Source organism: Cyprinodon tularosa, unplaced genomic scaffold (genome assembly GCF_016077235.1).
Source record: "Cyprinodon tularosa strain WSP-4 unplaced genomic scaffold, ASM1607723v1 ctg384, whole genome shotgun sequence".
Lineage (NCBI taxonomy): Eukaryota > Metazoa > Chordata > Actinopteri > Cyprinodontiformes > Cyprinodontidae > Cyprinodon > Cyprinodon tularosa.
The window spans coordinates 591583-662801 of record NW_024039101.1 but is presented as its reverse complement, the minus strand read 5'-3'; the positions used below and the strand labels follow the sequence as shown (position 1 = coordinate 662801).

At 40.9% G+C, this 71219-nt stretch overlaps 3 protein-coding genes and 2 long non-coding RNA genes across 7 annotated transcripts in view; 4 read left to right on the top strand and 1 right to left on the bottom strand.

Annotated features, from left to right (window-relative positions):
• The window catches only part of LOC119791202, a 3948-nt gene extending 228 nt beyond the window's left edge, over nucleotides 1-3720 (top strand). The window contains exons 2-4 of the long non-coding RNA XR_005281818.1: nucleotides 3067-3263; nucleotides 3351-3481; nucleotides 3574-3720. This is a non-coding gene — a long non-coding RNA (uncharacterized LOC119791202). The remainder of the gene's footprint in view (nucleotides 1-3066; nucleotides 3264-3350; nucleotides 3482-3573) is intronic.
• A 1042-nt stretch (nucleotides 3721-4762) lies between these two features.
• On the top strand, nucleotides 4763-8471 carry LOC119791199. Its single transcript, XM_038297165.1, has 5 exons — nucleotides 4763-4811; nucleotides 5868-5979; nucleotides 6202-7007; nucleotides 7103-7845; nucleotides 8391-8471. The coding sequence occupies exons 1-3, from the start codon at nucleotides 4789-4791 to the stop codon at nucleotides 6832-6834; spliced, it is 768 nt and encodes a 255-aa protein (XP_038153093.1). The 5' UTR covers nucleotides 4763-4788; the 3' UTR covers nucleotides 6835-7007; nucleotides 7103-7845; nucleotides 8391-8471.
• Nucleotides 8472-14041: 5570 nt separating this feature from the next.
• Nucleotides 14042-40660, top strand: capns1a (calpain, small subunit 1 a). The gene is made up of 11 exons (XM_038297166.1): nucleotides 14042-14194; nucleotides 15095-15144; nucleotides 15235-15271; nucleotides 16833-16922; nucleotides 17021-17078; nucleotides 17972-18036; nucleotides 18692-18760; nucleotides 19047-19125; nucleotides 39212-39328; nucleotides 39410-39468; nucleotides 39549-40660. The coding sequence occupies exons 2-11, from the start codon at nucleotides 15098-15100 to the stop codon at nucleotides 39573-39575; spliced, it is 648 nt and encodes a 215-aa protein (XP_038153094.1). The 5' UTR covers nucleotides 14042-14194; nucleotides 15095-15097; the 3' UTR covers nucleotides 39576-40660.
• On the bottom strand, nucleotides 24848-27610 carry LOC119791201. 2 transcript variants are annotated; one of them, XR_005281816.1, is made up of 3 exons: nucleotides 27489-27610; nucleotides 26193-26294; nucleotides 24848-25579 (listed from the first exon to the last, which is right to left on the bottom strand). It is a non-coding gene; the product is annotated as an uncharacterized LOC119791201 (long non-coding RNA). The 2 variants fall into 2 exon arrangements; XR_005281817.1 differs by lacking the exon at nucleotides 27489-27610 and adding an exon at nucleotides 26715-26752.
• A 16544-nt stretch (nucleotides 40661-57204) lies between the features above and the next one.
• zgc:153990 (uncharacterized protein LOC768125 homolog) lies at nucleotides 57205-65877 on the top strand. Of its 2 annotated transcripts, none has more exons than XM_038297179.1 (5): nucleotides 57205-57339; nucleotides 60761-60973; nucleotides 61076-61486; nucleotides 64718-64771; nucleotides 64868-65877. In XM_038297179.1, the coding sequence occupies exons 2-5, from the start codon at nucleotides 60847-60849 to the stop codon at nucleotides 65308-65310; spliced, it is 1035 nt and encodes a 344-aa protein (XP_038153107.1). In that variant the 5' UTR covers nucleotides 57205-57339; nucleotides 60761-60846; the 3' UTR covers nucleotides 65311-65877. The 2 variants fall into 2 exon arrangements, with proteins under 2 accessions (XP_038153107.1, XP_038153108.1); XM_038297180.1 differs by having other exon boundaries at nucleotides 57215-57339; nucleotides 60764-60973.
• The last annotated feature ends 5342 nt before the right edge of the window (nucleotides 65878-71219 follow it).

Below are 71219 nucleotides of genomic sequence, written 5' to 3'. Positions count from 1 at the left end.
GAACAGCAGCTTCCCCATATTGAAAGCAGCAGCTATTTTGAGCCATGGGCCATGCTATGTCTCAAACAGGAGGGATGGTAACTTTAATATAGCAACATTTTAAAAAATATGGATTTAATTCTTATGCAGAAACGTTTTGGTAAAGCCTGTGCAGTTTGTGTTAGACATAATCCTCAAGGTAATATAAGACCAAAACAAGGACATTTTCTAGAACCAGAGGAAGTTTAAGTGATGCATATGGATTTTAATGAACTACCAAGTAGTGGCCCTTACAAATACTGTTTAGTAATGATTGGTGCATTTTCAAAATGGGTTGTGTTAAGGAAGAAAATATTCTAAAAATAGTTAACTTTGGAAAAAGGTTGGCTTCTCTCTTCCTTTCCCAGGTTCCTCTTGGCGAGCTGCGTGTGGCCACAAGGAAAACCAGCATTGCGTGTTGACGTCACAGAATTACAGAGTTTAATCCAATATAAGACAATGCATAAACTTAGAAATAAGACAATGCACAAACTTACACCAAAAACTGCAGAACAACGGAGACATACATTCATTTACCTGTCATAGATGGAGAGAAGGAAAGAAAGCAAAGACGTACAAAGACATCTTTGGAGAGTTGCAAGAGCAAATCTGATTTGTTACTTCTGTGTAGAAAGTTTTATCCTCTTGTATTTAATTTATTCAAAAAGGCTTGATTTTGCTCCTCCAACCAGGAGATATCTCTGACACTCAGAAAAACTTCCCCTAATTTACTGCCGGGCCTCCCAGAATTTTAAGGTCATCTGGCTAACATGAGATAAGGTTTCACAGATTCGGTGTGGAATGCGGGGGCCTACCATAAATTCTCAAGCCCAAACTTAAATTCAGTAATCTGGTTCAAGGAAAGGTTATCTTCACAAACTCAATTTTGCTCTTCTGCACCATTTCACCCCAAAAGATTGAATCCTGCCTTAAACAAAAAATAACACATAGAATCAACAGAACATGAGATACAATTCCTTTTTCTCAAATATGAAACATAATATTCAATCCTAAGTATACAAGCTAACATATTCCATTACCCCATTAAGCATAGATCCTGAGCAATTTTCTAATACTAAACAAAACATTTTCATTCAAACAATTTCTATTTGATTCTGATATTGTCACAGATAGTACAATTTCCATTTAAAAAACATGCTATTAGTACTTAGAAAAATGTCTTAAAAACTAAATGTTAGTGTTTTAACATTCTACATTGTATTCAGTTTCACACCATCCCAGATGTTTATTCTGGAAGACTTTTGACCTTCTGTAAACCAGGCAGACCTCTCTCCTCGAGGCTCAAATAATGTTTGCCCCCCAGGAGATACTCATTTTATGGCCTCCGGTGCTTTTGAATACTTACCCATCAATAGTTTAGTTTTAAATCGTTAACACAACCTTGTTCAAAATTAAGAAATATGTTCAAAATGAGAGTGTTCAACATACCTTTTACACATGCCATAAGATTAACTGTATTAAAGGCTAAAAATAATACTTTTTCTTCAACAGTTGAAATAGGCCCAGCAAAGCATGCAGATGTATTGACAGTAGCTAAAGCTATATGCAAAGTTGTTGTTCCAAACTTTGGACTCATACAGAAAATTTACAGTGACATTGGTCCGCATTTTGTGAATCAGGTGATTCAGCAAATGGCAAGCAGGTTACAAATAACCTTAAAGAATAACTGCGCTTATCTTCCACAAAGTGCAGAACTTGTGGAAATAACAAATGGGACAGTTTAATCCAGGCTTAAAAAGTGTATGAAAGAAACAAAAAGGACCATGACAGAATGCCAGGACCTAGTATCACTGTCCATGAGAATAACTCCGACCAGCAGTGTTTTGACTTTGTTTGAAATAATATATGGCAGACCATACAAATTACAACACAATTGGGTGGGTGAAGTTCACAATACAAATGCCACCTAAGGAAAAAAAAATACACCAGTAGATCACATCGTAGAGAAATGTTGCAGTCTAACCCCTTGTTCACACTGGCTCCGGTGCGGTTACCGAGCCGACGGAGACCGCAACTCCCGCACACCCCCTCTCACACCGCCCTTTTGACTACGGTGCGGTGCGGCTCTGCGGCTCCGGCAACAGGTCCGGAGATTTAACTCGCGACAGCAGAAGTTCACTTGAGTTCACGGAACTTCACGCGATAACACGGCCCAAATAAGGATATTTGCGAGAGCTTGTTGCGGAGGGCTCCGGCACGCCGCAAGGATAGCTTTCTTGCTGAATTTTCTGCAGCGCCAGAGTGTCTCAGTAACCGCAGCCGGACAGCTCAGCAGCCGGTGAGAGAGGTTTACGTCTTTTTAATGACTTGGAATCACTGCGGCGCCGCACCTACCGCACCGCAACGGTAAGACCGGAGTCCGTGTGAGCCGGGGGTAAAGAAGTGTCCAATGCAAATTCACTGCGGGAAAGATCTTTATCTTCACAGGATCCACAAGCAGTGAGACCAGGGACTGGACTGGGTGTTCATCAGTCATCAGAGGGAAAAACGGGACAAGTCCAAGGTGGAAATGACCATTCCAAGTGCTACTGACCAGGCCAACAGGTGTGAAGATTGCTGAAAGACCATCTTGGATTCACCTCAGCCACTGTAATTTACAGAGAGTGTCAAACACCTAAGGTTGGAACAGCGGGGAAGACCGACTACAAAGGGGTTTGGTTTTTTAGGGCCACTCGTCTCAACGTCGGTGAAGAAATCGACTGATCCCTGTTCTTTAGAAACCTGGGTAAAATTAACATCTCTGCTAACATAGCAAAATTGGGTTCTGTTAAAGAAAAATTATTATTTTTACTTTTTAATACAGTTAATCTTATGGCATGTGTAAAAGGTATGTTGAACACTCTCATTTTGAACATATTTCTTAAATTTTGTCTTTAAGACCCCCATTGGCCAGTTTGAGTATTTGGTCATGCCTTTTGGTCTTACAAACGCTCCTGCCTTTTTCCAAGCCCTAGTCAACGACGTCCTCAGTGATTTTCTAAATGTTTTTGTTTTCGTTTACATCGATGACATTCTGATCTATTCCAGGAACCTCTCAGATCACAAGAAACACGTCCGCCTGGTTCTTCAGAGGCTGCTCGAAAACAAGCTCTTCGTTAAGGCTGAGAAATGTGAATTTCACCAACCATCTGTTACATTTCTTGAGTTTGTGCTTGAAGGCGGGCAGGTGAAGCCATCTGAAGAAAAAATAAGAGCTGTTCTGGATTGGCCTACTTCAGAGAACCGTAAGCAACTTCAAAGGTTCCTGGGGTTTGCTAATTTCTATAGACGATTAATTTGAAATTATAGCCAAACTGCTCTACTTCTCACAGCCCTGACTTCGGTAAAGAAGACTTTCCAATGGACACCTGAGGCGGACGCAGCCTTTAAGAAACTTAAGACTCTTTTTTCCAGTGCACCCATCCTGGTCCAGCCTGATCCTTCTAAGCAGTTAATTCTAGAGGTGAATGCATCTGACTCTGGTGTTGGAGCAGTTCTTTCTCAACAATCTGATTCTGATCAAAAGACTCACCCATGTGCCTTTTTTTCACGTAGGCTCTCCCCGGCTGAGCAAAATTATGATGTCGGAGACAGAGAACTCCTGGCCATTAAACTCGCTTTGGAGGAATGGAGACACTGGCTCGAAGGTGCCGAGCATCCAGTATTAGTTTGGACTGATCACAAGAACCTGGCATATCTCCAATCAGCCACAAGATCCAATCCTCGTCACTCCAGATGGTCTTTGTTTTTCTCCCGTTTCAACCCAATTATCTCTTACAGACCCAGTTCCAAGAAGGTGAAACCTGATTCTCTCTCTCGTCTGTACTCCTCTGATCGACCTGAAACACCTGAGCCTGTTCTTCCCTCTTCGTGTACTGTTGGAGCCGTCTCCTGGGAAATCACCGATCTCATCAACTTAGCCCTGGCCTCTGAACCTGACCCAGGTAACGGTCCTCCAAATAAAACATATGTTCCTTCCTCAGTGAGATCCCGCCTCATCCAGTGGATGCACACATCCAAATTCTCAGCTCATCTTGGTGTAAGCAGAACTATTGCTCTGATCACACGTCGTTTTTGGTGGCCGTCCCTTCACAAGGACGTGAAGGAGTACGTACTGGCCTGTCCCATCTGCACCAGAATTAAACCCACCCATCAACCGCCCTCTGGATTGCTACGTCCTCTACCTGTTCCAACCCGCCCATGGTCCCACTGTTGTGCCATATGCCATGATCATACTTTTTGGACATTGGGAAGCAGTGTCCATATTTCATCCTGATAGGATGACCAGAGAAGAAAACGCAGCTTTCGTGAATAACAGCTGGGGGACTTCAGCAGCCCCCCTTTTTCAGCCAGCAAGTCACATGGAAGTCACAGAGGTGTGAAAACCTACCCCCCTCTGTGAGGGCAGAACAAAACCACAGAGCACACAGGATTCTTCCTCTTCTCCTCTTCACTTTTTCTCCCTCGTCTGATCCAGCCTGCTTCTGCTCCTGCGCTCAAAGCTGGGGCCCACTGTGGCCCACAGTGGAGATGCAGGCCCCAGGGAAACCAGATCCCCAGAACCATCAAGGATGAGTCAGAACTCTTCAGAACCTAACTGCTGCAAACAGAACTTTTGCAACACATTTCTCTTGAGTTTCAGAACTTACAGAGCCAAACTGGATGAAGACCATGCCCTGGTGTGAGACTGAGGGGACCCCTGCTGTGAGACTGAGACAAAGAATCCCTGACTGCAGAGCTGCAAAACTGGATGAAACTCAAGCTTTCCAAATGGACATGGAAAAGGTTTGCAGGTCTGGCATGATTAGGGACAGAACAAGCAATGTGTCTTTTGATGATGCTAATCATATCGTGTGTTTACTGCTGAGTAAAGACAACGCTAATTGATGCTAAAGAATGGACTGCATGCTACGCTATGCTACAGGAATATATGTTGAGCTGTTGCTAAAGCTTAGACAAGCTTTATTCACTAAGGATTTAAACACTGAAATAACATTAGTGTTTATGTGTTCCTCAAATGCTCATTACATTTCCATTACCAAGTCTGACCAAGAGTCATTTAGTGGAAGCCTGATGTCTATTCGCTGCTAGCTACTTTAAAGAGGGTAAAGAATCATTTAACTAAAGGTTTTTGGTTCTTGATTAAGCAAATCATTTAATAAAACATTATTTGGCCAAATAATGTTTTATTCACCTCATGGATTTGCATTGTCAATTGGTCTGAAAACATTCCAATTTCTTTAAAATGAGTGAAAAGCTAATTTGATCACATTCCAAATTATTCCAGATAAACATTGGTTTCAAACACAGAATCCATCTTAAACTGTAATATGTTTTTCAACCGTTTCCCCTTCCTCTTTGTACATAGTAGTTAGTTTAGTTTAGTTGAGTTTTACTAGTCTTAGTTGAGAGTGTTAAACTGAAATATGTTTGACTTGGAGCTGAATGATTTTTGTTAATAAAATCTTATATTTTGAACAGAAGTTGTGGTGAATTTATTCCATGTATGTGCAGAAATAACTGTTTGACCATGATTAGTGCTCGAATCACTCTTTCATTTATTGTTCTAACACACAGTTAGTAGGACTGTGTGTCATAAACAGTATATAACAGCTGAAATAATATCTGATTAAATAAGATATTTTACCACCCCTACAGGGGAGGGCAATAAACATCTTAAAGTATCAGAAACATAAATTCCCAGCGGGCTGGGAATAGAATTTAACTATAGAATCACAACACCACATAGCTGTGGATTTTGTTACCGGTCTTCCCATATCCCGAGGTATGTTCACTATTCTCACCATTGTTGACCGTTTTTCCAAAGCCTGCCATTTGATTTCCCTCAGGAAGCTACCTACAGCATTCCAGACCGCCCAGCTACTCATTAAACATGTCTTCCGGCTCCATGGCATACCCCAGGAAATTCTCTCTGATCGTGGTCCCCAGTTCATCTCTCAGGTCTGGAAATCTGTCTGTACAGCTCTCAATTGCAAGGTCTCCCTCACTTCAGGTTATCATCCTCAAACCAATGGGCAGACGGAGAGGATGAACCAACAACTCGAGTCCACTCTCCGCTGTTTAACCTCAAATAATCCTACTGACTGGAGTCAGTTTCTGACTTGGATCGAATATGCTCATAATACTCAAAAATCTCCTGCAACCGGTCTGTTCCCTTTCCAGGTGTCTCTGGGTTACCAACCCCCACTCTTTCCTGCAGACGAGAGGGAGATATCAGTCAGGTCCGTTCACCACCACATCCGCCGCTGTCACCGAACCTGGGACGAAACCATCTCCGCCCTCAACCGTTCTTCTGCCAATAACAAAAGGTTTGCTGACTCTAGGCGTCGCCCTGCTCCTAACTATACCCTTGGGCAAGAGGTATGGTTATCCACCAGAGATATTTCCCTAAAGTCTATGTCCAGAAAACTCTCTCCAAGGTTCATCGGCCCATTCAAGATTGCTCAAATAATCAATCCATCCGCTGTCCGCCTACACCTGCCATCATCCCTGCGTATCCACCTCACCTTCCACATCTCTCAGATTAAACCTGTCATCACCAGTCCACTTTGTCCGCCATCCGACTCCCCTCCACCCGTCCTGTACATTGACGGCCATCCGGCCTACACAGTCCGCCGGAGCGTGGACTCCCGTCGGCGAAGTCGCGGTTGGCAGTACCTCGTCAACTGGAAGGGCTACGGTCCGGAGGACCGCACCTGGGTTCCTGGTTCTTACATCCTCGATCCATCCCTCATCAAGGACTATGAGAGGTCCCTCCCATCCACGTCTTCTGGACCGCCAAGAGGCGGTCGTTGAGAGGGGGGTACTGTTGGGATCTGGAGATCTGCCACCTGTCTCCAGCAGAGAGTGCTGTGGGCTTCCTGAGCTGGAGTCCTCACCACACCTGAGGATCATCAGCTCATCAGAAGACCAACCTTCATAAACAGCAGTCAGACCTTCCTTCGACGCCGCAGTGTTGACCAAGTTTGGTTAGCGAACCTGAGCCTCTAAGAATTTAGGAAATCTTGTAGACTCTAGAGAGAAACAAGCTTTTCTAATCTGCCTCTGTCTTCTTTGATCACAGGAAATCCCACCAACGTCTGAAGCTCTGGGTGAGCTTAATCTGAGAACCTGCCTGCCTGCCAAAGTAAGCCAAACCTGAAGATCTCAATCTGGATTCCTTTATCAGCTCTCAGAGGAAGAGCTTGGAAACATACTCAAGTCTGAAAACTCTCCAGCTCGAAGCTAGACGCTGCTGCTGCTTAACTCTCTGCCTCTTCAACTGTCTCTGGACCCAACCGGTTCCCCCTCTCATAGGATCTGTCAGAACCTCTTCAGGTACATTAAAAGATTCAACTCTCTCATCATACAATCAAACTGCAAAGCTAATCAAACTCTCATCTCTCCAGAAAGGAGTTGAAACCAGTCCCGGACCAGCACCTGAACCAGTCATTATATTCTCTGTGTGTGTTTCTCAATAAATTTGTTCAAACTTTTACTCAGTCTCCAGTAGTGTTCTGCGTATGGGTCAAGTCCTTAGCCCATCATGACAGAACACTGCGGCCAAACACAAGACCCAGCAGAGCACCTCTGAAGGCGACTTGAGGAACAGGATGCCCAAATCCAAGGACAAGCTCAAACCCTTCGTGAGTTGAATGCTTTATGTTGACCATGAGAATCAGACTTTACAAAGATACGCTAGCTATGTGAGAACCGCTAACACCGCACCAGCAGTGCTTCCTGTTTCCGAACAACGTCCGTCTCAAGGGTCAGAGACGATGACGTCATTTCCTGAACTCCGTCCGAGTCTACCTGAAAGATTTTCAGGTATACAGTCTAAATGTAAGGGATTCTTGTTCCAGTGTTGTTTACTGTTTGAGAATTCACCTGCTAGTTTTCCTAATGACAAAAAGAAGATTTTTTTTTATTCTCTCTCAACTCTCTGGCCGAGCTCTTGGATGGGCGGAGGCCAGGTTATCATCTGAAAACAGTTTTTCATGCACCTTTTCTGAATTTTTGACTGAATTTTCTCAAGTTTTTAACCAGGATTTAGATCAAACCATTGATTCTCGAGCTTTGCTTAGTCTTAAGCAAGGTAATCTGACAGTGGCAGAGTTCTCCATCGACTTACGGGTTAAAGCCGCCGCTTCTGGTTGGAACGAATGCGCACTTAAAAGTGCTTTTTTCCAGGCTCTAAACGATAACATCAGGGATGAACTAGCCACAATTGATGAGCCAACTAGTTTGGAAGATCTTATTCGGTTAACCATAAGATTGGATAACAGACTCCGAATTCAAAACAATTCTAGGCTAAGGAACCTAGGAATGTCTGTTTCCGCTCCTACAACTAATCACACTCATGTTTCTGTTAGATCCCCAGAGTCCAGTTCCAGACCAAGGATTAAGAATCAGTCACCCCCAGCTTCTGCTCAGATCACTCAATTTTCCTCCTCAGCTGCAGAAGGAGCGGAGTTTGAACCCATGCAGATTGGGCATACAAGACTGTCACCTGAAGAGAGACAACGGAGATTCAAGGCGAATCTTTGTCTGTACTGTGGTGAGCCCGGACACTTAATTGCTTCCTGCCCGGCTAAATCAATAGCCAGGGTCCGTCAGAGGATGTGAGGAGTCTGACATCTTAAGACTGATAAATCTCCTCATTTACTGTTACCTGCAACCCTGTTTGTTTCCAACCATACTTTAACATTATCAGCCTTCATTGATTCTGGGTGCGAGAAGAACCTCATAGATTCGAATCTGGTCCAGAAACTGAGGATTGAAACTGTTCCTTTGGAAAAACCCTCAGAGTTGCTGCTATTGATGGAAAAAGATTACACCAAGTCACTCATCACACCCAGCCATTAGAACTTCTCATCTCTGGAAACCATCGTGAGACTAACTTTTTTTTGTTTTCCCCTCAGCGTGTTCCTCCCTGGTGCTCGGATTTGAGTGGTTGGAACGTCACAATCCCCACATCAACTGGGTTGAACGCCATATTGAGTCTTGGTCCACTTCCTGTCACAAGTCATGTCTTCGTTCTGCAGCTCCTGCTATTCAGTCCCCTAGAGGTAGGGGGGAGATGGACTCTCCTGACCTTTCTTCTGTTCCTTCCGAGTATCATGATCTGGCACCAGTCTTCAGTAAGGTCAGTGCGACGTGTCTTCCACCCCACAGACCATATGACTGTGCCATAGATTTATTACCAGGAGCTCCTCTTCCCAGCAGTAGATTATTTAACATCTGCAAGCCTGAACGTGAAACGATGGAGAAATACATAAATGAGTCTCTAGCTGCTGGTATTATAAGGCCATCTTCATCCCCTCTCGGTGCTGGTTTTTATTTTTTGTGGGAAAGAAAGACGGTTCCCTTCGACCCTGTATTGACTACAGGGGACTGAATCAGATAACCATCAAAAATAAATACCCACTTCCACTACTGGCATCAGCCTTAGAACCAGTTCAAGGAGCTACGGTCTTCACCAAGCTTGATTTAAGAAACGCCTATCATCTCCTTAGGATAAGAGAAGGAGATGAATGGAAGACAGTCTTTAAGACCCCCATTGGCCAGTTTGAGCATTTGGTCATGCCTTTTGGTCTTACAAACGCTCCTGCCTTTTTCCAAGCCCTAGTCAACGACGTCCTCAGAGATTTTCTAAATGTTTTTGTTTTCGTTTACATCGATGACATTCTGATCTATTCCAGGAACCTCTCAGATCACAAGAAACACGTCCGCCTGGTTCTTCAGAGGCTGCTCGAAAACAAGCTCTTCGTTAAGGCTGAGAAATGTGAATTTCACCAACCATCTGTTACATTTCTTGGGTTTGTGCTTGAAGGCGAGCAGGTGAAGCCATCTGAAGAAAAAATAAGGGCTTTTCTGGATTGGCCTACTCCAGAGAACCATAAGCAACTTCAAAGGTTCCTGGGGTTTGCTAATTTCTATAGACGATTAATTTGAAATTATAGCCAAACTGCTCTACTTCTCACAGCCCTGACTTTGGTAAAGAAGACTTTCCAATGGACACCTGAGGCGGACGCAGCCTTTAAGAAACTTAAGACTCTTTTTTCCAGTGCACCCATCCTGGTCCAGCCTGATCCTTCTAAGCAGTTAATTCTAGAGGTGGATGCACCTGACTCCGGTGTTGGAGCAGTTCTTTCTCAACAGTCTGATTCTGATCAAAAGACTCACCCATGTGCCTTTTTTTCACGTAGGCTCTCCCCGGCTGAGCAAAATTATGATGTCGGAGACAGAGAACTCCTGGCCATTAAACTCGCTTTGGAGGAATGGAGACACTGGCTCGAAGGTGCCGAGCATCCAGTATTAGTTTGGACTGATCACAAGAACCTGGCATATCTCCAATCAGCCAAAAGATCCAATCCTCGTCACTCCAGATGGTCTTTGTTTTTCTCCCGTTTCAACCTAATTATCTCTTACAGACCCAGTTCCAAGAAGGTGAAACCTGATTCTCTCACTCGTCTGTACTCCTCTGATCGACCTGAAACACCTGAGCCTGTTCTTCCCTCTTCGTGTACTGTTGGAGCCGTCTCCTGGGAAATCACCGATCTCATCAACTTAGCCCTGGCCTCTGAACCTGACCCAGGTAACGGTCCTCCAAATAAAACATATGTTCCTTCCTCAGTGAGATCCCGCCTCATCCAGTGGATGCACACATCCAAATTCTCAGCTCATCTTGGTGTAAGCAGAACTATTGCTCTGATCACACGTCGTTTTTGGTGGCCGTCCCTTCACAAGGACGTGAAGGAGTACGTACTGGCCTGTCCCATCTGCACCAGAATTAAACCCACCCATCAACCGCCCTCTGGATTGCTACGTCCTCTACCTGTTCCAACCCGCCCATGGTCCCACATAGCTGTGGATTTTGTTACCGGTCTTCCCATATCCTGAGGTATGTTCACTATTCTCACCATTGTTGACCGTTTTTCCAAAGCCTGCCATTTGATTTCCCCCAGGAAGCTACCTACAGCATTCCAGACCGCCCAGCTACTCATTAAACATGTCTTCCGGCTCCATGGCATACCCCAGGAAATTCTCTCTGATCGTGGTCCCCAGTTCATCTCTCAGGTCTGGAAATCTGTCTGTACAGCTCTCAATTGCAAGGTCTCCCTCACTTCAGGTTATCATCCTCAAACCAATGGGCAGACGGAGAGGATGAACCAGCAACTCGAGTCCACTCTCCACTGTTTAACCTCAAATAATCCTACTGACTGGAGTCAGTTTCTGACTTGGATCGAATATGCTCATAATACTCAAAACTCTGCTGCAACCGGTCTGTCCCCTTTCCAGGTGTCTCTGGGTTACCAACCCCCACTTTTTTCTGCAGACGAGAGGGAGATATCAGTCAGGTCCGTTCACCACCACATCCGCCGCTGTCACCGAACCTGGAACGAAACCATCTCCGCCCTCAACCGTTCTTCTGCCAATAACAAAAGGTTTGCTGACTCTAGGCGTCGCCCTGCTCCTAACTATACCCTTGGGCAAGAGGTATGGTTATCCACCAGAGATATTCCCCTAAAATCTATGTCCAGAAAACTCTCTCCAAGGTTCATCCGCCCATTCAAGATTGCTCAAATAATCAATCCATCCGCTGTCCGCCTACACCTGCGATCATCCCTGCGTATCCACCCCACCTTCCACGTCTCTCAGATTAAACCTGTCATCACCAGTCCACTTTGCCCGCCATCCGACTCCCCTCCACCCGTTCTGTACATTGACGGCCATCCGGCCTACACAGTCCGCCGGAGCGTGGACTCCCGTCGGCGAGGTCGCGGTTGGCAGTACCTCATCAACTGGAAGGGCTACGGTCCGGAGGACCGCACCTTGGTTCCTGGTTCTTACATCCTCGATCCATCCCTCATCGAGGACTATGAGAGGTCCCTCCCATCCACGTCTTCTGGACCGCCAAGAGGCGGTCGTTGAGAGGGGGGTACTGTTGGGATCTGGAGATCTGCCACCTGTCTCCAGCAGAGAGCGCTGTGGGCTTCCTGAGCTGGAGTCCTCACCACACCTGAGGATCATCAGCTCATCAGAAGACCACCCTTCATAAGCAGCAGTCAGACCTTCCTTCGACGCCGCAGTGTTGACCAAGTTTGGTTAGCGAACCTGAGCCTCTAAGTATTTAGGAAATCTTGTAGACTCTAGAGAGAAACAAGCTTTTCTAATCTGCCTCTGTCTTCTTTGACCACAGGAAATCCCACCGACGTCTGAAGCTCTGGGTGAGCTTAATCTGAGAACCTGCCTGCACGCCAAAGTAAGCCAAACCTGAAGATCTCAATCTGGATTCCTTCATCAGCTCTCAGACGAAGAGCTTGGAAACATACTCAAGTCTGAAAACTCTCCAGCTCGAAGCTAGACGCTGCTGCTGCTTAACTCTCTGCCTCTTCAACTGTCTCTGGACCCAACCGGTTCCCCCTCTCATAGGATCTGTCAGAACCTCTTCAGGTACATTAAAAGATTCAACTCTCTCATCATACAATCAAACTGCAAAGCTAATCAAACTCTCATCTCTCCAGAAAGGAGTTGAAACCAGTCCCGGACCAGCACCTGAACCAGTCATTATATTCTCTGTGTGTGTTTCTCAATAAACTTTGTTCAAAATTTTACTCAGTCTCCAGTAGTGTTCTGCGTATGGATCAAGTCCTTAGCCCATCATGACACTTACATACACAATGAATCTACTTAAATTCACAGGACCTTTTCTTATAATATTTGATAGTTTTCTTTTCTTTCTTATACAATATACATTTAAAATGAGTTCAATACAATTTGTTTTTGTTTTTTTCTATATAAATCAAACAATTTAGAAAAACAAATACAGACAGCAAGTAAAATCAGTTATTAAATAACTTAAAAGCAAAGCAAAATAAAGTAAACATCTTAAAAACAACTAACAAGTAATCTAAGAGACACTGTAAACATACTGGCAACTGACAAACATAACTGACAACCGTTTCTAACAAAGTGGTAAACATAACTGACAACTGACAACATAAATTACTAACATTTAATGTAATATAATTACCTGTAATGAATGGTAGAGAAAAACAAATACTCTGGTTAACCTCCCCTCTGGTTCACCAACAGTTGTAATGCAATAAAAAGTCCAGTAATCCCTCGTATACCCAACTCCAACACTACAAAGAAGATAGCCAGACCGGAGCATTCATTGGGGGCCGAACAGGTTCTGTAAAATTGTCAGCTGTTCCCCAGTATTTATAGGCCAACCAGTAGGGGGCGCCAAAAACCACTCATCACAAATATATTAGCCACATTTTTCAGTGCTTAGTCCTGGCTATTTCAAAGACATTCTGTAGCTTTGGACTCAGCTTGGAGTTAGGTTTAGGTCTGAGGTTAGATATATGTTGGTAATGGATGTGTTAAGTGGTTGGAACGTCACAATCCCCAACTGGGTTGAACGCCATATTGAGTCTTGGTCCACTTCCTGTCACAAGTCATGTCTTCGTTCTGCAGCTCCTGCTATTCATGGATGTGTTTGTGTGGTCTGGGTTAGACCACACAAATGAATGCATCATGAATACAAGCCATAGAAATGAATAACTTTAAAACGTGCTCTGAATTAATTAGTAGTTGCAAAGCTGCTCCTTAGTAGTTCAAAAAATAAAAAATAAAATAAATAAATAAATGGTTCAGCTCAGGGGCAGTCCTCGCCAATTTGCTCAGCTTTTACAAGTTTCTTGTGTGAGATTTTACAGACTCCATGGGCTTTTCATTATTGGTTCTATGAGTCAGTTTTCCTATAGCATGCACTTTATGAGGCTATTGGACAAAAACAACAGAGAACAACGTGGGACCTTTCCTGCTAAGAGCTTCTATGACAACTCATTACAAACAAACCTAACAAAACAATGTTACAACATTTAGCTATTCTTCTAGACATATGGATATTTTTACAAATTTATTAAGTCATCAAAATCATCCGAAATATATTTTTTCCGTGTCTACTTTATAGGCTTGCTGTTAAAGGGGGAATTCTTCATAGCCGTATTTTATTTTGACAGGATGAAAGCGGAAGTTGCTGTGAGGTTTCCGATTCCAACATTCTTCGCTCCTGCGTCAGTTGTTCTGATCCTGGTCCGTACTAATATTGTTCGGAGGTTAAGACAGACAGCCGCATTCCAGTTTAAAGGCCTCCAGCCACACGGTAACACAACGTAAACATATACTTGTAGATAGGACGTGCTTGTCTGTTTTTAGTTAATATGTTCATTTTTACCCCAACGTTAAGTTTTCTGAGGTAAACGATGTCTGCACAGCTAAACGCTAAGTATTCTAGCTACTTCGGGTCCGAACACTGCTCTAAACTCACGGTGTGTAATTAGTAAGTGCTATTGTACAACTCAGAACTTAAATCTCCCACGGGGTTGAAGTAGACCTATTCAAAACACAAACTAAGCTGGGCTACCTTTTTATAACCAACATCCACTGAAAGCATGTAACCCTCCAGATGTGATAGCTGTTTTAAGCACCGCCATGTCCCAGTTGTGAGATTTTCCTCCTCAGTAGTTTCCTCTTCCATAACAGGAAGTGTGTGGAGGAGCCGTGGGGCGCGTCCCTGTCTAATTGCTCTGAGTCTGAAGAAGGCAAAGTAAATCCTCGTTAACGACAACCGGCCCCACCCGTTGGACTAGTAGGCCTGGCATCCGGTGAAGCAAATGCTTCAAAATTAGATCGCTTTGTTCTGGGGTTTCGTTCAGTCCTCACATTTTATGTGTTATTTAAAGGAAAACTGGGGTTTCAAAGTCAAGTCTTGGAGATCTGATTACCATTTAGATATGTCACTGGACTATCAAACCTGATTCAAATGGCTAAATGACCTCCTCAATGTAAAGTCTGGTTATCTGAAGTCTTTCCCATGACCTGATTGTTTGATTCAAGTGTGCTGAAGCAATTGTGAGAACCATTTAAAAGGTAGAGGACAGTTGACTGTGAAAAGAGTCTGAAACCTGTGCCTCATAGGACCCGTTCTTTGAGTCATGCATTTGTTTTCACATTCATAGTCTTCCAGGCCTTAAGTTCACTTCCTGTTATCTGTTGTTTACAGAAGATGTTTCTACTTAAAAAAGTTGTAGGTGGCTTGGTTGACGTTGTCAGGTAAGAATTAATCCAGTTTGTCAACATGATGTCAATCTGAGCAGCGTTTGTGCCTCTGGCAGTCATTTCCATCTGATCCTCTCTTTGCAGCAACATCGATCCAAATCAGTTTGTGCCCTCAGATCCTGTAAGTGCTTGATTTGATCATCCATGTACATTGAAGATGCACACAGCAGTCCCATCCTGGGTGCTTCCCATTTGCTTCTTTTGCTAAGAATGTTTTGTTTTTTTTTGTTTTTTTTTTCAGAGGTTCAGTCCAGTTTATTTATATAGCACCGATTAACAACACATGTCATTTTAAGGCACTTTACAGATCATACAGTCAAATTAATTAAAAGTTTTCTCTCTATGGAAAACCAGTTGATTGCATCGACTCATTGACTTGAATGCAATCCCTCCCAATAAGCATGCTTGTAGCAACAGTGGAGAGGAAAAACTCAGTTTTAACAGGAAGCAACCTCCAGCAGAACCAGGCTCAGTGCGAGCGGCCATCTGCAGACTGGGACTCAAGGAGACAGAAGCAGACATAGAAATAGAAGCAGAGATACAAAAAGTCAACTCGCTCCGCAGGACCCATACAGGAAACACACAGCCAGGCAGAAGAGCTCTTATCCAGCTCCCATTTCAGAGGATGAAGAGAGCACATCCAGCCAGTCACAGTCAGAGAAACAGGACTACACTGAAAACCAGGCAGTTCTTGAACATCTAGAAACAAAGGTGCTGATGACAGCAGCAAAGCTGATATTTCTCTCCAGGATGGTGTCACGACCAAACGACCAAGGAGCAGACCAGATGAAGCTACTATGAGAAAAAAGCACAGAGAGCATAGTGTTAGAGAACAAATTCTGCACAGTGGGAGAATAGAGATAGAATGATGGAAAAAAGGTCCCTATGTCCTCCAGCAGTCTAAGCCTATAGCGGCATAACTATAGATAGCTTAGGAGAGCCTGAGCCTCTCTAACTGTAAGCTTTATCAAAAAGGAAAGGTTCAAGCCTAACCTCAGAAGTAGACGGGGTGTATTGAGCACTAGACAAGATTAAAGGAATTGATGTTTTTTTTTGGTCACCAAAACATGCATCAAAGATCTCAGTGTTGGCATGTTACCCGATGTGTTTTCCAGATTTTAAGTTTTGGTTGTGACGCATGTACTTAGGTCCAAGAAGGAATCAGATACTCCTGTAGTGGACCTCTTTTGTGGTTATCATCGGGGAATTAGGCTGACTACTGTAAAGTTTGTTAGAAATCGGAGACTGAGACACAGCACACTGCAAGGAACAGTTACAGTTACAGAATCTCTGTGAGCTCCTACTGGGGTGGCTCATTCCCCCTCTACATATAGATCACTTTCGCGCGTAAAAGGGGTTTTAAAACAATAAAAGAAACTCGCACAATACAATAGTTTCCACAGAACTGACCTCTTTAGGTGTTTCATAGTAGCTGTTTTACCATTAATTACTCTTGCTTGTTACTATTTAAACAACACCTATTTCATACTGACCGTTCCCAGCTTCTGCACAGATGTTTATCCTGTTAAAAAACTAAGTTTCTGCAAGGCCATCTTACACCCTTGTGACCTTCAACAAATATACTGCTTGCTTATAAAGAAAGATATAAGTTGAACTCACAATTTCAACTTCACACTACCTTCAGCCATGTTTCCATTTCTGTTGGTGTCTCTGTCCCGCAGCCTCCTCCACGCAGGCCTGTTTATGCAGAGCAGCATGAGAGTGATGAGGAGAAGCAGTTTCGCAGAGTGTTTAAGCAACTTGCAGGAGATGTGAGTCTCTCCTACTTCTTCTAGTGACCTCATGATTCAAGGTACCATCATGTTTTTCTTTTTTTTCTCATCTTGTCCTTTTTGTCTCCATCACCAAGGACATGGAGGTGAGCCCTAATGAGCTAATGAACATCCTGAACAAGATCATCACCAAGCGTAAGTCGTGTATATCCAGGACATGTTTAAGCTTATTTCCCTGTATCTCCTTAGTGTTCAGCCATTACCTAATGCTACGTTCAGACCGCAAGCAGCAGAAGCAGCTGGTTTACATACAAAGTCAATGGTTGATGCGCAGCAAAAGGTCCCGCAGCACGTTTTGAGCAGCATAAGCACTTCAGAAACAGCAGCTGCAGGAGTTGTGTTGCTTGACGTGTCATCAACCAATCAGAGAAGCTGATCTGGGAGATGGGAGGGGAGACAGACACAGGAGTGATGCAGATTGACATGACTCCCCCCCTGAAACAGTTTAATAACGCCTAAATTAACTTAAAATGTTAAAACCTGCCAGCTATATGTTAGATTTTATTAGTTTGGTCCCTGCAGTTTGGATTACGTATGTGAAAAAGGCCTTCCAGCTGCTGCAAACAGTAGCAGAAAACTGAGAAGAGGGGACCGGGACAGAGGCTGCCGTTCAATGGGATTCCCAGTGACAGCCCACTGCCGGTAAGTGGGGGTCTGTGCAGGTCCAATAGCGAAATAACATTTTAAGGCAGGATCATAATCTAGATGACCTGACTGCACAGATGAAGTTTTCAGGTGGACTTTCTCACTCAACATACTAAAACTACCTTTTACCCACTGGTCACAACAAATATAGCTGGCATTGTTACAGGCAAAGAAATGATAAGGTAACTCCACCCACCGCGCATCAGACACTTTTCCACTGTGCTGCCAGAGAAGCAAATACACTTAAGCTGGGCATCAGAACTAAATTTATACAAGCATAAAAAATTAAGCAGAATGTGCGTTTTTTGCTGCTTCTGCTGCATGCAACCTGAACCTTGTATCAGTCTTAGAATCATTTTCCTGTTTGTGTAACCAACTCTTAGATGGAGACCTGAAGACGGATGGTTTTTCCATAGAGTCCTGCAGAAGCATGGTGGCTGTCATGGATGTATCCTTTCTCTCTTCTCGTTGAAAGCAACTGAACTATGTACATTAGGGATGGAACGGTTTATGAAAACGAACCGTTCGGTTTGACCGTCTAGGTTCGGTTCGCATGTGTTGGGTTCGGTTCATGCGCTGTTCCTTTTTTATCATAGGCGAAGCGTTTACACTCCAGAGGTGGCGGAAGGAGGCAGAAGGTGGCGGTTCTGCGACCAAAGCCAACCACCAGTAGTAAACAAGAAGAAGAAGCGAAGCAGTGTAGCCGGGTGTAGCAGAAAAAAATCAGTTGTTGTAGAGAATTGTGTGGGTATGGCGAGCTGGAAGACGCGCCAGCAGCACTTTATAGGTCTGCTGTATGGGACCACTTTGCATTTAGAATGACCTACGATGACGGCGGAAAGAAAGTTGTGGATAAAAGTGCAACAGTGTGCAAGCATTGCTAACAGCAACACAACCAACATGTCAGCTTAGAGATTTTCCTAACAATCAACATATACCGAACCGAAAACAGTGACCACAAAACCGTGAACCGAACCGAATCGTGGATTTTGTGAACCGTTCCACCCCTAATGTACATAATGATTTTCATGGACCAATAAACTGTATTCAGGAAGGGTTGGGGTGATGGATGAGGTTGGAGCCATTCCTTAACACTCTTTTAGTCGGACAGCACTGGGAAACTAGGCTTCCATGAATTCAAACAGCTCTGGAACAACATAAAGAAGTGGCAGGTAGGTTCTGCTCGGCTTCATGTTAATCATACAGTGAATAAAAACAGAGTTGTCAGGAATATTGACGTTATTAGCTGATTTGACTAAACGCTGGGTTAAACTTTCTCTTGATTCATATCGACTGATCTTTGCATGCGCCACAACCCAAACAGGAAATGTCTGAGTGTATCTTAGGTTAAAGCAGTCACTTCTTTCTAGAACTGCTAGAAAGTTTTTGCTTGTTTGTTTCTCCTCTTTCTAGGTAGCGAACCAGGAAACTGACTCAACTGCTCTTTTTCCTGTTTAGGGTGTGTATAAGAGCTATGACACAGACGGGTCAGGTGTGATAGGTGCGGATGAGCTGCCCAACGCCTTCAGAGCTGCTGGTGAGGAACTGCTTTCTCATATAGACACAGTTCAAACATTTCCTGTTTGTGATTTGATTTGGTTGAGATACTTATACTGTTAGTTTGTTTATGTGTTGAAATATAATAGAAAAACAACATGAATAACTGTATTTTTCTTTAGATACAGAAAAATAGGAATTTATTTTAACCACCCTCTGCTTTTATTTGGGGTCCTGTCATAAACTTCTCTTTTATAAGGATTATATGAGATAACCTAGAAAAGCACTCCGACCCCAAAAATCCCACATCCTCCGTAACCGCTCTGTTAAAAACCGCCTGTGCAAAGCAAAGTCTACAGACTCTGCGGTTCCTCCCATCTTGCTCCACTCAGACTTCCATGGAGCTTGAGAGAAGCTGTTGTGACTGGATTTGATTAAACTTTTAAGCCTCTCATAATAAAATAAATATTTTGAACGAGATGAGAAATTTGTTTCCTGGTATATTGAAATACCAATAGTTTGTATCCAATTTAAGTAACAAGTGTTTTTTTTTTTTTTGGAATATATAAGAATTATGCTCTGATTTGTAGTTACAGATCTGTTGTAACCATATTTTAATATGGCACACCGGATCTTCTCAACGTACCTTTTCCTTTCTGGTACGATTGTAATTGCGGATCCTGACCTTGCTAGACCGGAACAGAGAAAGAAATAGCTTGACACTGTATTTTGACTGTGAAGGAGAGAGAATATGTACGTGGACGATGATGTGCGGAGCAGTAGTGGTGGATGTGGAAAAGTTCTCATTGGTTAACATGATGGCACAATGTACGTGAGTGGGACATAGCGGTAGCGGAGGATGTGGATTCTGGTGGTGAGTGCACAGACCTCTGCCAAACAGCACATTTTCCCCCATATTGTGACATAAAGCTATAGTTAAAACTCCCCATGATTTGGATCATTTTTACATTTTAATTGTTCTTTGATAAGAACAACTTTGTTCAAAGCTGTCCATAATCTTTAAAGTTATCTTATACACACAAGCTAAAAGATTACCTCCGCTAAGGAGGTTATAGAGTCATTCAGAATTGTAATAATTGAAACGCGGCACATCAACCCCACCTTAAAACATGGTGGTGGTAGCATGAAGCTGTGGGGTCAGGGTGTGGTATGGGTGTCAAACTGGTCCCTAGCAGCTGTTTGAAGATGAAGACTGTCTCAAATAAACCATGAAGGCAGGCAACTGATTTTTAACAGTAGAAACACTGAACTGTTTCCTTAGATGTTGCCCTTGAATGAAAAATCCCAGTAAGGCCCCGAGGTTTGATCAGCTTAATCGGAACAAAAGTGGGAACGTAAGAATTTGTTTGGTTTTCCTTTTAGAATGAATTTCTGGGCAGTATCAGAGTAGTGTCAGTGGACCCAGATGCAGGGGCAGATAGGCTGAGGTGATTTCTTTCAGTTTTATTGGTGAAACGGTAAACAAAGGCTGGTATCCAAAAAAAAATAATGAACCAGAACCATGGAGACATCAGGGGAAACCAAACACGAGGAGCCAGGGAGAGACGAGGTACGAAGGCAACAGCAATGAGAGACCAGCGATGACAAGACCAGCAACAACAAGGAACAAACAAGAAGTGACAGCAGAGGGAGAGTATATATAGCCGACTGAGACAAAGGCAGGGCTAAAAAGCTCAGTTAGCCGCCGACTGGAACAACCTCGGAGGGGGAAGGGAGCGCTGGCCAAGGGCTCTTGGAGATTAACTTTCCCCGAGCTTCAAATCTGAGACTATTTCATTTGCGTGCTCTGGACGTCACAGACCTCGCTCAGGGGTCTCTGGACGGCACAGAGCTCGCTAAGGGGTCTCTGGACGGCACAGAGCTCGCTAAGGGGTCTCTGGACGGCACAGAGCTCGCTAATGGGTCTCTGGACTTGGCCCTTTAAAGGGCTTGGGATCTGGCCCGCTAAAGGGCTCTGGCTCGGGAAGTGCTGGCTGGTGGGGAGCTGATGGAGGTGGTAGGAAGGGAAATAGATCTTCCCTTTGCCCATAAAAGAAGTCCCATAACTGAGACTCCTATATAGCGGGAGCTCTGACTGCATCAGGTGTCATCATGGGTACAGATCTAAAACCTCTAACTCGTGAACCTAGCTGCTGGTCATGGAGGTGACGACCTAAGCCATAGGGGAAACTGACCTGGTTAAGAGGGGAACTGAAACTGGCGTCAGGCTGACCCACCGGAGAGGAAGTGGAGGTGTCAGGCTGACCAACAGCTAGTGATGGTGGAGGAACCGGGTCGGAGGCGATTGACAACAGAGTGGGAAGGTGATGGAATGATGGTTCGGGTGGTGCAGGTCTGTTGAAGAGTTGGGCGCTGGCTGTTAAATGGTTCCACTCCAACTCTTCGAACAGTTCAGATAACACTGGGGGAGAAATGAATGTGGATTTAGAGAGGAGAATCTGCTCAATTTGGGCAGCCGCACTTAACCTCTCCCAAGGCGGGCTCAGATTGGCAATAGAGTCCAGAGTATTTAAAGCTACAGTGTGTAATAATTTCAGGGATATACAGTCAGAAATGTAATATATTATGCATAACTATGTTATTTATTATCATCTACGAGCTCAGCCTCTTAACCTTAATATTTGCGTTGCCTTAGAATTCATTATTTATAATTACGTAAGGGCGGGTCTCGCAGCCATGGAGGCAGACATCTTTGCGCTACGGCAGCACAGAGCCAACAAACTAGTGATTGCGAGATCGCCCATTACGCTCGAAAGTAACTACGGCAAGTTGAGAGAGATGAACTGAGACGGTACTGAAATCTATACCCTACACAGACTAATGAAATACTATCTGTAAAAATATCTATGTAAACAAACCTCATCACTTGAGAAGGTAGGTGATGCGGACGTCGTGGAAGACATTTTGTCCCGTAACGCTCGCCGTACTGTTGGGGGGGAGAAGCAGTGGGGGGAGATGTTCATGTTGCTGCGGTCTGCAGTCTGGACGTTAGATGTCGCTGAAAATTACACACTGTAGCTTTAATAGAGTAATAGAGTATTTCCCAGATTTATTGATGAAACCCCCCCGGAGGACCACACTGGGCTCTGCTGGGTCCATGTTGGTTGGTTCCTTCTGTCAGAGTAGTGTTGGAGGTTCTTGTGGACCCAGATGCAGAGGCAGAGAGGCTGAGGAGATTTCTTGCAGTTTTATTGATGAAACAGTAAACAAAGGCAGGTTATCAAAAATCTAACTGAAAAAGTTAAATGAACCAGAACCATGGAGACATCAGGGGAAACCAAACACGAGGAGCTAGGGAGAGACGAGGTATGAAGACAACAGCAATGAGAGACCAGCGACGACAAGACCTGCAACAACAAGGAACCAACAAGGATAGCAGAGGGAGAGAATATATATGGCTCTGTTCGAAAACCTAGGACGTGTCCTCCAAGGACGCGGTCTACCTAGACTGGATCCTTCGAAGTCCTTGAAAATAAGGAGACCGGAAGAGTTTAGGCTGTGAATTCAACCAGGTTTACCCTTCGGCGGGTTTTACCGCCGTATGCTCTGTTGCTTAGCAACCGTAAACGTTGACACACAAAGCAGGAAAAGAATGAATACAGAAGTTTTCAAAACTGTTTATTTATTTCTTTTTTTATTGTGAATTGAAGAAAGACTACACTCACAAGAATCCAGAATGGAATAAATGTTCCAACAGCCGGGAGCAGGAACAAATAAAATCAAATGTAATGATAGAAACCTTAGTCAGTTAAATAACATGCTGCTGTCATTCTGCACATCTCTGATGTTGCTGCTATTTTCGAATATCCATTACTGTAAAAATGTCCATAGCTGCATATTGGTTATTTATTCCCCAGTTTTATATTGTTAAAACACTTTACAGTATTGTATTGTTTATATTTTAACTAGTGCTGTCAATCGATCAAATTTTTTTAATCGCGATTAATCGCATCAATGCCTGTGTTAACTCGCGATTAATCGCATTTTAATCGCAAATTTTTTTTATGATTGAAAATCATTTAAATACTCTCGATGACATACAAAAAATACATACAGGCTAGGTTTGTGCCAATGTTCTTTTTTTAAAAATGAAAACAGGTCACAGACACTGATTTATGCCATAGAAACATATGGCATGAAGATGGGGAGGCATGTAGCAAAAAATAACAAATATGTAGCCAAAAAAAGGCCCCGAAAACAGGCTGATGTAAAAGACAGTCTTTACAGTTAATACAGTCTTTTGAACAAAGACAAGCATTTTACCCTACTGCTATAAAATGTAGTACAGTTAACATTAGATGTTAATTAACCAAGATAATAATGAACAATTTTCAATCAATACATCAAAATAAATAGACAGACATCACTAGATGGAGGTAGTCTATGCTCTAGAAAGTTACTTTTCAGCCTCTTAACAAAAATGAGAACACACACACACCCACCCATTCTGGTTTTTGCCCTTTGTGGGGTCCTCCAGTTTTTTGGTGCTTTATGGGATCCACCCTTTCCAGTGGTCCTACACTGCTGTAAAAACAAGGGATGGATTAAAAAAAAAATCCCAATCCTTAAAATCACTTCAGTTCAACAAATTTCTAAAGTTTTATCCAAAAAGGCATTTGGCGACTTGTGGGATCCCGTTCCTAGCATTGCCAACTTGTGGGGTCCACTCGCATACACACATACATATCAAGTTTTTATGTGTTTATGGGGCCCAAGGTCGCCATTAGCAGATGCTGAGACCAGCCTTGATTATTAATCCCAGTTTCCGCATTTTGGACTAAAATAGTTATTTTTGTAATGAGGAATGATGCACAGTTCTGCCATACAGTCTGACCATTTGAGGTAATCACTGCAATCGGGTGTTTTCTGTAATGGTCAATCAGATGACACCTGTTGACAGGTATGTTGGTCCACTGTTAATGAACAAGCTGCTTAAAGGTTGAATATGGAAGACGGGCAGAACAGCAAGATCACGTGTGTCTAAGTTGTAGTTGCAACGGCCGAAAAACAACTCCAGCTGCTGGGATCCCAGGCTCGCTGCTGATATGCAAGTGACCACCAGCCTGCAGCATGTCCTACAAGTAACACGGAGGAGTTTATAACTCACAGCTAACATTAGCCACGTTAGCAAACAAGCTAGCTTTCCGATCGAGGAGAAAAGTCACCATTTCCATGTTTTTGATGGCTTAGAAAACGTTTATATGGGTCGTCTTAACCTAAATCTGTCAGGTCACTCCTCTTCAGGAACACCTCCAGGACTCTGAAGCAGCTGCTTGACTCACAGTCTTCCCTGTTTCCCCCTGTGCTAGCTTGGCAACCGTGCCAAACATACTATTGCCACACAGAGATCATATTTGGCAACCAACAATGGCTTATAGATGTAAACATAATGCCATTGTCAAAGCCGTAAATATTTTTATAATTATTATCAAGCTAAAAATAATTTTTTAATGAAATGTTATACTTTCATTCTGCAACCCTCCAACCTTTAAATTTCTCTGGGACACTTTTTAAAAATTATTTTTCAAACAAAATTCAAAATCAATATTCAAATAAAATAAAATTATAATTTCATAATCTTTATTTTTTTTTTTACCATTTTCAGTTTCTACTTATTTGAATCACTATTGTGAATTTAACCTTTTCTTTAACGGGAGGGGATGTAAACTTTCAAGCACAACTGTTTATGTAAAACCTTCCATTTGCCTTGAGACATAAAAAGAAGCACGCTACACATAAAATTTTCTGACAAAAATGAAAAGACCACTTTTATTGTTGGCATTAACAGTTTATGCCACAGTTGTCAAACTGAGTCCCTTTCCAAACAGATTAATCCAAAAATATGCAGTAGGGTTTTCGGTGCCGCTATGCGGCAACAACAGCCTCAGCCTGAACTTATATCTAAACCAAACAGTTTTTGTTGTACAAACACTGAAATTACATGCTTTTTAGGACTGCATCCTTAGTGTCATGTTAAGTTTTTTTTTTTTTTTCCAGTGAAAACTCAAATTTAAAAGGCATCATACAGAGATATTTAAACAAATAAAAAATCCTTTGAAATAACATTTCCTGCGCCCGTAATAAAAATAAATTAAAAATAAGATAAAATAAGAATTGTGAAATGTGTATATTTGTAGGCCACGGGACAGTAACAAATCCTGAGCAAACCTCTACAACAGAACACATAAAGGATTAAACATTTTAAGATCCTACCTCAAATGCTTCGGTTTTACCTCAGTTCCATTAGGTGCTGTCACACTACACCTTTCTTCTCAGGGCTGTAATGTGATTTTTAATGTAGTATTTAACTGCTTTCCAGTCCCTGTTTCTGAGAGCTTGAGGTTCTGCATCAATACAGCGCTGACACTCTTCTTTACCAGGAACTTGACCTCTTCTGATAAATCTCTTCAAATGTGTGTTCACTGCAGCACACTCGTCTGGGGTCCAGCTTCTCCTCACAGCAGTTTGCTTTCCTATGTAGGCAAAAAACACAAAATATTGTAGGTTTTCTTTTGTGAAGAAAATTTTAGTCACTTAAAATAGCAATACTGTTTGATAGATAAAATATGTCATACCCGTAACAAGTTACAAGTAACACAAAAAAAAATTCTGTATTCACAGAGTTTTCCAGTATAATTTTCCACGCAACAATTAAGCAGTAACTGTTATGTTCTGTCATCTAAAAGCAATTTTTCTCTTTTTTGTAGGGTTGCAACGGTACACAAAAATCACGGTTTGGTGTGTACCTCAGTAGGGATGAGCAAGTTCACCACTATCTGTGTCTGTTCAACCATCTAAATTATCTGCATCTATACTCGAAGTGGGTGGGGTCTAAACGTGAAGTGGGCTTGGTTCAAGCAGAGCTGGATGGGGCTTAAATTGGTACATCGTTTTTATTTTATTTTTTTTTAATTTAGACTTTAGAAACTCAGAAGCTGATCAAATATCGGGTTAAATATCGGTGGGGTGGCCGATGTCCGATATTCAGTTTTAAGGCCGATACCGATAGGGGGCCGATTATATCGTGCATCCCTACACCATAGCATACAAGTCAGCATAGATGAATGTGTTTAAATGTACTTTTACCTGTGTGCAGGGCTCATCTGGGATTGGTCCATCATTTAACGTCATAGGAACAGGGCTGGTCTCATTCTCAACTGCTGCTGCAGGAGTCTGAAGGCCTTTCACCTGAAATATAGAAGGACAAGAATGGATTTAGAACTGAATGAAGAGACATTCACAGGCAAATAAGATCATCTAGTGGTCAAACATTTCTGAAACAGCACAGTGCTTCAACCAAGAGCACAGCATGGTCTTTAGGACTCATCAGCAGCTATTATGATCGGATCAATGCAAAGATTGTGTTTAAAGATGCTACAGCTCAGCGAGTGCACAATGATGAATGTTAAAATCACAGCTGAGGTCATGTCAGGTGTTGCCATGGTGCCTTAAAAACAGTTACAGTAAGAACTGGACGGGAGGGCCCCACATGGCTCACACTAGAGACAAGGGAGTGTGTAAAGGAGGGACTACAGAAAGAATGCATTTGGAAAATTGAAGGACCCCATAAGGACATGACTGGAAACATGACGGTGTGTGTGACATTACCTGGTCTTTACCACTCAATAGCTTCACCTGATAACTTTCAAGTCATGCAAGCATTGAGCCACTTTAATAATAGAACACCATAGCATACAAGTCAGCATAGATGAATGTGTTTAAATGTACTTTTACCTGTGTCCAGGGATCATCTGGGATTGGCCCATCATTTAACGTCATAGGAACAGGGCTGGTCTCATTCTCAACTGCTGCTGCAGGAGTCTGAAGGCCTTTCACCTGAAATATAGAAGGACAAGAATGGATTTAGAACTGAATGAAGAGACACTAACGGGCAAATAAGATCATCTAGTGGTCAAACATTTCTGAAACAGCACAGTGCTTCAACCAAGAGCACAGCATGGTCTTTAGGACTCATCAGCAGCTATTATGATCGGATCAATGCAAAGATTGTGTTTAAAGATGCAACAGCTCAGAGAGTGCACAATGATGAATGTTAAAATCACAGCTGAGGTCATGTCAGGTGTTACCATGGTGCCTTAAAAACAGTTACAGTAAGAACTGGACGGGAGGGCCCCACATGGCTCACACTAGAGACAAGGGAGTGTGTAAAGGAGGGACTACAGAAAGAATGCATTTGGAAAATTGAAGGACCCCATAAGGACATGACTGGAAACATGACGGTGTGTGTGACATTACCTGGTCTTTACCACTCAATAGCTTCACCTGATAACTTTCAAGTCATGCAAGCATTGAGCCACTTTAATAATAGAACACCATAGCATACAAGTCAGCATAGATGAATGTGTTTAAATGTACTTTTACCTGTGTGCAGGGCTCATCTGGGATTGGTCCATCATTTAACGTCATAGGAACAGGGCTGGTCTCATTCTCAACTGCTGCTGCAGGAGTCTGAAGGCCTTTCACCTGAAATATAGAAGGACAAGAATGGATTTAGAACTGAATGAAGAGACATTCACAGGCAAATAAGATCATCTAGCGGTCAAACATTTCTGAAACAGCACAGTGCTTCAACCAAGAGCACAGCATGGTCTTTAGGACTCATCAGCAGCTATTATGATCGGATCAATGCAAAGATTGTGTTTAAAGATGCTACAGCTCAGCGAGTGCACAATGATTTAATTTAAAATAAATCACAGTTTGAGGTCATGTCAGGTTTGCCATGGTGCCTTAAAAACAGTTACAGTAAGAATTTTGGACGGGGGGGCCCCAAAAATGGTTTCACACAAGAGAAAAGGGGGAAAGTTTTGTAAAGGGGGGGAACAACAGAAAAAATCTTTTGGGAAAAATTTTAAAAGGACCCCCATAAGGACATGACTGGAAACATGCCGGTGGGGTGGAAAAAATTACCTGGTCTTTCCCCACTCAATATTTTTTCCCTTCTGTTGCTTGCGGGGAGTTTGGGGTTTTTTTCACCTGGATCAAAAGAAAGAACTCATCTTAAATCACATCCCCCGATCAAAGCCCTAAACCCACTTTTACATTGTCATAGTCCCAGAGTAATTTTTAGAAACATGATAATTTTTCAGAAAAAATACAACTTTTGTTTTTTGTAAAAAAAAAAAAAAAAAAAAAACCCAAGAAATCTAAAACCAATCTAACCAACTCCCCTCCTAGGGCCAAAACCCCTTTTTTGTTTAACCTTAGTCATATTAAATTTTCAATCTCCTTTTTCCTATTTTCTTAAAAAAAAAAAGGCACAAAGTGGCTTTTTTCGCCATGATTTTTTTCTTTGGCCCCAATTTTGGATTTTTGTGGTTGTCATTGACTAGCCGTCTTTTCCCGAGAATCCCATCTTCATCAGATGAAACCAGGCTGAAAAGCTTAAGAAAAAATTGTTTTTTTTTTAAAAAATTTTTATTGAAAGATTGCATTTTCAAAAGAAATTCCTAAGAGGGGGGGAGGGCACGATTTTGGGGGGAATTTTTTTTTTTTTTTTTTTTAAGGGCCCGGGATATCCATTTTAAAAAAACTAGTGTTGCACCGGGAAAACCAGTACGGACGGGGCCCCGAATTCCCCTAAAATGGGGGTATCGGTAAGTCCCCAACAAATGGGGAAAACCGGGTTCCCAAATTTTTGAGAGCCATAAGTTTTTCAACTTTTGTCCCCCAAATTTCCGGGTAGGCCCAAATACAAATTTTCTTGGATAATTTCACTTTGTTTTAAAGTTTTTTTTTCCTGCTTCACAAAGGTAGGCAGCAGCTTTAAAAAAGGGCCAAAGATGGAATTATTTTAAATTTAAATTAAAATGGGTATCGGTTCGGCCAAATACCCCACAGCCAGGAAACGGTACCCGGAGGGGGCCAAAAATGGTTGGGCAACCTTTTTAAAAAACTCATGTACCAATAACCGATATCGATACCGAGTTTAAAGCTGGACAAAAATAAGAAGCCCTTGAAAATAGCATTTTGTTTACCCAAATTTCGACCCTTTGATTTTTAAAAACGCGGAAATCGATCTTTTTTACTTTCAAAATTTTGGTGAAATTTCATCGTTCTGTTAAAACTCACGTGATATTTTAAAAATTTTTGTGAGTTTTTGGGTAGTAAAATAGATCGATAACCCCCCTCAATATAAACAACATTTTAAAAAATTGGCAAATTTTGTGAAATTTTTGGGGGGTTTCGAGCATAAAAGAAGACATTTAGCAATATTTCATTAGTAAAAGAGATTGATTGGGGGTTTTTAAATGGCAAAATATCAACATATGGGGAATTGGGGTTTTTAAAAGTATCAAAAAATTTTTTCCCCCCTCTTTTTGAAGTTTTTAAATCTGTTAAAAAAAAAAAAGGTTTTTTAGGGAAAAGAAGTAGAATAATTTTTTTTAAATTTTTTTTTTGCTTTTGAAACTCAGAAGCTGATCAAAAAATCGGGGTTAAAAAAATCGGTTTGGGGTTTTGGGCAAAAAGTCCCATATTTATTTTAAAAGGCCCATACAGGCCGATACCGATAGGGGGCCGAAATTTTAAAACGTGTATCCCTACCAAGAGTATGTGTCCTTTTAAAAAAATTATTCCAAAAAAATTAAACCCATGTTTTTTGGGGGGCAAATCAGAAATTTTTCCTATCTAACAAAACAACCATCTATTTTATGCTTACCACAGGCGATTGTTCCGATACTCCCAAAAAAAAGAAAATTTTGCTTTCAAACTTTGGAATTGCTTGACCGGGGAAAACTTTCCCGTGTCAGGGGTTTTTCCCCCCAAAAACTCCAAAAAAACGAAGTCCCCTGGTTCAATTTTGGGGGGTTGGCAAAAACTCCTCATTCCTTTTAGTTAAAAAAAAATAAAATCACATTTTAATTTTTGGGAACCCCAAAAAGAAAAAGCAGCCCATCTTTAAAAAATGAGGTTGAGGGTTTTTTTCTCATTTTTATTACCTTTCAGACCCAAGCCAGGGACTCCCCCAAAATTGTGTTGCTCAGTGTACAGGGTAAACTGCTTTTTTGGGTCACCCCTTTTTGTGGCCATCTAAAAGTTTTTTATCTTAACCCCTTTTTTTTTAGAACAATTATCATTTAGGGCCCCGGGCTGCTCTATTCTGTTTTCCCCTTTTCCTGAGAGGCCCGGGGTACCCTTTAGGGGGAAAAAAGGGAACACCTAATGAAGCATACGGGCATCATACCAAATCAACCCTTTTTACAAAACCCGATGTACTGTAAATTTATCCCAAACTGGGAAATTACAGTTTAGCAAACAGCAAGGCAAGGAACCAAAAAACAATTTTAAAAATCACAGGGACTTTCCAAAACAATTAAATATAAAACCTTAAAAAGTTCTTGTATTTTTCAACTTTAAAAAGTGCAATTGGGCATAAACCAAACGCAACATAGGCAAAGGCCCGAGGGGGAATTCAGTGTTTTAACCCCTTTTCCCAAATTGCACGGGAAAAGGGGGAATATTGTTTGGGGTCCGTCCCTTTTTAAACCCCAAGGTCCTCTGTCCCGCTATTGTACAATTTAAGATAAAACAGCTTTATCAACAAATTTAAATAGGCTTTATTATTGACAGAACTGGGGCCCCTTTTGACACATAAAACCTGCCTTTTTTCCCGCATGATGCTGATTTTAGTTTTTTTAGGGTTAAAAAGAAACCTTTTTTAACTTTATTTTATGGGCCAAAAAACAAATTTTAACGAACCACAACAAAATGCAAAAACGGTGTTTATTAATATTCTTTAAGCACTGGGATTAGGCTGGGGGTTTTGTATTTATTTTCCTTTTTTTCTTGGATATGACCCTTTTTTCCACAAAACCAAATAAACAAACAAATTTTCCCTCAAATTTAAATTTGGGGAATTTTTTTTTGACCGAATAGTTTTCTGTGGCGAAAAAAAACAAAGCGGACAGACTGCATCTTCTCCCGATTGGGGCAAGTGGCCTCCTGCATTTTAACAGATTTCAAAAACAGCACAGTGGTTCCCGGTAGTATGCTACACAGGCTTGATGTAGAAAAAAAAATTTAAAAATTTTTTTAAAAACAAAAAAAAGAATTGAAGGGGGAAATCCCCGCTTTTTAAAAAAAATTCCCAAAATGAATTTGACATTTTTTTTTTAAAGGCCCCTATTAAACCCAAATTTCTTCTGAAATGGGACAAGTTTTGTCAAGGAATCTTCTTTCACTTAAACCCTTTACAAAATTTCAAAAATCTCGAAATAAACCCATCCTTTTAGTGCAAGACAGAAATTGTCTTTGCCCTTTATCTATGGGGGTTTTTTTCCCTTTTCCTCCTTTTGGGCATAATGCTCTGTGGGGAAAAAAAAATAATCATTTAGTCGAGGCCCAAACTTCCAAAACACCACAAAACCTCAGTTCCCGATGCCATTTTAAAAGTGTTATTTAATTAAGGGGTGCAACTAACGATTATTTAAAAAAAAAAATTTTTTTAACCTCTTTTTTTCCCAAAAAAAACATTTTTAAACAGAACTAACAAGCCCCACAAGTAAAGGTTGCTCATTAACTGAAAATGGTGCAATTTGAAAATAAATGTTTGTTAAAACTAAAAAAAACTTTTCATGAAAATGTTTGCCCCTTCATTTCCCAAAAATAATAGGGTACTTTGTTTTTTTATAAAGTTTCAAAAAAAAATACATTTTTGTTTTTAAAAGCCCCCAAGGGGTTCAAACAATAGGCCCCCCCCATTTCAACAAATTAGTTTTTTTAGACTAGAAGAGTTCTGCCTTTTAAGACAGGAAAGTATAGCAGTTAAAGTTGCTACTTGAGAAAATACTGAACCATAGAGATAAAAATAGCCCTGTGATTCAAATTATAAATTGTATTTGGAATAAAAATGAGAGAACTAGGGGGTGTTAAAAAACACATCCTCCAAAGACAGATATTTACATGGGAATGTGGCATATAATTAATTACTGATCCTGCATATACATATACTGATCCTGCTGGATTTTATTCTGCTTTACTTCCATAAATTGCAGGATCTTCTAAACTTTAAAAGCCTTGCCCTCATAATTTGCAAGTTAGTTTATTTATAAAGAAAATATAAATACTGCTTAACCTAATTCAAATGAAATTAAAAGTAAAATAAGTAGCCAACCTTATCACTGTCTGTAACCTTCTAACACGGTAAGGAAAGCATCAGATGAGCTACCTGAGAAACTAACGTTACGTTTCCCCCACTTTAAAACCAAACAAACATGGTCGCTCATCCTGCTGATCAGCTCTCTTCACGCCATCGAAGGCTCCAACGTGTTTTCTTTTCAGGTGCTGCATCATAACAGTGGTGCTTCCGTGCCATGTTCATTTGTTTTTACAAAAGTTGCATGTTACGACTTTTTTCACTTTACAAAGCGCAGGCTATTTTAATTATTGTGATCAATTTGCGCCTTCAATCCCGGCACATGCGCGCTTCATTTGCAGTCTGGACGCTGAGGGTAAACATCTCCTGCGGGAGAACGGGGTTAGGATGGGGGAGGCGCCCCACGGCAGAGTAGGAACGATGCATGCTTTCACGTAAGAGTCTCCAAAAGCCGCCAGTGACACCAAAAAAAGTCGCCAGATTGGTCGCTAGTCACTTTTTTGAAAAATAGTCGCTGGAGGGGTCTGAAAAGTCGCTGAGTTGGCAACACTGCACCTGCGGCGCAGGCTCGCTCCGCCGTATTTTTATTCCTTCCCCCGTTTCAGTCTAGTGGATGTGATGACGGCGGCGGCGGATGACGCATTAATCGCGCAACACAACTAATCGATGATTAAATTCGTTGCCAACGCTTTTAAAAGTCGATTTTTATCGATTCGTTGTTGCAGCCCTAATATATACACATATATACATATACACACACATTATTATTATTATAATAATATATATATATATATATATATATATATATATATATATATATATATAGCAGCAGTTCCGGTGACAGTTCCGATGGCTCGTCGAGGCTCGTTGCAGCAGTTCCAGTGGCTCGCTGGCAAATGGCACGCTGTATTACTGGCCGGAGCCACTGAATTATTTTGTCATGTAGTTTTTTGATTGCTGTTCTTTGGTATTTAATTATTTTTTGGGTATTTTTCTGGCCGTTTTTCGGCAAATGCCTTATTTATAGTACTTCTAACTAGATTGTTTTATATATATATATATATATATATATATAGATAGATAGTGATGTTATCGCTTAATAACCTGTATTAAAATGTACTCTTTATGTGTTTTTTTTTTTTTTATTGTGATGTTATTGCTTAATAAACTGCATTAAAACTTTTATACGATCACATTTACTTGATGGAACGGAGTAGTTTATCTGCCTATAAGTGGCCTCGGCCGGCAGCAGCCGCCATCAGCCTCTCCGATGTCAGGCTGTGCCGGCAGCAGCCACCATCAGCCTCTCCGATGTCAGGCTGTGCCGGCAGCAGCCAGCATCAGCCTCTCCGAACGGCAAGCTCTGCCGGCAGCAGCCACAGTGGAACAAATGCACCAGGGGACCAGGAGGGTGCCAGCGTGTTTTCATGGGGGCACAGAAAAGCATGAAATAAAAAACAGGGCAAGGGATTTAAATATATTAAGAGAACTGCATGAAGGGAAATTTCTTTTCAATTAGGTTCAATAAAAATTCTATTTCTTATGAGGTCAATATACATTCATAATTTAGGAATTTTATATATTTATTTACTTAAGTTAAAATTGCCATTTTCTATTAAATCTGAATTAGAACTCAGAAAAACTGATAAATTCAGCTATAAAAAATCAGAGTACCTTTTTTTTTTTGTTTAGAAAAAAAACATTTTAGCAGATGAAAAATGGGATCGCTGATGAAGGTTCTCAGTCATCCAGGTCATAGTCATTCCGTAAAAATTCAAAAAATATCCACTGGACTTGGTTTTCAAGATTTGAAGACGTTTCGCCACCTTTCCAGGAAAGAAGAATTGAGAAGAATTGAGAAAGCTTCCTGGAGAGGTGACGAAACGTCTTCAAATCTTGAAAACCAAGTCCAGTGGATATTTTTTGAATTTTTACGGAAAAATTGGATCCTATCTCAATACGACTGAAGCTATCACCTTACTGTTTTTAAGGATACATTACAATAACATCACAATATATAAAAAAAAAAAAAACTTCTATTTAGAGATACTATAAATAAGTTATTTGCCAAAAAAAGGCAAGAACAAAAAATAATAAATAAATAAATGAATAAATTAATATGGTATTATTAAGTTATTTAACAAAAACCGGCTGCTGCAGCCACCAAAACAGTGTCAGTAAACCTGGGCGTCGCTCGGTAAGCCTACTGATAGGACAGCTGGACTGTCATCATGGTGGCAGCGTAGTGGCCGCTGCCGACGGTGGTGGCTGCTGCCAGCAGAGCCTGCCATCGGAGAGGCTGATGGTGGCTGCTGCTGGGCGGTTCTAGACAGGGGCCAATGGGAGCCAGTGCCCCTGTAAATCATGTCCTGGCCCCTGTACTGAAGAAAAAATGCTTATAAGAAATTCTAATGATGATATGCGCTGGAACAGACTTGGTTACTAATAGGTCCTTTGGATCTATTTCATTTTTTTCCTTTACTAATTATTTAAAAACAGTAAGGTGATAGCTTCAGTCGTATTGAGATAGGATCCCATTTTTCATCTGCTAAATGTTTTTTTTTCTAAACAAATAAAAAAGGTACTCTGATTTTTATAGCTGAATTTATCAGTATTTCTGAGTTCTAATTCAGAATTAATAGAAAATGGTAATTTTAACTTAAGTAAATAAATATATAAAATTCCTAAATTATGAATGTATATTGACCTCATAAGAAATAGAATTTTTATTGAACCTAATTGAAAAGAAATTTCACTTCATACAGTTCTTTTAATATATTTAAATCCCTTGCCCTGTTTTTTATTTCATGCTTTTCTGTGCCCCCATGAAAACACGCTGGCACCCTCCTGGTCCCCTGGTGCATTTGTTCCACTGTGGCTGCTGCCGGCAGAGCTTGCCGTTCGGAGAGGCTGATGCTGGCTGCTGCCGGCACAGCCTGACATCGGAGAGGCTGATGGCGGCTGCTGCCGGCCGAGGCCACTTATAGGCAGATAAACTACTCCGTTCCATCAAGTAAATGTGACCGTATAAAAGTTTTAATGCAGTTTATTAAGCAATAACATCACAATCAAAAAAACAAAACATATAAAGAGTACATTTTAATACAGGTTATTAAGCGATAACATCACTATATATATATATATATATATATATATATAAATATATAAAACAATCTAGTTAGAAGTACTATAACTAAGGCATTTGCCGAAAAACGGCCAGAAAAATACCCAAAAAATAATTAAATACCAAAGAACAGCAATCAAAAAACATGACAAAATAATTCAGTGGCTCCGGCCAGTAATACGGCGTGCCATTAGCCAGCGAGCCACTGGAACTGCTGCAACGAATTGAGCTCTCTGTCTCTCAGGAATGGTTTGACCAAGGTATTATTCTATTAAATCAGCTTATTTCTCCAGATGGGGATCTTATGAGCTGCAATGAATTTGTTTTCCATTTTCATTTCTGTCCCAAAAGTAGAATATACTCATTTAAAATTTTACACAAATACTACCCAGTATAACTTTTTTTTTATTACAGTTTCTGCTCTGCATATCCTGAATCCCATTTATTTTGGAATTGCTCATACAGCAAAAGGTTTTGGAAAGATGTTTCCAAGTTCATTACTGACAATTTATTGGAAGGTTTTTTTACTGTCTTTTGAATATGTAGTTTTAGGATTTCTAAAATATGATAAGGGGATAGAACAAAGGGCTCATGTCATCAACTTATTTATCATTATGGCCTTTTACACAAATGTAAATTCTCCCAGCAGAAGCCGCTGTCCCTAGTATTGTTTATTTCATATATCAATACAATCAAAACAACTTTCAACAAGAAGGCAGTGAAAACTATATTTTTCTATATGTTCAAACTACAACTTCTGTTCTGAATGAGTTAATCTTTTCTTGAATTGTTTTGTAATAGATCCCCTTGGTATGTAGTTGCCCCTTATCTTTCTATTTTCTTCTTTTATTTTTTCTCAAATCCGCCCCTGTTTTCAGGCTTATGTTAACTGTAAAGACTTATCTTGGTTGTTTACACTACGCCTTTTCCACCCAAAACGGCGTCTTAGCAACAAATGTAACGTGACATAATTGTTTACTTATATCACTTCTCTTGTATGCATTTGAAAATTTTGCTTAATAAAATTTATATTTACAAAAAAAAGCCAGAAGCTGCGTTAGCTTCGCGCTAGCTTCGCGCTAGCTTCGCGCTAGCTTCCGACTATTGTAACCCCAGAAACTAAATGCTAACAGTAATATGAAATAATGCTGTTGTGTAAAAAAAACTCACGGACTCGACCTGTTGAATGCAGAGGCAGAGAAATGTAAACTACTCACCGATTTTCAATCACTTTATCGTTGTCTGGCTTGACTCTTCTGTTACTTGTGTACGTTCCTTCCGTGTTGTCAGTGCAGCGATTTGATTGGCCAAAAGTTTCCAATTCGCGCGGTGTGTATCCAACATCGCGGGAAGTGTAACATCTGACTTCCGGTGGAAAGCGGAAGACGGACACACACCTTTACACACATACCCGATTATTGCTACCATACCAGCCAATTTTAAGAGATGGAAAAAAAAGCAATGGCAGCATCAGGGGGGGCTGCTGAGCACATTTGAATTGAAATCGGATTGGGGCCCAGCATTTTGGGCCCCACTCCGATTTTGGACCCCCTGCAGTGAGTGTGCTCCCACCGATGGGACCCTGCACGGATAGATATGTAAGGACACCCACCCACACACAGACACACCCACACACACACACCCACCCACCCACACACACACGATACCGACCTGTGGCGTACACAGACAGCAAGAGTGCCGTAGCAGATTTCATTTCACCTCAGTAATCTGTTTTCTCAGCGTATTTCAGGTTGCTACTAGTTACCAGACACTCAACTTGTTTGTTGGTGGTGGGGCTTAAAGAAAAGGCACTAGCGCTACCCAGTGTATGAGCGTTTTTTTTCCTTGAGGAGCTCCGCTCTCGAAGCCTATGGAAAATGCTTAGACTGGGGGAAAATAGCCCCGCCTTCCCATAGGCTGCAGCAGGATGTACTTGGAAAATTGTACCATAAAACCACATAGCGTTAATCTCACGTTAAAAAAATTATCGCCGTTAAAATGGCCTTGCGTTAACGCGATAACGCGATAATTTTGACAGCACTAATTTTAACTCTTCCCTATTATGTTATTCTTATACATTTTTCTAAGGTCCACATTTGTGTGACCGTTTTCAATAATCTTTCTGCTGCTGTAAATTTGCCCATTGTGGGACAATAAAGGGATTTTCTATTCTATAAAAGGGGTAGAAAGATATAAGTAAATCTAAACAATGTATTTATAAAAAATATATCTGCAAAATCTCTAATATTCAACAACAAAAAATACGTAGTTAAGCATATTGTGCAAAACAGCAATAAAAAGATAAAAATCCTATCAGATTTATAGTCCCCACCCTGCAGATATATTAGAATCTGTCCTTTAATTACAGTCAAACTCATTTGCACAGTAACAGATTAAAACCTTTAGATAAACCAAACACTACTGCCACATAGCTGACTCTATAACCATTAAAACAACTATTTTTCATTAATCTCAGACGGAACTATTAAATGACTTGTATTATATTAAACTGAACTTCCAATTTTCACCACTGTTCGGCGCCAAGTAACCTTTCCTCTGACCACAGCTTGCTTGGTCTCGCAATGAATCCTGGGATATCCAAGAACACCGAGGATACATCAGACCCATCCTTCAAATCGGGCAAAAAGAAGGACGCATTTTAAGGCTGCATAACGAGCACTCTTGGAATCCGACTAGACCTCGGTGCTGCGCTATGACGTAATCGGCCTTCGAATCCGGTCTTCTAAGGATGCGTCCTAGGTTTTTGTACAGAGCCTATATATAGCTGAATGAGACTAGGAGATTAGGAGCAGGTGTGAGTGGAGGCAACAAGGAAGCCAAGGGGAAAGGTAAATGCACACACAAGAGGGCAACAGGAAAACAACAGAAAAACCTGAGAACTAAAATAAATCTAGAAACAAAGTAGGAAACAAACCAATAAAACACACAGATAAAAGCAAGACTGTGACAGGCAGGAGTAGAAAGCCTGAGCTATTAGGAAAAAAGACCTTGGAATTATGGAGGCATAATGTTGGGATACGCTTGACGCAAGTGCAATCCACGCCGAAAAATCAGCAACCTGTAAAAAAACTTCTGTACCTTTTGGGGGCGCCTGTGCACCACAGTGCAAATATTTATCCACCACACAAGAAAGTAGCAAACACAGTTGTTTAAAAGAGCGTAAAGTAGTTTCTTTCTAGGAGTTTTTCAGCAATCTGTTGATAGTCGGTTGATCATTTTGATTACCCGCTTCAAATCTGAGGAGGGATGTTTCTCAGATTGTGTACACAAAGAAGGAAATGTGCATTAGTAGAGCCCTCCTCTCAAAGCATTCTGGGATATATCTGGTTGTCTAGTGACCATGGATTTTTACTACTTCTCAACGTGTGTTGTGGAAAATTTGTCCACTACTTTTTCATCCACTAGACATCCGGACACTCATTTAAAATATAGGGCACTGTAGAGCGGCCTATATAGGGCTCTGTAGAATGTTTAGGTGGATATTGGTGCACAGCCCATGAATCCAATTAATATTTGAGCTTTGTTTTGAAATTGTTCAAAGGGTCAGCTGAGGAGTAGTCTTGCAGTGTTCTGGTACTGGTTAAGCTCCACCACCTTCGTGGAGCACAGAGTGACGTCTCATCCTGCTTGTAGCAGTATGATCTATTGCTGCTAAGCTGGAGCATCCTGACTCAACACTTGGGGATGGTCTCAATCAGGGCTTCATCTCTATGTTTGGTTTCTCCACTGATGCGGAGATAATAAACAGAACATTCTTGTCTTAGTCGATCTCTGTGGCCTCGGTTTTATGTCTGATTTTCCTTACTCCTGTGGTAATGGAGGAATCTCTGTCCATCCCATCTGCAGGCTTCCCTCTCAATGACCACCTGTTCCAGATGATCATCCGTAGATACAGTGATGAAAACGGCAACATGGATTTTGACAACTACATTGGCTGCCTTGTCAGGCTAGATGCCATGTGCCGTACGTTTGTTTGCATGTCAGAGCTTCTTCAGGGCAAGTTGTCTTTCTTTCAGAGTTTCATTGTTTTGTTTTTTTATGCAGGTGCCTTCCAAACCCTGGACAAGGATAAAAATGGGACCATCAAGATCAATGTTCAGGAGGTAATAGACTTCAAAAGGAACAACAGGTTTGGTTTCCACCATCTCCTCACTGATCTTCTGCTGTTTTCTTGTCCTTCCAGTGGCTTCAGTTGACCATGTACTCCTGAGTCATAGTGAAGCTGCCTTCCTCCTTCTCATCGGCCTGTTTTATGAAATGTCTCCTCTTATCTAAGCTTCTCTCATATTTTCTCTTTAATCCCCAAAGCTCCCTGTGTTTCTCAGAAGTTACTCGAACATACATATAGGTCAAATGTGCAAACTGCAGAAAGAGCAGAATGATCCCCACAGCTGACAAGGTTGGTTCTGGTAGGACTAAATAGGTCCGAGGCTAACCAGTGTCATCGGGGGGACTAGTTTGCTTTGAACTAGCGTCACACCATTGAACCAAAGTAGAGCAGGCAGAGGCCGTTGTAATTGGGACTGACAGGTCCAGTGATTGGACTGAGGGATGCTATGTATGTTGCTGTTATGTTCTGAAAAATTTAAATATTACAGAAAATGGGAAAATTTTTTCTTAAACTCTACAAATGTGTTTTATTTTTTTCTCCACTTGAGAACAATCAAATTTTGTTGTTACTGTTAAACCAAAATGATGTCACTGGTGCCTCTGAGTGAAAGGATGTTCTCTGGGTCACGTGGTTTGCTGTAATGGCTCCTTCCAGCTGTTTGAATTCTTCTCTTCTCTGGTCTCAGTACTGAGGTGCAGGCATTCAGAGCCAGTCTGCCTGGAAAGGTCTGCAGGAACCACAAATCGGTTCAGAGTAAATTGGAAATTGATTTGGAAAGTAAAAGCTTTTAATCTTTGCTAGAATGAACTTTGGAGAATTAGTAAATGTAGATAAAGGGAACAAATTGTTAAAAATGCTTTAATCCACCCTACAGCTCATACATGGAGCTGAGCATTAGAACCCCAAAAAACCTTTGTCTAAAATGACCCACGAAATGACAGAGAAATTTGTTTTATTCAGGACAGAAGGCCTGTCGTCTCCAGAAGCTGTTTAAATGTCCGTTCTGCTATTACAGCGTACTATTTCAGTTTACTCGTTTATAACTGTGGTACTCTCTCTGCACCAGGGTTTTATGAATTATGTGCCTCTAATAAATGCCACTGATATGGAAATGGTTGATGCTCATTTAACTGTTACTCAAAAGCTTTGGTCAAAATAAATGCCTGTGCCATGTTTGGTATAAACTCTGGTGTTCGGTCGTTCTTTCAGGGAAGGGTTTTCTTTCAGGTTCATCATGCTGAACTGTAATCCTGGGAATTGTAAAGTTTCAAAATAAAAAAAATGTTATTTCATAATTAGAGCTAATTCTTCTGTGTTCGTCTGTTGGCAAATTCATGTTTTGTTGTAGTTTTGTGAAAATGTTTAACAGTGGAATATTTGTAAGAAATTGTCAAGTTTTTTCCTCCATGGTTTAGTTCTGTGAAGTAGTTCTAGATGACTTGGAATGCTAAAAAAAAACCCCACTTAAAATAACCACTTTGTATGAACTCTTGTAGTTTTTGAGCTTTTAAAATTGGGGACCAGATGATGGTGATCCTATGTAAAGCCGGGCATACACTACTTTTTATTTTTTTTTTTCCCTTTTCAGGCCGATTCTCCAGTCGTGCAAGAATTTTACGATCGAACCAACTGTCGGCCTGATTGTGAGTCGTATAGTGTACAGGTGGTTGGCCTCTCATGACCACCTCCTGATCAGGAATAACAATGTTGGGAGAATATCAAACATGTTTGAAATTTACTTAGCTGTACACAGCAAAAAATTATTAATCCTTGCAGCAGCTACAGCTCAAACTGTAGGATGAAACCACACGGTTTTAAAGTTCACGTCTCACAATGCATGTTCTCAAAATGTGCAGCCAGACACTCTGATGCATATACCTGCTCAAACTGTACGTCCAAAAACCACATGCTGGACAGAGTGCCGAAAGATGGCACTGGTCGGACTCGTCAATCTGGAAGAAGAACTCTCTTGTTTGCACATGAGCAGTGCTCAAGGTTATGGTAAATCGGCTCGTAGGTCTGCTTCAACAGCAGGATTTGCCGGCAAATATCTGACAACATCCTACTGAATTTCAAACATGTTTGATTTTCTCTGGACCTTACAATTCCTTAATGGGGGGTTGGTCGTGAGAGGCTAATTGCCCCTCGTTACACCGTGTACGCTACACAACGCAGGGTGACGTGGAGGCTGAAACTAGGCCCGATCGAAAAATTCTCGCACAGAATCGGCCCGAAAAGGGTAAAAATCGTACAGAGTATGCCCGGCTTAAGGTTGCATTCGAGCGTTGGGCCAAAATGTGAGAACATTGATGGTGAGCTGTAAACTTCTATAACCCTGCGGTTTCATCGTACGGTTTGAGCTGTAGCTGAGTGCAACGATTAAAATATCGCAGTGTATTTCGCAGCAATTATGGTTGCTCCTTTGAGGAGTTTCTCACTGAGTTTAAGCAGACCTTTAATCAGAACCCAGATAAGACTCTGAGCTCCTGTGATCTGTTGAAGCTTAAACAGGGACAGAACTCTGTATCTGATTTCTCCATAGACTTCTGCATTCTGTCTGCTGCTTCAGGTTGGAATAGTGCTGCCCTCAAATGTGTGTATTCAAACGCATTAAAAGATCCTATCAAGGATGAACTCGCTACTCTCGATGATCCAGAGACGCTGGAGGACCTGATAAAACTTTTGATCCGCTTGGATAACCGGATTCGAGCCCGAGCCAACGAGAGAGGTAACAGAATTACACATCCCAAACCTCTTCCTGTTTCCAACCACTCAGCTTTAGCAGAGGGCGTTTCCAGTACTTCCACTCCTGAACCTATGCAGATAGGTAGCACGAGACTGAGTCCTGAGCAGAAGCAGCACCGCATGCGGGCTAAGCTTTGTCTCTACTGTGGTGAGGCTGGCGCTCAACCGGCTGGCTGAAGGATGTGAGGCTGACCCTCCTGATCTCTCTTCAGTTCCTGCTGATTATCATGATTTAGCTCAGGTTAAACAAGTCTAAAGCCTTGTCTCTGCCTCCCCACAGACCTTATGATTTCACCATAGATCTGCTTCCCGGAGCACCCTTACCCAGCAGCCGTCTGTATAATATCTCCAAACCAGAAAGAGAAACTATGGAGAAATACATTTGGGAGTCCCTGAGACCCTGCATAGACTATAGAGGTCTGAACCAAATCATGGTAAAGAATAAGTATCCTTTGCCCCTCTTGTCCTCAGCTTTTGAGCCTGTCCAGGGAGCAACTGTTTTCATGAAATTTGATTTAAGAGACGCTTATCTCCTCCGCATCAAGGAGGGGCCTTCAAGACCCCTCTCGGACACTTTGAGTATTTGGTGATGCCCTTTGGTTTGACTAACGCCCCTGCTTGTTTCCAGGCCCTTGTTAAGGACTTGTTGAGAGACTTCCTCAATGTCTTTGTTTTTGTTCACATTGATGAGATTTTGATTTTTTCCAAGAACCCATCAGAGCATAGGATCCATGTTTGCCAAGTTCTTCTGGAAAACAGGCTAAAGTGGGGAGAACAAGTATTTGATACACTGTTGATTTTTCAGGTTTTCCCACTTGCAAAGCTTGTAGAAGACTGTAATTTTTATCATAGGTACTCTTCAACTGTGAGTGATGGAATCTAAAACAAAAATCCAGAAAAATACAATGTATGATTTTTAAATAATTAATTTCCATTTTATTGTGTGAAATAAATATTTGATCATCTATCAACCAGTAAGAATTTTGGCTCTCACAGACATGTTAGTTCTTCTTTAAGAAGCCCTCCTGTTCTCCACTCATTACCTGTATTAACTGCACCTGTTTGAACTTGTTACCTGTATAAAAGACACCTGTCCACACAATCAATCACACTCCAGCATCTCCACAATGCCCAAGACCAGAGAGCTGTGTAAGGACATCAGGGATAAAATTGCAGACCTGCACAAGGCTGGGATGGGCTACAGGACAATAGGCAAGCAGTTTGGTGAGAAGGCAACAACAGTTGGTGCAATTATAAGAAAATGGAAGAAATACAAAATAACGGAAAATCTCCCTCGGTCTGGGGCGCCATGCAAGATCTCACCTCGTGAAGCATCATTGATCTTGAGGAGGGTGAGGAATGAGCCCAGAACTACACGGCAGGACCTGGTCAATGACCTGAATAGAGTTGGGACCACAGTCTCAAAGAAAACAATCAGTAACACTCTACGCCATCAAGGATTAAAATCCTGCAGTGCGCGCAAGGTGCCCTTCCTCAAGCCAACGCATGTCAAAGCCTGTCTGATGTTTGCAAATGACCATCTGAATGATCCAGAGGATGAATGGGAGAAGGTCATGTGGTCTGATGAGACAAAAATAGAACTTTTTGGTTTAAACTCGTCATGTTTGGAGGAAGAGGAATGATGAGTACAACCCCAAGAACACCATCCCAACTGTGAAGCATGGCGGTGGAAACATCATTCTTTGGGGGTGCTTTTCTGCAAAGGGGACAGGACGACTGCACCATATTGTGGGAAGGATGGATGGGACCGTGTATCGTGAGATTTTGGCCAACAACCTCCTTCCCTCAGTAAGAGCACTTAAAGGAATAGTACACCCAAAACATGATAAGCCTTCATTTTCTACTCACCCCCATGCTGAACAACACTCTGGAGTACTTTTTTGATATCTCAAATGCATCTGGAGATCTGGGAGGCTTCTTGCTGTCTGCTGACATTCAAATAATGGAGGTGCCCAGCGCCCGAGGCAGAAAGGTCCATAAAAGTCCACAAAAAACGTTTCAATATTCCTCCATACTGCTCGTCCAATGTATTCCAAGTTTCCTGAGTGGGTAGCATCCAGAATTTACTCGAAACGAAGTCATTTAGAATGTTTTTAGAGCATAAACAGTAGTGTATAGGATTTCCTGAAAGCGCGCACATGCGCGATCCTGACGCTACGGAAGCCGGCAGACCAAACCAGCGCATTCAGCTCGGCAAAGAACTCATGCTCTTCCTCAACACTGAAGTCCTCAGACATTTTTCTTTCGTTGTTTCTTTCTTTGCACAGGTAAACGGCACATTTCTTCTTCTACGCTTGCATTATTGGAAGAGCAGACGCTGAATGCGCACTTTCATCTGGTTTGGTCTGCCGGCTTCCGTAGCGTCGTGATCGCGCATGTGCGCGCTTTCAGGAAATCCTATACACTACTGTTTATGCTCTAAAAACATTCTAAATGACTTCGTTTCGAGTAAATTCTGGATGCTACCTACTCAGGACACTTGGAATACATTGGACGACCAGTATAGAGGAATATTGACACGTTTTTTGTGGACTTTTATGGACCTTTCTGTCTCGGGCACCGTAGACCTCCATTATTTGAATGTCAGCAGACAGCAAGAAGCCTCCCAGATCTCCAGATGCATTTGAGATATCAAAAAAGTACTCCAGGGTGTTGTTCAGCATGGGGGTGAGTAGAAAATGAAGGCTAATCATGTTTTGGGTGTACTATTCCTTTAAGATGTGTCGTGGCTGGGTCTTCCAGCATGATAACAACCCAAAACACACAGCCGTGGAAACTAAAGAGTGGTTCCGTAGGAAACATTTTAAGGTCATGGAGTGGCCTAGCCAGTCTCCAGACCTGAATCCAATAGAAAATCTTTGAAGGGAGCTTAAAGTTCGTGTGGCCCAGCGACAGACCCGAAACCTGAAGGCTCTGAAGGAGATCTGTATGGAGGAGTGGGCCAAAATCCCTGCTGCAGTGTGTGCAAACCTGGTCAAGAACTACAGGAAACGTCTGATCTCTGTAATTGCAAACAAAGGTTTCTGTACCAAATATTAAGTTTCATTGTTCTGGTGTATCAAATACTTATTTCACACAATAAAATGGAAATTAATTATTTAAAAATTATACATTGTATTTTTCTGGATTTCTGTTTTAGATTCCATCACTCACAGATGAAGAGTACCTATGATAAAAATTACAGTCTTCTACAAGCTTTGCAAGTGGGAAAACCTGAAAAATCAACAGTGTATGAAATACTTGTTCTCCCCACTGTATTTGTCAAGGCTGAGAAGTGTGAATTCCACAGACCATCTGTCTCATTCCTGAGCTTCATCCTAGAGGGCGGACAGGTAAGACCCACAGAGGAAAAGATCAAAGCAGTTTTGGAATGGCCCACTCCTGAAACAAGAGTGGGGGGGGGGGGGGGGCGGGTGTTGGTTCAGGGGATTCCAGTTTGTGTGGGTTGTTTTGTGATGCCTTCCACCACTAGATGGTTCCCTCTCCTTGTTTAGGCCTCCCCTCACACCTGCGGCTCGTTGGGTCATCACCAGAAGAGTATTTGAGCAGCGGGCTGTCACTACATGAATGCCAGAGTATTTGCCAGTATTGGGTACTCTAGTCAAACTGAGATTAGCTGAGTCAAATTTATGCCTTGTCCCTGTGAGTCTAAGCTTTGCCTTTGTCTTTGTTCTCTGGTAGGAAGCTTTCATGATCCACTGGATAAGCCTGGACCTTCTAACTCCCCCTGGAAGGAATTATTTGAGTGAGAAAGGGGAAACCTCCACCAGATCCGTTCAAGTTAACTTCAGGAAAATGCGTTGACTGTCCGCTCCATTACTCCTTTGGATCCAATGCCAGTCTGCCTGTTCCGCCCTCCATAAGTTCTTCCATCTCTGGATTAGACCCCAAAAACTGGATCCAAGGGAAAAACCAAGAACCCCCCAAATGTGAGTCCCATTCCCAGAAGTCTCAGTCAAATTTCCTTCTTTCCTTCAAATTAACCAATTAACATTTTCCCTTGGTTCTCTGAGTGTTTCTCTGCATGTGGTTGAGATCCTTAAAGCCCACCATAACAGGTGTGGCCTTGAAAGTGAAACAGGCTGAGTGAAAACTTTTATAGTGAGTAAATAAGATAAATTAATATATAATTAAAAGAGAAATCTAAATTTTCCGACAACACATGCTATGTGTTACAGGCCTCTGATCTGTTAGAACTGCAGTCTAAAAGTTGCTGTAAGACTTCCTGGTTCCTTGCAGATTGGGGATCATCCCTGATCACCAGTGGATGTGTCACCATATTCCATGACTGCTTCTCTTCAGCCTCCTTTACCTTAATGTTTAGCTGTAAGGAAGATTCATAAATCTCCTGTCTTACAATTAGCCCAAATAGAGATCCGCTGTCGCCTTTTCAAATTGAAAACCCAGACAATTCACTCTAGTTTATTCTTTCAAGTTAAAAGGCGCATGTAGGCCCTTAACCGATTTGGTGTATAGAAAAACCCACAGAAAGGTGTCTTGTCATCTTCATTAGATGCCTTAACCAACTCCTTGTGCATGACCTCCTGAAGCCCCCATCACACCTTGGTGATTTATCCAGCGTATGCCTGACTTCCCAGAATCTTCTAAAACGCTGGCATATGCTGAATGTATTTTTTTTTTTTTTCAATTTTGGGCGTATACATAGTGTGCAAAGACCCCTAAGTAGTTTAAGTTTCGATGTTGAGTACTGCTGTTTGAATTCTGTAGTTTCTGCTCAGCATTATTTTGGCCCTTAAGGCATGCCGTAGTTAGGACAGCGATGACATCATCACGTTGCCATGACGAACGTTGCTGCTGCCTGGTGGAGTGTTCAGCAGTTGAGCCACTGTGCTAACACAGGGAAAAGACTTGGAAATATGTGTGTTCTTCAAAAAAAAGTGCGTCACTGATGAGAAACCACATTTACACAAGCACCTACCTGAAAATACCGCAGCACCTTATGTTAATTTATGTTCAATTGGAATCCGAAACTGAGTTTGGAATACAGACTACTTAAAGGATCCTGTCTCATGTCTTCATTCTCCACCTGCTGCACCTTCTCCTAACAGCTAGTCCTGACTGAAATCCTGGCCTAAGTAGTGTTCTGGCCGACACTCCCGGTTGAGAGCAGTGATAAAACCAAACAGTACCTTACAGTCCTATCACTTAGAGCAAACTCACCTACACATAGAGTATTCATAACAAGTCCAGAACTTATGTCCAATGACAGCCTGATGCATGGCAGTGTAGTGCCCATGAAATTGCACAAGACAGTGTCTTGAGGGGGGAAGCAATGCGCCCGGAGGTGTCCGATCTGCAAGATTCATTTTATCGCAGTATTAACCTAGCTACTGTTTTCCGCGCACCAAAAAAAAAAAAAGAAAGAAAGGTTTGTATTTGCCGCAGATTCAGCGTCATCTCTGCTAGGAATTTCTGTTGTTCATGGCTGCAGGCGCGAACACACACTGCATGAAAAGTGGGATTTTCGTCAATATACGGCACTGTAGATTGTCGTGGAACTTCAGGTTAGCGGCAGTTTACGGCAATTTGCAGGCTTCGTCGAAAACTCCCGTAAATTGTCAGAAATTGACGTGGAATTTCTTAGGCAGTGTTCCCCCCATGCCTCCCCCCCATGGAATTCTAGGGGAGGCTTTAACATGTAAATGAACATGCTGTGAGCTATACAAATGCAAACCAGGGTTGCAGGGGGGGTTTTACCCCAAGTGACATCTTTCTGAGGAAGAAAATCTCTGATACAAAGAGATCAGGCTTAGTATAGCCTCTCACATTTTAGCTTGAATTGATTTATTTAATTAAAGTATAGAGACCAAAACAGATCTTTAGCCGACAGAGCAATACATTTAGAGCAGTAATTATTTTTTTTTAAATTTGCATTTAAGATAAAAAAATAAAATGTTGTCTGTCAATATGCTCAATTCACAATTACTTAAGTGGAAAAGTTTCAAGAAATGAGTCTGAGATGATTCACTTTATAACATGGCGCATTATCCTGTTGGAAGTAGCCATCAGAAGATTGGTACACTGTGGTCATAAGGTCCGGCCAGGTCAAGATCCGCAATTGCAATTGCACCAAACAGGAAAAAGAACATCGACAAATTCCGGTTCGTCAAATTAAAATGTAGCAGCAACAGATCGGTGACTAGAAATTATAGCACAATTCTTATATATATATATATATATAAAAAAAAAAAACTAACACCGTTTATTTAAATGATTGGATCCAAACTATTGGTTATTCACCAACGAGGAAGCAGATTTCTCATCTCCATCAAAATATTTATTTTATACCGAGGGACTTAAACTTTAATGAAATCCATTCAAAAGAAACTTCTTATTACAGGAATGAAAAGAGATGCTGAGTTTGGAAGTAGTGAACAAGTTCATTAAAAAAAAAGCAGTTTTGAATTATCCTTATCCCCGTTACAAAAATCTACAAAAATATATATATATATTTGGGCAGAAACTGAACATATGCTGGATGATGGTGGGATTTTTTTAATATGTCATATTAAATTAAGCGCTCACAGGGTTCATACAGGAATGAGTGACTCTAATTTAATGCTATTTAAATGCTATAAGAAATGATTTTAATACCATCAACAAGAATCATGTACACAAGTTATTAGTGTACATGAAATATGAAGGAGCTGTAAGCAGAGTTCCATGACTCCTGTATGTATGTAAACACACACACACACACATATATACGTATATATATATCCTCTAGCTTTTTCTCCGCCTGGAGCGATATAATATATCTAACGAAATTGTTTTTATAAGCATTTTTTATTAAAGAATTATAAATGCTTCGATAAACATATTTAAATAATTTTAGTGCCAATTAAGGCCTTGATTTAAAAAAAAAAAAAAAAAGAATGATTTTTTTATTATTTTTATTGATCCGCGGAAACTCTGGTTCATCTCGCGCATGCTCTGTACGATCTCCAAGAAACTTAGAGCGGCGGGGTCTGGATCCACAATGGAGGATGCTGCTTTGCTTTGTGCAGGCGGTCTGGAGCGTCTGGATTTCGGGGTAAAACTCCTCTCGGACGCGATGGCGACTCTGAATCGAACAAGAAGAACTCAAAGAAGAGATGCTAGCGGTAAATATATGTTCGATTACTGCCTGCTAAGCTAAAAGCAGCCTAGCCTAAGCTACCGGCTAATAGCAGCCTAGCTATTAGCCTATCTAGCCTAGCCTTGCAAGAACAAGCTTTATTAAAGTGTATTTTTTGTGATTACAGGAAGCAGTATGCCGTCTTAACAACTCGGAGACTAATTGCAGGCGCTATGAACCGGAGCAAGGGTAAGATTTAAAGAATATGCTTTCATTCTGCGGTAAAAGGCAATGGATACGGATAGATACCGATCATAGCTTTTACATTTTGTTTTCACAGACTACTGTCGCCTCACAATGAGGCGGTGACCTCCTATTTGCTCGGAGCCATAATCAGCAAGTCCAGATTTGCACGATGTTGATAAAGACGACATTGTGTGTAAGTGACTTGTTTTAATGTTTTCTCCTTCCTTGTTACTGTGACTTGCGTTTGATTTTTTATACCACTCTCATTTAATTGTTTTCCAGCTGCCTGTAAGACGTATTTTCAGACGGTACGCAGGAGCTTCAGATATAGGCTGCCAGCCAACACGCTGCGTGCGGAGGCTATCTGCTCGGAGTCGGGCTAGAAGAAAGAGGGTAAGACTTTATTTGGTGACTATTTTTCAGGTGCATTAATAGATGTGTTGTGTCCATACGCAGTGCGCTGATTCATTGTTTTTTTTTTTCAGCTGCTGAAAGCGAGGCAGAGTGTGCTAACAGATGAGGAAGTGGAACTCTGGAAGTCCGCCTTCCTTGGCGGTGTCTCTGGATGGATTGTACGGTCGCCGCCATTTCGTAGGCCGGATCTTACTGAACTCTGTGTTAAGCTGCAGTCCCGGTTAGAAGCGATGCCGAAGAACAGGGCCACGCACACTAGGCGTCTGCACATTGGACCTGCCTCGGAGGGAATGCTGCCAGTTACCTCCAACCCCGAGGAAGCAAACGGACCGTTCACGGACTTTTAATTTTTAGAAACGCATGTGTTTGGATACGCGTTGTATATAGTTGTGTGTGTTTCAATAAAGCTCTTTCTTTGCATAAACAGCTTCCTGCAAATGTTCATTTCCTGTATAAATTCATTCATGTCCTTGATGGTAGCCTAATAATTGTGTAGTAGTGTAGGATAACATAAATACACACCATATGAATGAATAAATATATGAATGAATAATATATATATATATGAATAAATATATATATGTAAATATATATATATGCCAACCAATCACGAGCGACTTTACTTGTTTAAAAAGAAGTGGTTCCGTCCAATACTCAGTAAGAAAATTAAAGCCTGGCGTGGCCACGTGTGGTTTTGCTGCCAATCACGAGCGATTTCATTTGTTTGAGAATAGTGGTTTCAGCCAATACTGAGAAGGTTATTCAAGCCAGACCTGGCCAGCCGCGCGGGTTTGCTGCATTCATATGCTAATTAGGGCCATTAGTACAGCTGATCGCTCTCAACATACGTCACGGTACGTTTTCGACAATTTGTGGCACGACAAACGCGGACAAGCACGGGTTGCAAATTGTCGGAAACTGACGAAAATCAGGCAGATCTGCGGGAGTTTACGGGGGTTTACGGGGACGAAAATCTCACTTTTCATGCAGTGACAGGGAGGATCTATCACACTCACCTTCACATTCACACTGTGATGGGAATGAAGTCTGGAGGAGGAGTGATAGTTTTCTCCTGTGAACCCCCTTTTGTACCAAAACACTGTCAATACACCATTATACAGTAGCTATAAGTTGGAAACACGTTTAGCGGTGGTCTGTAACACGTCAAATATGTTTATGTGTTGGAGAGAAGTTTTTGATGAGTCACGCAGAAGTTGCTCATAGGTTTTGGATAAGCTAGACACCAAGACTTATGAGTGACTGACAATTAACGTATGTCAACGATCAGATAACTCATCTCTGACTTACAGCATATGCATGAGCAGGGGGGGATTTACCATTAGATTTAACCCCGCCTCCTGCTCTCCTCTATTTTGTATGCTGTCATTATTCATGCAGTTAATATTTCATCCAAATGATAAATGGAGAACAGAAATCGATAATGGCTTGTTTACAATAAAAAGGACTACATTTTTTACTTCTTGGAAACACAGGAAGGAGCAATCAGCGAAGTGAGCTTAGTGCTGGGAAAAAAAATCTTTCATTCCTTTTGAGATAGCATGAAACGTCAGCTGAGAACAAAACAGAGAGGAAAACAAGAAAAGGGACGAGAGGGACAAAACCTAGAATAATGGATGTATATTCTATTAAAATTTCTCTATCTGTATAATGGTTCCATTTTACGTGTTGTCTTCTTAATCCAGAAGGCCCCCTGCCTGTCTTTGCCTAGGGCCCCAAATGTCCTAAATCTGCCCCTGTGTATGAGCATACACTGGCATACATAAATTTGAGCAAAATTTCTCGATGTACTTGCTGAATGTTGACATGGGCCAGCCTGCTTCAGCGTGTTTCAGCATGCTTCAGCGTGCTCTTAACTTTTACAAAAAGTACTCATAACTTATCCAACGTATGTCAGTGTTTTTTTACAGACTTTTCGTATGTCAGGCATATGCTGGTCTAAATCGTCCAGGTGTGACAGGGACTTCACTGATCAGAGCCTCTCATTCCTCTGAAGAAGACGGATGAATCTCCCTGGAGCCACTTGGAGCCTATTCTCTTAGTCATGATCCAGATCTATTCAACAAAGATCCAGGTTGCATGTTGAAGGGGCCCTTTTCTGTTTTGTTTGCTTTGGGCTTTTTACATTTCTCTGTCCCAATGAGGTCTGGAAGAACAATTTAATATATAGTTTAAACTGTTTATGCCTTTATTGTTAAACACATACATTTATGGATTAGGTAAATTAATTGTGATGAGGACAAGACGCAAATCTTATGTTCACCATAACCTGAGATATAACATTTAAATAGCAAGATACATTTCAAGGTGTAAATACTTGTGTTTTTAATTAAAGTGGAACATTATCTCTTAAGTTGTGAAGAAGGTTTTAATCAGTGATTAGAATTTTGCAACAATTTATTTAAAAACAAATGGTGTGTTGGAAATTACACAGGGTGGTTGAAATTACTGGTTGTTGTGGAAATTACAATGAATGGACCATACAGTCAAAAAACCTTTCTTTTTAAAAAACTTTATGGAGCATAAAAATAAATAATAATGATAAATCAATACATTATTAAATAATAATAAATGAATTGCTGTTGTGCATAGGTGGTATTAAAGGTGGGAGAGAAGGGGTGGCACCACCGCTAAATGCTTAGCATTTTAGAAACATATGAAAAGTTGTCTAAAAAAAGTGTTATTTTATACTATTACCACATTGTTGTAATAAAAAAATTAGTTAAGGAAAATGTGAGAGAACAAGGGACTTGTATGTGTATCTATGAATTACGCCTACACACGTAAATGTAATTTCCACCACACCAGTGTAATTTCAACCAAATGGGTTGGAAATTAGTGTCTTGAAACTTCGGCAAAAACATGTCCCACTAAGAAAAGTGCTAATTCTGTTGGAAAGAAATAAAATTTTCATGAATAAAAACAATCAAGGTTATCATCAGGGGGTCCTTTGCACAAATGCAAGGTTCTTTTAAAGTTTTTTTATTTTATTGTTAATTTAATGATTATATGCTGGCCCATTGCCTATAAAATCAGTTGTCCTTGGATAGGAGATAATCATTTCAACTTGATTAAAAAAACAAAAAGTAATAATTGAATTGAATAATATCTTTACCAAATGAAAGGGTACATTTTAATATGTATTTAAAACTACAAACAGTGAGTTTTGAACAATAATAACCATTATTTTGTGATTGTTCAAAATGTGTCCCACATATTTGTCACCACCGTCAGATATTTATAAAAAGCAATAAAATCAGGCAACTAAAAGGTCAACTACATGCCTGAGGACCCCATTTTCAAATCTTCAGCTCTACTGGATGCCTTAAGGTCACTCAAGCTCCTGTAGGTTTGCTATTTTCTCTTAAACTTGTTCATATTTTTTGGACACTGCTAATGTCACAACCATAACATGTCAACACCGTCTCTTTTGTATAAAAAATATTAGATTAGATTATGACATAAATGTTTACTTTTTAAGAAGAGGTCTAAAGTAGCTAGCAACAGAGGGGAAACAAGATGGCTAATGTGAACAACTCATGCATATCATGTGAAAGAGTAGGATTTTGTCACCACCGTCAGACGTCACCACCGTCAGATTTTCTGTCTGACGGTGGTGACGCACAGTCTGACGGTGGTGACAAAAAACTACAAATGGTTCTCAATGGAGGCTAGAAAATAATTGTTGATCTGTAATGTTTCATTAACCTCTTTTATATTTTTATTTATGTAATTCCGCCTAGATTTCTTCCATATTGTATAACCCTAGGGGATGGGGTGTGCCTTCCCTGTCTCTCAATTCACTATTATGCCATGTTCATTTGGTTTACATCATTTGGGATGCACATAGTGCACCTACTACCTACCTACATAGCACATAGTATACAATATTCCTTGTAAGCTATGGCAGGGCAACATTTAACCAAATCTAACATTTACTGTAATTCCCCCCAATTTCATAGTCATTACACTCAACTTTGACTTTATGTATTTTAGGAAGTTATGGCTAGGAAGCAGCTATCTGTGAAGGAAAGAAGGAAAAGAAACAGGGAATATCAAAAGAAGTGTGAAGGCCTACTGACAAAAAACCTACATATATTCAAGCAATTACTCAGAAGGTTCAAAATTTCTACCATAATGCAGCACGAATGACAACTGACAAACAGGACACAATCACACGCAAGAAAATAAAGCATCAGAGAATGATTCTGACTGATAATGATATTTCTTAATTGTACCTTATATTCCTTGAAAAATATTTGTCACAGTGCTCATGATTGTTATTTTTTGGACCAAATAGTTAAATAAAGTTAATAAGCAAGAAACCATTGACTTGAATTGTATACAGTTTGGAATTGTATGTTGAAATGAGGCCACTGTCACCACCTTCAGTTCTAAAGTCACCACCGTCAGAGGGCTTTTTATTCGTTTTAAATTAATATGCTTGCAATATGTTTCTTCAGTGCTGTTCTCTCATTAAAGTAATGGTCTCTTTTAATACAAAAATATGTTTGTTAAATAAAAAAACATGACTTTTTCTATTTAGGCTTAAAGTAAACGTTATCTGATGTTAGATATTTTAAAGGACTACACATGATACAGTTAAAAAAAATTAACAAAAATGATTATTCAACATTTAACAGCATAAATGTGTGCTAACAATGCCAGATAAAGATTTAAAAACTCTAAATACTTATTAGACCAAATAAATAAAAAATAATTAGCTTTTTATTGTGTCTGATGGTGTTGACAAAAACAAAGTAATAACTGGAAAAATGCCTATTTTATGAAAGAAATACAAAATGAGGAGGTTGCACCTGTACACTGCTGAACAGCCAAGACCTTGGTCTATAACAATATACCTTCAGATTTTGTAATCCAACTAACTTTTTATTTTCAAAATTAAAACCTGTTTTATCCAAATTCCCAAGAATCAGTGGTGTAAATTACAATCTGACAGAAATTGGCGGGAAAATCTATTCTAGCATTACTAGCTAAGAAACGGTCTCTAGCATTTTATGCTTACAAAATACATCTATGTGTGTTAAAATAACAATTTCCAAGCTGAGTTGATGAAATTACATACAATAAAAATATTTTCACTTCAAGCCATATTTACCTTGGCTTTACTTCAAAAGTTGATGGATGAAGTCAAAATTTCCACCATGTCAGACTTGTGCTGTGATGTCACTGTTCATCTCCATAGCAACTACCCAAACAATCTTTAATACAAACTTTTTAAAGGGACATTACATTGTTGTGGTGGAAATTATGACAATAGTGTGGGACAACTACAATTGGTTTAGAAAATCCCATAAAAACTTGTAGAGCTATCTCTATAGTTATGCTGCTATAGGTTTAGACTTCTGGAGGACATAGGGACCCCTTTTCATCATTCTGCTTTATTCTATCTCTATTCTCCTACTCTGCAGAATCTGTTAGTTCAATCTCTAACGTTCTGCTCTCTGTGCTTTTTCTCAGAGTAGCTTTGCCTCGTCTGTTCCTGTTTGGCTGTGACGCCATCCTGCAGAGAAAAATCAGCTGTGCTGCTGCCATCAACACCCTTGTTTATAGATGCTGGAGATCTGCCTGTTTTCCAGTATAGTCCTGTTTCTCTGACCTTAACTGGCTGGATGTGCTCTCTTCATCCTCTGACATGGAAGCTGGCTCGGTGCTCGTCTGCCTGGCTGTGTGTTTCCTGGACAGGGCCGCCTTCTACAGCTGCTTTTTGTATCTCTGCTTCTGTCTTCTTGAACCCCAGTCGGCCTCAGCAGATGGCCGCTCACACTGAGCCTGGTTCTGCTGGAGGTTTCTTCCTTTTAAAAGGGAGTTTTTCCTCTCCACTGTCGCTACAAGCATGCTTAGTGTGAGGGATTGTATTTGAGTCATTAGCTACGTTTACATGCGCAAAATTTCCCCGATCCGATCCAAACCTTGGTTGATTCAAAATCTCCGTTTACATGGACACTAAATTAAATGATCCGATCATGACGTGTGTATACATGTACCAAGTGTTGGATCAGATTAAATCTTTTAAGCATGCGCAGAACTTCCTGCCAAACTTGGCAGTTCTGTCTGCGTCTGGTTTTTGGGAGGCCTGACAAACGAAGCGAGCGGAAAGAAAAATGGAGATAGGAGGAAAAAAGCGCTTGGCAGCGAAATGTCTGAGAGAAAATGTAGAGAATGAGCAATTGAACCGGCGTAGGAGAGCGAGTAGGCTGTGGAGAGAGAAAAGAGGAAGAGGAGGAGGATAAATTCCTGCTTCCTGCAGCTTTAAATGAACTTGAGTGTATAAGTCGGCGTTCCTAGACTCCTCCCGCCATGTTGTTCACAACAAGAGCGCGAGCGACCGGTGGTTTCCTGTTGTTGACAAGGCGGAAAAACGTCACGCTGACATCGCACACATGCGCAGTGAAGATTATTTTACTCTTAAGATCCGAATGGGTGTTTACATGGACGCCAATCAGAATGGCGATCGGCAAAAACCACCTCTCTCTTTCGGAATTAAATTTATTTCCGATCGGACCGAATCGGATTAGAATCTTCAGTCTGACATGTTTACATGAAACATTTTTGATCTGATCAGGCCTTCAATCCGATTATTTGTGTCCATGAAAAAGTAGCCAATGAGTCAATGCAATCAACTCGTTTTCCTTAGATAGAAAACTTGGAATCAATTTGACTGGATGATCTGGTTGAACTGTAAAGTGCCTTGAGATGACTTGTGTTGTGAATTGGCGCTATATAAATAAACTGAATTGAATTGAAACTGAATATGACATTAAATACTCCAATTATAATTTGATTATTTTACTGATATTTTATTCAATGTGTGAAATGTCCCTTCCTTCTTTTTCATGAAATATGATCAAAGGACATAACAGTTCCCGTAGTTAAAGAATCACCCATATATATATATATATATATATATATAGATATATATAATTATTATAATCACTGACCAGCTTCCTGTATACTTAAGTGCTGAATCTTCAAGAGCACTAAGAGGAAATTGGAGCTTCAGTTGCTCCTTTAAACTAAGGGAAATTTCAAACTAGTGAAAGTCCACACATTGTATTACATCAAATACCGTAATAATCAGTAATAACATGGCAGTTAGTGGTAAGTCCCCAATTCCACTGGAAAATAACTCTATAAAGGGATATAATGCTACGAGGTGGTATTTAATTGTGCTTTATTCTGTTAACCACTTTAGTTTACCGGAAATAAATTGTACAGCAGCAGGATACCGCTTGCTAACTTGACCACTGCTATGCTGTGGATAAGGGAGTTTTACTGACGTTTCTAATTAGAAATCGACCTTCTCCGACCTTCCCGTGGGTAAGTCATTCCTTGGGTCAGTTGTGCTTGTGATGAGCATACACATTAAACAGTGGTACCGGGCGGGAATTGGAAGTTTAGCTTTAATAGGTAAGCTAGGTAAGGTAGCTAGCCTACAGTGCAGGTGGGTTAGCTCCGTGGGCTGTTGTGGTGCCACAGAAAATGAACTCCTGGTCCGTGTTTATTGCTTTGATGTATGGAGGCAAACACGCGGTATCTAATCATGAGGACTCGATCCGGACAAAGGTCTTGATGTAAGGCTTAAAACTCAGCGGTCATTGTTCTGAGCTGCTGACAGAGCTAGCATAGCTACTCCGGTGGGTTAGCTATGATGATGATGATGATGAGGAGGAGCCCTTCACACATGGATGATAATTTAACCAGCTCACTGATTATTTATTAGTCAAAAACTCATCGGCTGGTTTGCGAAACTGAACGGATCACTTCAGTTATTTCATTAGAAGAACCTCTCCGACAATCGGCTTTTGTGCTTCAGCAGCCCTGTCAAAAATATTTCATGTGGTCTAAAATTAACATCATATTTAACTTAGCATAAAACCTTTGGATTTTTATCGAAAACCAAAACATCTAACACGGAAAAACCGCGCATAAAAGGGCCACGCTATCTGTAGAAATAAAGTACAGTCGGAAGGAAAACAACAAAGAAGATGGTGGCAGCTTCATGCTCTGGAGTTTCTTCAGATGCTGCTGGAGGGGTTTATCTGTGGAAATGTTTATGAAGTGTTCCAAGTTGCTGTCAGTCAGAACATTTCTTTTGCCCTTTATTCAGGGATTAAAATCAGGGGCGGATTTAGGAAATTTGGGGCCCTAGGCAAAGACAGGCAAGAGGCCCGCTGAATGGAGAAGACAACACATAAAACAGACCCATCACACAGAACTGCAGTAAAGTTGGCAACATATTCACAGATTCGGCTTTTCCGCATTAATACCTCGTCCGCGAATGATTTATTCTACAAAACAGACACCTCTCCGCAACCACAGCAAGCCAGACAGTGAGCTACAACCAAACTTTCCTCAAAACGAGTCTCCTATCGCACTGGGAGGATTATATTGAACCCTATGCAGAGCTCGCTGCTCCGCGAATCATTAGGGGCCGTCTGCAAGTTACAACACCGTAGAAATAATCAGAGAGAAATAATTAAAAGCATCATCAAGGAGAGGTGAATTATTGTCAAATTCATTTCATGTGTATCTTATCTCATGTCTTACATACCACATTTATTGGATTTGAAAATAATATATTTTTTAGGACTTTTCCAAAGCCTAAATGACAAATGGAACCTCTATGTTATTATTAAAATAAGTATAAAATGTGCAATAACTACACTATAGATCACTGTAGTGCCACCAAACTTGTAGCACACATAGATAACTTCATCTGGATCATACTACAGCTCTTACTTTTGGAATATGTGCTAAACTCTATTTTTAGAGATTTTTTTCTTTGTTATTATAAGCATATATTTATCAATAAGCACTTTTATGAACTGCAGCCACACCAAAATCACTGTGCACATCATTCACACTCTCCTGGTGATAATACAACTATTATTATATAAATTAAATACCTTTTTCATATTTTATGAATAATTATTATTTTGAAAAAGTAATCAATAACTATACTCTTATGTACTCTAGCCTCACCAAAACCACTGTAAACCTCATTAATAAATACTCAAGACCCGTTTCTTTTGCACTATTCATTTATTTATAAATATTTCAGTTCTTTTACTTTATTCAGAACTTATTAAAATTTTGTTTCATAGTTCAGAATTAATATCATATGACCACTAAGTTTGGGTGACTGGATTTCACTGAACAGTTTTTTTTTTTGTCTGTCTGTTTTGTATTCATGTTTCTTAGAATAATCACTGCGTGTTTTTGTTTAATGTTGAATAAATGAAAAAAAAAGGTTTGATGGTCCATTTGATATATGTATCCCACAAAACGTAGAATGTCTTTAGTTGCAGGACTTGTTAATGTTTTTTTCAGTGAGAAAGATAGATATATCGTTGGACTCTTTATATAAAGAGCAAATAATGTAAGTATATTCCATTGTTTTGAACATTCAAAGTATCACCAGTAGGGTGTGAACTATGTGTACAGTGATTTTAGTGATGGTACAGTACATAATGGTAGAGTTATTGATTATTTATCCCAATAAAAAATCTCTAAAAATAGCTCATATAAATATAAATTATTATTTAATTGATATAATAATAGTTATTATCAGGAGAGTGTGAATGATGTGCATAGTGATTTGAGTGTGGCTGCAGTTCATAATAAATATATGCTTATAATAACAAAGAAAAAATCTCTAAAAATAGTACATATTCCAAAAGTAAGAGTTGTACTGTAGTATGTTTCAGATGAAGTTATCTATGTGTGCTACAAGTTTGGTGGCACTACAGTGATCTATAGTGTAGTTATTGCACATTTTATACTTATTTTAATAATAACATAGAGGTTCCATTTGTCATTTAGGCTTTGGAAAAGTCCTAAAAAATATATTATTTTCAAATCCAATAAATGTGGTATGTAAGACATGAGATAAGATACACATGGAATGAATTTGACAATAACCCACCTCTCCTTGTTGACGCTTTTGAATATTTCTCTCTGATTATTTCTACGGTGTTGTAACTTGCAGACGGCCCCTAATGATTCGCGGAGCAGCGAGCTCTGCATAGGGTCCAATATAATCCTCCCAGTGCGATAGGAGACTCATTTTGAGGAAAGTTTGGTTGTAGCTCACTGTCTGGCTTGCTGTGGTTGCGGAGAGGTGTCTGTTTTGTAGAATAAATCATCTGTGGACGAGTTATTAATGCGGAAAAGGCGAATCTGTGAATATGTTGCCAACTTTACTGCAGTTTATACAGATAGAGAAATGTTTATAAAATAGACATCCATTATCTGTTCTAGGTGTTGTTCCTTTCTTTTTTGTTTTCCTCCCTATGTTTTGTACTCAGCTGACTTTTTATGCTGTCTCTAAAGGAATGAAAGATTTTTTCCAAGCACTAAGCTCACTTAGCTGATTGCTCCTTCCTATGTTTCCAAAAAGGTGACGGTCAAAAGTAAATAACCCAGTCCTTCTTTTCACTGTAGACAAGCCATAATCTGCATAGCGAAATAATTTTTACGAAAAACATAATTAATGTGCACAAATAAGAAATAGTTGTAAACAGAGTTTTATGGCAACTGCCTAATGGTAAATCCCTCCCCCCCTTGGAATGTTTGATGGTCTCTTTGATGTTATTATTTAGCTAATATTAAAGGATTTTTGAAAATTTTTCCTTTTCTGTTCTTAAACACACCATCACACCATGTTGTTTTAACAGAGATGTTCTTCCTTTTCTATCGACTGTATAAGAGAAAAGTTAATGTTGTCTTTGCAATCCAGCAGACTGTAGCTCCCCTTCATCACAACTAGGGGCAGCATTGCAGAGACCACACAACAGCTTGACACATCAGGACTGGGTTCAGAGGATGTCTTCGCCAGTATACTACAACCATGACAGCGCCATCCGCTTCAAGAAGAGGAAAGCTCGTTTCTCTTTCAGTGAGGTCCACGTGCTGCTTGATGAAGTCAGGAAGAATCGTTCGGTTGTCGTGGGTACGTGTTTGCTAGCCAGCCACCTTTAGGCCTTCTCCTTTCGATGCATAGTGTGTGTCCTGAATACTAAGGCTGAAACAACCTTTTTTTGTTGTTTTTAAGGCAAATTCAACCGAGGAGTACCAACGGACACAAAGAAGCGTACATGGGCAGAGATAACGGCACGTGTCAACGAGATCGGGGAGTGCCAACGTGAGGTCATAGAGGTCATCAAGAAATGGTCTGACCTAAAGTGTGACACCAAACGTAAAGTTGTTGCTATGCGGTCAGGGACTGTACCAAACAGGGGGCTAAATTCACGCCTCTCCAGAGACCTCAGTCAGACAGAGAAGATCGTCCTTCAGATTCTTGAGATGGATGAGGACGACCAGAGCACTGGAGAATGTGGTCTGCTGGGAGATGATGATGATAATCCTGAAGAAGAGGAGATGGAAGAGGAGGATATGATGGGCATGCAGAGTTCTCCTAACGGCAGGGTGGACTTGGCATCCATGCGCCCCCCACCTTCCTACGGTATGAATGTCCTCATTATACAGAAAACAGAAATAAAAATGGTTTCATGGCTTCATCAATTTTGTTTAAACGTTTTGGCAGAGATTTTAAATAAAGATGAATCTATGATTTACTGTAGATCACAGGTGTCAAAGTCGTTCCAGAAAGGGCCGTGTGGCTGCTGGTTTTCTTTCCACCCAAGCAGTAGCACACCAGACTCCATTCATCTCATCAAGGTGAGTCTAGTCTTAACCTGATGACTAGACTCACCTTGATGGGATGAATGGAGTCTGGTGTGCTACTGCTTGGGTGGAAAGAAAACCAGCAGCCACACGGCCCTTTCTGGAATGACTTTGACACCCCTGCTGTAGATCAATGAAAGCATCAGAGAAAAGTTTCGACTTTAAATCACCATTTCAAACTTAGAACAGGCTAAATTGATGGTGTTTAAAGGAGAGGTCCAGTTAGCAAGTAATGATCAATGGATCATTACTTATACCTAAAACTAATACGTTTGCGGTGATTTAATGAATTTAGCGTTAATCAGAAAAAAATAAAAATAATTTTTGTCACCATCACTGAATCCAGGAGCGGCCATTTATGCCCAAATATAGTAACGCCTCCCTCCTGCCATCTTCCGGCAGTGACGTCACGGTGCGGTAAGCCTAGCGCCATTCTCCCCGCTTTACAAGCTAAATCAATGGGAACTACTAGACACATCTGCAATCAACAACAATTATTGAAATTCACCAGAGCTATAGTGAAACTGACAATGCCCACGTGCATGGCAGCTGGATGTTGGAATACATCGGGTAAAAGTGAAAAAAAAGAGTTATTCCACCTTTCTGATTCCTGATCCTCCACGGACGGGTTGGTCGTTGGATTGCCAACTTGAAGAGGGAGGATTTGCCATCGAACTTATGGCCAGAGAAAAAACACGTAATATGTAGCCAACATTTGGAAGAAGAATGTTTTCAAGATGACTAGGATAAACACCAGATACAGCACTGGGACTTGATCAACAGCCGATACCGCACCGTGACGTCACAAACCTGTAGGTGGCAGTAGTGTTCTTTGACAAACATAGATGCCTCCAGTAAAGCACATTCAAATTAAATAGCTCTTAATTAAAAACACTTATCATTTATTGAACAGTATGTAATAATTTTATATTTAAAGTACTTTCAGAAGCTTGAATTCTGAATATGACCGGACTTTTCCTTTCAGCTTCTGTATTCCATGTTAGATGTGCTGATTAATGGATACCTTGAACATGATTCAGTTCAAAAGTAATTTATTAAGCTCAAAGGGAAATTTATTCTTTTCACCCTCTAACTAATATCCAGGCTGACTTCAGAGGGGCAGAACAAAGTACAGGCTTACAACACCAAACTGCATGAGAAAGTAGAAAACAGCCCATCACGCTTTCAAAGCATCTTCGTGTCATCTTAGAGTGACAGTAATTTCTTTCCAAGAGTTTTTCAGTCTGTTGATTGTGATGATATTGATGGGCTAAATCACAGGATATTGTTTATATTTACGAACCTTTGCCTATAGGAGCTGTTGCTCTTCCTCCATAATAAAGTATTTGTAGGGGCAATTGTTAACCATATCGAGCATTCTCAAAGTTCAAAAAAGCCACTACTGCACTGGGGTTTTGTTTTGTATTGAGGCAAAACGTCCACCACCTTAAAGATTGTATGGGAGGGTTTATTCATCCAGCTGGTAGGCAAATAATACAAATCAAACTTTTCTTCTTTTTACTGTTGCTTCTTCTGCTTTGATATTAAACCATAGGCCCCACCCCAATCCATGCTGGTCTTATACCAGTCTCTATAATTATAGGAAATTGACCCGAGGTTCTTCCTGTATATAGAATAAAATATAAACAAATATAAATATATATTAACCTACAAAAAAATCTGCACAGAGGTTTCTCTTATAGAGAGACAGGAGCCTCTTTTGGACAAACTCAACAAACAACATCATTGTATTTTCTAAGGAAGCTTTGGTCCTCTGGGTAGGGCTGGGTATTGTTCAAAAATTTTCGGTTCCGGTACCAATACAGATACCTTCACTTCAATACAGGTTCCTGAACGATACTTTTTTCGATACCAGTTTTATAATATCAATTCGAAGAAAAAGAAAATTACACAACATAAAAAAGTACAAATCTTGAGTTTTATTTTAAGCTCTGATTTTTCCATTTACATCTTTCCTCTTACATAAAAAAAAAAATCAGTGTCTAATATTCACTGTTACATTGTGAGGACTTTTTTACTTAGCAGTTTTCCTTTAGAAAAATTACCATGTCTGACAAACAAGCCCGTTGAATGGGATCCTACTGACAGCGCACCGCTGGTATGTGGGGGTCTGAGCGGCTCCGACAGAAATATTGGAAGGCAGGATGAACTGACTGCACTGACTGTCCTTTACCAACTCCATTGGCTACGAGTTCAATTCAGAATACAGTTTAAAATCCTTCTCTGTACTTTCAAAGCCATCCATAACCTTGCTCCTCCATATCTGTCAGACCTCCTTCACATTGCCACCTCCTCCCGCTCGCTTAGATCCTGCTCGTCTTCCATCCACCTCAGTGTACCCCCAGCTTGACTTGTCACCATGCGGAGCAGAGCCTTCAGCCGCTCTGCTCCCCAGCTCTGGAACTAACTTCCTCCCAACCGCCGCAGTATTGACTCTCTCCTCTTATTCAAAGCCAGACTCAAAACGCGTCTTTTCTTGATCCGGTGCAAGACGAACCTCTACAGAAGATCCTTCCTGCCTACAGTTATCAACACCTGCTTATGAAGTAACTTATGAGTTACTGCAACATTTAATTTCCCTTTTGGTTTAATTAAGTATTTTTGAATTGAATTATGGATTATTGTCATCACATTAATACCAATATTACTGAAACCACTTACCCCAAGCTCTGTCACAACTGGCAGTTTGGGTCAGGGACCCAAAGGGTGTGGCTTCCAGCTCGCAGCATCATATGATGTTCCTCTGAATAAATCTGAATATTGTACTTGAGGACTACCTTAAAGTTGTGCTTCATCACCCTGAACATGCCTTTAATGATCCTAGTCCTTCAATTAGAGGTTTGTTGTGTTTTAAGACATAAGACATTATGTTTTTATTTGTATCTGATGTCTCAGTTCAGCAGGCAAACATCTGCTTAAATTCTCGTCAATGAAATCTTCATTAAGATGAGATGTTCACATGACTGACTGCTACTTTATAACCTTTCAGGCGACTCATCCCAGCCTGCGTATGATTTCCAGTATGAGGTCCCTCCAGCAGAAGGTAATTTATTGTTTTTACTTAAACATTTGGTTAAGATGTGAATGAGTTTCCATAACATTAAATTGACCAACATTCTTGTTGTTTCTGTACATTTAGATACTGAAACCCCATTTGGAGATTCAGACGATGATCAGCGAGAAGACGTGCTTCCTTCTACTCAGCCAGCGAAATCCGCTGAAATGCATCAAGTTAACAATGGCATCCATAAACCTGTGCAACCCCAGATGTCTTCCACGTTGCAGGCCTCTGCAGCCTCCCTGCCTAACTCGGGTCAGCAGCCACACAACTCAAGGGACAGCTTGCTGCAGAACGCCTCCTTGAGCCTGCAGGAGCAGCATGCCACCAATATGCTGCTGGAGACTGTGTCACGCTCCCTGGAGCTGCTGGCAGAGTCGGTGCAGCAGCTGGCAGAGACCCAGCAGGAGTTTGTGCGCGAGTCACTGCAGCTGCAGAGGGAGACAGTGCAAGTTCTTAGAGACTTCACAGGTGGAGCAATCTCCCTAATGCATGACAAACTGAATGGACGGCCAGCTTTATAACACATCCAAGAGATGTAGAGAAGCTGCATCAGTGACTTTGGACCTGGCTGTCAGATGCAGGAACATGAGGTTATGGCGGTTATCATGTCTGCTTACTGTACTCAATTTGAACACTATTGGTACAAACAGATAAAACCGTGACAAGTTCTTTTTTTTTATTTCCTACTGAGGGCAGTGGTGAAGGAGGGTTCCTCCCACTTCATTTTTAAATTAAACAGCACATTCTAAGTTGGATTTATATTTGTTCATGGTTAGAAAAAAACAAAGTGACTATTCTTCAAAGAAATTTTGAACTGTCATTTTGGGTGGTTTTTCTGTAGGTTTCCTTTTCCCCCTGTGTCTAGACATTTCCACATGTACTGTAATGGTTGAGTGGAGGTCTGCACCTGACCATCATATGGTCCTATATCCTGGAACTAAACAAGCTGTGGCTCCAAGCATTGAACAAAGCTATATGTGAAGAGTTGGTAACTGTCTGATCTCCGTTTTTATAAACAAATGCTTGAATTGAAGAATTCAAGTGAATTCTTTTACTTATGGAATAAACCCAGCTGTAGTAAAACTGAACCATGGCTTGTTTCCTTCCTTGTACTGTGCGCGAAGACTAAAAGCGGCTTTAAATTCAGATCAATCCGCTGATCATAGAGTAAAGTGACGAATGGGTCCACTTTCTATAAGAATCAAGTATTATGCCAATAAAAAATAAAAAAAAAATTTGTTGGGACCGCCGGCTCAGGATACACAGTTAGAACAAAGAGGAATATTTGTAGAAAAACAATTAGCATCGTAGAGGACACTCTTAAACAACCTTACATCATACACATTTGTAAATGTTTGGACCCCTGGCTCCAGCCATATGAAACTATTACACAGTGTGTCCCAGATAAAGGCATCCGTCCCCAATTTCCGACGACATTCCCCATTTAGGACCACCTGTCCCCGGCTAAAGCCGTCCCAGTAAATTTCCCAGATTTTACGTTTTATAAATGAGGGGTTGTGTGTAAACTGCTTTTATTGTAGAAAAAACACATGAGCAGAACCAACAGTTAAGAGCTAGCTGGTTTGCAGCTATTAAAATATAGATGAGGAGAAGAATGTAATACTTTTAATTAAAACAGAGGAGAAAGAACTGGAAGTTTTTTTTGTCACAACTGGTCGCAGCTGTCCTGTGTTATGGTGAGTGTGTTAATCAGTTAATTTGATTTGGATTAAGCTTATCATTGTAATAAATGTTTGGTTCATGCCCAGGTTTTAAAAAAAATAGGGCTTTAATGTGTTTTGTTTCAGTGAATGTTACATAAACCAAGCTAATCAACAAAAAGTAAGACCATTCGCTGCAGATGGCATCAGTAAAAAGACTCAGAAAAAACTAGACAGAAGGACTCAAAACTCCATGTAAGGTGCAAAGCTGGTGAAGTGGCTCTCTAGGGATAAACAAGGGTTCGCCTAAAAATTTTTTTAGAACTGTTTGGTGACCTTAAGTTGATATCTTCTGATAGTTACAGTGAGGAAAATAAGTATTTGAACCCCCTGCTATTTTGCAAGTTCTCCAACTTAGAAATGATGAAGGGGTCTTAAATTGTCATTGTAGGTGTGTCCATTCTGAGCGACACCATCTAAAAAAAAAAAATGAAATCACAATATGTGATTTTTTTAACAATTTATTTGTATGATACAACTGTAAAGAAGTGTTTGAAGACCTGAGAAAATCAATGTTAATATTTGGTAGAGTAGCCTTTGTTTGCAAGTCTAGAGCACAAACGTTTCCTGTAGTTTTTCACCAGGTGCTTTGTCAGAAGGCATCCCTTCTGGCACACTCTCTAAAACAATCTGTGAAGCTAGCTCCTCACAGGAATGATCCCAGCTTTGGTAGTGGCAGCACAGCTGTTTAACCAAGTTGAAAACTCTGTTTTCTCATCCGCAGGCATGGTGGCCTGGTGTTTGGTATGCTTGCATCATCGTCCTCTGATAATCCTTTCAGAAGGAGTTTGCACACACAATCGCGGTCTGCAAATGTCTGTCTTCAAGGGGCTTACGTGACAGTCATTTGGTGGTCAGACTTTAATCATCCCAGCTAGGGCTGGGTATTGTTCAAAAATTTTCGGTTCCGGTACCAATAGGGCTCGGGATCCACGTTGCATTGTGGGACGTCGCAGTCATATTGACGGCTACGCAAACGTAAACATAGCTCTGATACAACGTTGTTGTTGAAAGAAGGGACGTAGAAGTAGAGAGAAAAAAGATGTCAAAATCCCGAAAAAGATCTGGAATTTACCAGGACACATTAAATAGAGAAGCCACGGACTGGTATGTTGACAAAATCAGCATTATTAATAATTTGGATCCATATGAAGTTCCAAACAATGAGTGGAGCACCGAGCGCCTATACTTCAAAACAGTTCCCAAGCTACAAGTCCTTGGAGTCTCATATGCAGTTCACGAATGGATGGGTTCAGGAGCTGCAGATCATAAAGCCAGCAAACAGTGGGAACACAGTAATCCGTACGAAGATAAGCTGTGATCAGACAGGCTCTGGAACCTGCTAGTTTAGCAACTGCTAACCGCTAATGCTAACAACCACTCACGCATGTAATGTACTTTTAACTAGCTGCTATGTGTTTCAAAGGTGTAGTTAGTAACGTTAACTGCCAACCCTCCGGGTTTCTCACGTATTTGAGCCTTTTCCCGCTGCCGTTTTTTTTTTTTTTTCCCGTAAAAGATCCCAACTTTGAGGGAAAGAAACAAAGTAGGCTATAAAATAAAACCGTGCATCTTTAACTTACCAGAATGAAAATGCAGGGAACACACTCTCAATGACATTGGAGTACTGTGAAAAGTTATGTTCGGTCGTCTTACAGCCGCGATCCAAGCTAGCCGACGACTCTTTATCTCTGACGCTTGGTCTCCATGGTTACGCCTCCAGGCAGGAAAGCGGTGGAAAGTTAACCCATTTTCTATGTTTTTCCCATGGCGATCATGTGTTGAGCTGTTACAGCCCACAATACAGCAACAGTTTACCATGGTTGAAATCAAGTTAAGGTGAAATTAATCAGGCTGAGAAGGAGTACAGTATGCGGTAGTCATAGGCAGTAGTCTGAGCCGCGGTAAACGAGGCCGTCAATATGGCGGCAAAGCAAAGTGCTTACATCATGACGACCAAGCCCTATACCGATACCTTCACTTCGATACCGGTTCCTGAACAATACTTTTTTCGATACCAGTTTTATAATATCAATTCGAAGAAAAAGAAAATTACAAAACATAAAAAAGTACAAATCTTGAGTTTTATTTTAAGCTCAGATTTTTCCATTTACATTTTTCCTCTTACAAAAAAAAAAAAAATCAGTGTCTAATATTCACTGTTACATTGTGAGGACGCAGTTTTCCTTTAGAAAAATTAACATGTCTGCTTTCTCAGGAGACAAACAAGCCCGTTGAATGGGATCCTACTGACAGCGCACCGCTGGTATGTGGGGGTCTGAGTGGCTCCGACAGAAATATTGGAAGGCAGGATGAACTGACTGCACTGATTAAGTTTTCAGTCGGATTTTCCCACTTAAAAACATAATAAAACTACTTTATTCCCACTGATCACAGCAAATATAGCTGCAAGGCAAATAAAGGATAGAGTAGCTCCGCCCAACGCGCGTCAGAGCCACTTTTCGACCGCGCAGCCAGAGCAGCAAAGCTTCTTCAGCAGCGCGTCATAAGCTGGTACAAGCAGCAAAAAGGAAGCAGCAGACGTGATTTTGCTGCTCCTGCTGCGTCCAGTTTGAAAGCAGCATGATTCACTGCTCACTCCGCTCTGGCTTTGCTCTGCCCACGGGCTGCTGAGAGGAGGATGGTCGCGCTGGCTGCTGTCCGCTCTTCTTGCAGTAAAACACCGAGCAACTTTCTGCACTTAAATTGTTTCTGTGCACGATGTATTGCATTGCGCACTATTGGCATCAGTGTTAATAAAGTGAAGCCGCTCTTTTGACCTGGGGGGCATTTTAAAGGGGTTCCATGACGCTCGCAACCAGTTCACAACAGATACACATGAACCCTGGCTGTAGGCGTGACCACCTGTGTATTTTTCCTGGATGACGCAATCACGTTAAGTGTTACAGCCAATCACCGAAACTTGGTACCGAAAGACGAGGCATGTTTCGATACTCTGTAGAACCGAAGCATTTCGGTCGGTACCCAGCCCTAATCCCAGCAGTGTTTTTGTCAAACAGGGACCAAGAACCCTGGTGAGTAAGCAAATTACAGTTATAATCAACAAGACTCTAATGACTATTAACTATAACTTCCAGTTCTAGTTATTAAATATATGTACAATCTTCTGGTAAACTTGCACAAAAATGTGGTATGGTAAAGTCTATCAAAGTTTAAATTACCTTAGAATAAAAACATAACCTATAGTATTTCTGTCAGGGCTCCAGTCTGTGTGTTTGTTTTTTTTTGTGTTTGTCTCCCTTCCTCCAACAGGAGGCGCTTGGTTCTGGTTAGCCTCCTCACACACCTGCTGATCGTAACCTCGTTAACGGAGTGCTCTTAAGCTGCTGATTGCCACTACCTCGACGCCAGAGTGTTTGCCAGGTTTGGGTACTCTAGCCAAGCTGAGTTTTTGCTGCGTAAGACTGAGTTGTTGTCAACCTGAGTTTAAACTTTGTTTTTTTGTCTTTGCCTCTTGGCAGGAAGTCATCCTGCAAACTGGATCTTTCGGACCTTCACTCCCTGGAGGGATAAACTGAGCCTCAAACTGAGTTGGGGATTCATTCTGGAGGTTTGGATCCAGTTTCCCAGAGAGGACGTTGAGTTTACACACTGAGCAAGGGAATCATCTCCACTACGACCTGTACCGAAGGAAATCTGAGTGGCAGTCAGCTTCTTCTTTCACCTACAACCGTGTTCTGGGTAAACCCTGTTCCGCCCTCCACCGAATCAGATTAACACTGGAATACAGCACACAGATTGAAGTCAAAGATTCTACAACTTCTCTGGAAACGTGAGTCAACAACCAGATCCTCTTCTCCAAATCCACGAATGAAATTTCCCACTGAGCCTGAACTAATCGCTGTGTCTTCCCCTCACCTTCCAGTTCCAGCTGAGCAGAGTTCAGAGCAACACTGCACTGTGCATTATCTCTTCAATAAAACCCGTTAAATATTCCCCTGGTCTCCCTGAATTGGTTTCTTTGCATGTGGGTCCGAGCTTTAGATAAAACCGTGACAATTTCTCTGAACTGCAGCTTGCACTGAAGCAGTGGGTCCTGCTGATAGATACTGCTTAACTGAATGCAAATTTATACAGAAAGGCCAACAGTGGAGAGAAAAAAAATAGAAGCAGGGTGAACAGGATAGCGACTTAGACACACAGAGAAGTTGTCTCTGTGGTAAATAAATTAATGAAAAATTATGGAAGATGTTCTAGGGCAGCTTAAGGTTAAAGCAGCATAACTAGAGAGATAAATTGGGATAACTTCAGCAACACCAGCTGTTATCTTCATTTTAAAATCAATCTCGGTATCTTGTTCATGGGCAGACATGAAAGGCGTGGAGGAGCTTGTAGAACCAGTATTACCTTAACTGTTCCAAAGTATTTACACCTAACTCTTTTAATCTTACTACATAAACAGTTTTTTTTGACGTGGTATGGAAATGATTCTAGGTTTTCAAAATTTAAAACCAAACAAGTCTTGTTAAACATCATGTGATGTATCATGGTCTGAACTCTGAGTAGGCCATTAAAGCCTTCCCCTGTTGCTCTGTTTCTATGTGTTTACATATTTAGGCCGGTTGTCTTCCTGGGTGGTGTACTCTGGTTTCCTTAAGTTCTCCTGCAGCTGGTTTCCTTAAGTACTGTCCTGGATTTAGCTCTGTCCCCTGACTAGCCTCTATATTTTGGTTAAAAACCAAAATAGA

Bases quoted from the DNA above. Each gene is read 5' to 3' on its own strand.
- capns1a (XM_038297166.1), top strand. From the start codon at position 15,098: ATGTTTCTACTTAAAAAAGTTGTAGGTGGCTTGGTTGACGTTGTCAG. The intron at 15,272-16,832 runs GTAAGTGCTTGA...TCTGTCCCGCAG, and splicing joins AGTTTGTGCCCTCAGATCCT to CCTCCTCCACGCAGGCCTGT. The intron at 19,126-39,211 runs GTGAGGAACTGC...TCCCATCTGCAG, and splicing joins CAACGCCTTCAGAGCTGCTG to GCTTCCCTCTCAATGACCAC.
- zgc:153990 (XM_038297179.1), top strand. From the start codon at position 60,847: ATGTCTTCGCCAGTATACTACAACCATGACAGCGCCATCCGCTTCAAG. The intron at 60,974-61,075 runs GTACGTGTTTGC...GTTGTTTTTAAG, and splicing joins GAATCGTTCGGTTGTCGTGG to GCAAATTCAACCGAGGAGTA. The intron at 61,487-64,717 runs GTATGAATGTCC...ATAACCTTTCAG, and splicing joins GCGCCCCCCACCTTCCTACG to GCGACTCATCCCAGCCTGCG.
- LOC119791199 (XM_038297165.1), top strand. From the start codon at position 4,789: ATGGACATGGAAAAGGTTTGCAG. The intron at 4,812-5,867 runs GTCTGGCATGAT...GATTTCCCTCAG, and splicing joins GACATGGAAAAGGTTTGCAG to GAAGCTACCTACAGCATTCC. The intron at 5,980-6,201 runs GTCTGGAAATCT...TTCCCTTTCCAG, and splicing joins GTCCCCAGTTCATCTCTCAG to GTGTCTCTGGGTTACCAACC.